Consider the following 72089-nt stretch of genomic DNA (forward strand, 5'->3'; position numbering starts at 1 on the left):
TATTTCCATGTAAGCCCGTACACAACGGCTTAATAGCACTTCACAAGATTGTTCGGGGTCTACTGCTGTCCACAACAAGTTTCAAAGCATACTTCAGCAACACACCACCTCGTGCCTATCGTAAACTCAGCTTCGACTATGCGCTGCGATTCCCTCGGTGATAAACCCCCACATTCAGTTCACCGTCCACAGCTGTCTCCATCGGTCCACGCTCTCCACCGTTACGCTTCGGCGCCGCAGGCTCGCCAACTCGCGGGGAGCGATACATCGCAAGACGCTCTGCAATCGACTATGGACCGTCTCACTGTATTCCTATTACTAGCTAAAATGTACTGCAGAAAAAATTAATCATTCTCTCCCATTATTTCTACCGAGCGAGGTTGCGCAGTGGCTAACACACTGGACTCGCATTCGGGAGGACGACGGTTCAATCCCGCGTCCGGCCATCCTGATTTAGCTTTTCCGTGATTTCCCTAAATCGCTCCAGGCAAATGCCGGGATTGTTCCTTTGAAACGGCACGGCCGACTTCCTTCCCCGTCCTTCCCTAATCCGATGAGACCGATTACCTCGCTGTCTGGTCTCCTCCCCTAAACAATCCAAAATCTCCCATTATTCCCGTTAATGACCCCATATTCTTTCACAACTGTGTCTCGTATTCCTTCCACTAGCACAGCGTTCAGACCACCATGACTATCAGATTATCCGTTCAGTACCATGACACACCCTCCTTAGGACATCTTCTGCTTGTGACATCCGCTTGTATTTTTTTTTTTTACTTTATTGTCATTTTAAAACCTATACAATAGGCAGGCTGGCAGCAGCACACTACGCCGCTCTTCAGCCAAAGAAGACATAAGCATAAAAAACAGGAGAAAAACAGAAAAGTCACAAAATGGTTGGCGATAAAACAGGAGACACAGAGAGACAAACACGGAGCCGTTCACACTCGACGATAAACCACACTGCAAACTGTTGAGACGACGCACAAACACTGAAGAAGACGATGGCACTGGTGAACAACGGAGTGTGACGGTGAACACTGAACACTAAACACGACGGCACACACAAGACACTGATGGCGGCGATCTCTGGCGCGCAAAAGTCCACGTAGCGTGTGCGAGTCCGGGGACCTGCCAAGAGGGGAACGGGGGCGAGGTGGGGGAGAAGGGAGAAAAGGACGCCAATGGCGGAGGAGACGGGGGCAGGAGGGAGAGGGACAGGGGAGGGGAGGCCCGGGGGAGGAGGGGAGAGAAAAGGAGGGGGGAGGGAAAAAGGGAGAGAAGGGAGGGAGGGTGCCCTGAGGAGCATGCACAGGAGGAGGGTGGAAGGATCAAAGTTGGTAGGAGGGGTAGATGGAGGGGAGGAGGACATCATCAGGGAGGGGGAGCTGGCGGAAGCCACCTTGGGAGAGGGTAAGGAGGGTGGAGAGATGGAGACCGGGTGGGACATGGGAGTACAGGCACGGCAGCGGGCGGGGGTGGGAGAGGATCGGGGAGACGAGCGGGTGAGGAGGATCGAGTTTACGAGAGGTGTAGAGGATGCGTATGCGTTCGAGGAAGAGGAGGAGGTGGGGGAAGGGGATAAGATCATACAGGATCCGCGTGGGGGAGGGGAGACGGATGCGATAGGCAAGGCGGAGAGCATGGCGTTCAAGGATTTGGAGGGATTTATAAAAGGAAGGGGGGGCGGAGATCCAGGCGGGATGGGCGTAACAGAGGATAGGGCGGATGAGGGACTTATAGGTGTGGAGGATGGTGGAGGGGTCCAGACCCCACGTACGGCCGGAAAGGAGCTTGAGGAGACGGAGTCGGGAACGTGCCTTGGCTTGGATTGTCTGGAGATGGGGAGTCCAGGAGAGGCGACGGTCGAGGGTGACGCCAAGGTACTTAAGGGTGGGGGTGAGAGCGATGGGACGGCCATAAACGGTGAGATAGAAATGAAGGAGGCGGAAGGAAGGGGTGGTTTTGCCTACAATGATCGCCTGGGTTTTGGAAGGATTGACTGTGAGCAACCACTGGTCGCACCAAGCGGTGAACCGGTCAAGATGGGATTGGAGAAGGTGTTGGGAGCGTTGCAGGGTGGGGGCAAGGGCAAGGAAGGCGGTGTCATCGGCAAACTGGAGAAGGTGGACGGGGGGTGACGGCGGCGGCATGTCCGCCGTGTACAACAAGTACAGAAAGGGGGAGAGGACGGAGCCTTGGGGCACACCGGCGGAGGGGAAGAAGGTGTAGGAATCGGCGTTATGGATGGTGACATGGGAAGGACGGCGGGAGAGAAAGGAACCGATCAGACGAACGTAGTTAATGGGAAGGGCGAAGGTTTGGAGCTTGAAGAGGAGACCGGAATGCCATACGCGGTCATATGCGCGTTCGAGGTCAAGAGAGAGGAAAATTGCGGAGCGACGGGAATTGAGCTGTTCGGAAAGGAGATGAGTGAGGTGAAGGAGAAGATCGTCGGAGGAGAGGGACGGCCGAAAGCCACACTGGGTAACGGGGAGGAGGCGGTGCTGGCGGAGATGCTGGTGGATGCGGCGGGTGAGGATAGATTCCAGGACCTTGCTGAAGACCGAGGTAAGGCTGATGGGACGGTAGGAGGAGACGGCGGACGGCGGTTTGCCAGGTTTGAGGAACATGAGGATACGAGAGGTTTTCCACAGGTCGGGGTAGTAACCAGTGGACAGGACTACATTGTAGAGCCTGGCCAGTGTGGAGAGGAAAGAGACAGGAGCTTCACGAAGGTGACGGTAGGTGACACGATCGTGACCAGGAGCGGTGTTGCGTTTGGTGCGGAGTGTAGTAATGAGATCCTGTGTAGTGATGGGGGCATTAAGTTCCGTGTGTGGAATGTTGTCCAAGTACTGGAAACCAGGAGCGAGGGGAGGGACAGAGGTGTCAGTTCGATCGCGGATATCTGGGAAGAGGGAGTAATCGAACCGGGGATCATCAGGGATGGAAAACACATCGGACAGGTAGGAGGCAAAGTGGTTGGCCTTACTAAGGGCGTCAGGGAAGGGGTGGTCATCGTGGAGAAGAGGATAGTAGGGGGAGGGCTTAGTTCCGGTAAGGCGACGGAAGGCGGTCCAGAACTTGGACGAGTTTATAGGGAGGGTAGCATTTAAACGGGTGCATGTCTGTTGCCAGTCCCGGCGTTTCTTAGCCGCGAGCAAATTTCGAATGTGTCGCTGTAGTTGCCGGTGGCGTCGTAGGGTGTCCGGGTCACGCGTGCGGAGGAAGGCACGGTAGAGACGACGGGATTCACGGAGGAGGAGGACGGCCTGTGGCGGCAAGGTAGGACGGTGGGGGTGGATGGCAACAGTAGGGACGTGGGCCTCCACGGCCTCAGACAAGGTCTGCTGGAGAAAGGAGGCGGCATGGGAGACATCATCGGGACGGCGGTAGGCGAGAGGGTGGCTGTCGACCTGAGTGGAGAGGGTATCCCGGTAGGCATTCCAGTTGGCACGGGAATAGTCATGGATGTACTTGGGGGGAGGGTCATGACGAGGGTCGGGGCGGGGGCGACTACCGTCTGAAACGGTGAGGAGGACAGGGAGATGGTCACTACCAATAAGCTCCAGGACATCCACCGTAATGCGACCAAGGAGGTTGGGGGAGGAGAGAATAACATCGGGAGTGGAATTGGATTCGGGGCGGGTGTGCTGGGGGATGGGGATGAGGTCGCCTTGAAGGGAAGAGAGGAACCGATGCCACCGCCGTAACTGGGCAGCGGAGCGACTATGGATGTTGAGGTCGGCGGCGATCACATAGGAGGAGAAGGTACAGTCGATGTGGGAGAGGAAGTCGAAAGGAAGAGGGGCGTTGGGGCGGACATAGATGGTGGCACAGGTAACGGTAAGGCCGGGGAAGAAGAGACTAAGGATCAGGTGTTCGGTGGGGTCGGGAAGGACAGGTTGGAGCCGAACGGGGATCTGGCGGTGGTGGCCAATGGCAACTCCGCCACGCGCAACTGGGAGGGGATTATCGGATCGGTGGAGGAGATAGGGGGAGGTGTGGATGGAGTGGTGGGGTTGGAGGAAGGTTTCATTGAGGAGGAAGGCATCCACACGGTGGGTAGCAAGGGTGTGCAGGAAGAGGTTCTTGTTGGCGGGAAGGGAGCGGATATTGTTGAACAGGATACGATGCTGTCGCGCCATGATAAGGATTTAGACGAGGGTGTCAAGGCGGGAGAAGGTGAAATGGGCCTGGTTATGGGAATAGGTGGCGTACATTTTAAGGTGGAAGATGGAACGGGCGGCGAGGGAGATCTGTTGGAGGGTGTGGGGGCGCTGAAAGGGATGGACGTTTTGGAGGACAATCGTGAGGAACCTGATGATGTCCTCAGCAGTGGGGGGGGGGGGGACGAAGGGAATTGCCAGGAGGGGTGGGGGCTTCCAGCGGACGGACAGGTACGGTAAGTTCAGGGGTGGTGGGAGGGGGTCGGGCTTTACACTTTTGGGAGTAGGTAGGGTGGGGGAGGCTGCAGGTATTACAGGAGGGAGGGGATTGAAGGTTGGGGCACTGCCGGAGGAAGTGTGCTTGTCGACAATGCGGGCAGGTGGGGGCCTCGCGGCACTCGGCTGTTGTATGTGCATTGTAGCGCAGACACCTCTGGCAGCGCAGGGATTGAGGGGGGGAACGGGAGGGGTCTACCTTGTACCGCTGATTGAAGAGGAGGGCACCCTCCTTCAGGAGGCGGTCAATGGAGGGGGTGTCCTCAGAGAACACTCGCATAAGGCGGGTGGGGCCGGTCGCGTTAAAAATGCGGCGGACTGCCCGCACCTCCAGGGTGGGATGGGCCTTCAGCTCCGCCAACACCTCCTCCTCCGTGATCGACGGACTAAGCCGAGTGATCACGGCGGTGAGGGTCGGCGGGCGACGCGGGGGTTGGGGTTGGCGGGTAGGAGATGGGGAGGGAGCAGGGGTGAGGGAGGCGTTAGGACCAAAACGGGTGATGGGGAGGCGGGAGAGGATGTCAGTATGGAGGGTTGGGCTGGGGGAGGAGATAAGAACAGAGTCCCGTCTGGGAGTAAGGAGAGATATGGGGGCGCCAGGGAAATGTTGGCGGAGGAGGAGGGAGAGATTCCGGGCCTCGAGGAAGGAAGGATCGGGACGGGAGATATTTGTAGAGACCGGGTGGGGAGGAGGAGGAGGAGGAGGAGGAGGAGGAGGAGGAGGAGGGAGTGGGGCCTGGTGGGGAGACGTCCATGGCATTTTGGGGCGGGGATGGGGGGCGGGGTGGAGCCTTTTTAGGAGCAGAGGAAGTGGGGGCGCCACTAGGGCGTTTGACAGCGGCTGATGGGCGGGTGGTGATAAGAGGGACGGGAACGATGGGGAGGTGGCGGGAAGGGACAGGTCCCGGCACGGACGCAGCAGTCGGCGCCGGAGATAATGACTGTGACGGTGCAGGCGAAGGCGTCAGTGATGGTGAAGGCGACGATGATGGCGGTGGTGGTGGTGGCGGCGGCGATGGCGATGGCGATGGCGACGGGGAGAGCTGGGCGTGGGCAGTGGCCCGACGGGCCACCACCCGAGCCGGAGCTGCAGTGACAGGCTGGGGGAGTGGGGGGAAGGGATCAGAACGAGAGGAAGAAGCGGGAGAGGGGGCGACAAAGAGCGAGGGCGAAGGGATAGAGAGGAGGGGAGGGATGGAAGGAGGGGGGTGGGACTGGGCACACCAAGTGATAGTGGTGGAGGCGGCGGAAGGGGACGTATACACGATGGCGGTGGTGGTAGTAGTGACGGTGGTGGTGGGGGCGGACATGACGACAAGGAGAAGAAAGAAAAAACACAGCACTAAAAGGACAGGACACACACTGGGGGACGGCGGACGGCGGACGGCGGACGGCGACGGCGAGAGGCAGGAACGCTGCTGCCGCGGACGGGGCCGGGGCGGCGGCGGCTGCTGCTGCTGCTGCTGCTGCTGCTGCCTGGACCGCTGCTGGCTGGACTGCTGCTGGCACCGGAGGGCTGGCTGGCTGGCAGGCTGGCTGGCTGGCTGGCTGGCTGCGGGACCACTGCTGCAGGCCGGGACCGGGAACTACTGCTGCTGCTGCTGCTGCTGCTGGGCGGGCTGGCAGGCTGGCACCTGGAACACCTAACACTTCGATAAGCGCTAGAAGTGCACTATCGAAGGGCGGTAACCTTGCGGTGTACCGCCGAAGAATGTCGGCTTGTATTCCCATGATACCCGAAATATGGTTGTTGGCGTCGGTCACTGAACTTCTGAAGCTAATTCACTCTCTGCACTAGCTTTCCAGTTCATGAAGATTCTTTTTTCAGATACACCATTTCTTATTCATAACGAATCCTTCTTTTATTACACCATATTCTACTGTTGCCAATACAGGCAACCCGATTTTAACTTCTAATAATATTGAGTAAAATATCACTGGGTAACTGAAACAGCGCATGGTCTAGAGTTTCAGAAAAAAATCCGCTAGATGTCGCTACGAGCGCTGACATGGAGCTTGCTGCCAGTCTCGCGCGGTATGGCGTCCGTGCAACAGAAGGTATATTGTGTTATTGAATTTATTCGTACTCAGTCAGTGATCGCAGTTCAGGCGACGTTTCATATTCGATTTAATACTGAACCACCATCGCCTAAGAACAATCGACCCTGGAATTATCAGTTGGAAGAAACAAGGTGCCTCTGTAAAGGCAAAAGTCCTGGCCGGCCACGCGTTCCTAAACAAACAGTGGAACTAATCCGACTAGCATTTGAGTGGAGCCCCCGCAAGTCTACACTTCGTGCTAGCGCATGACAGTGTGGCGTGTGTTACGGTGTCGTTTAGCCCTAAAACCATACCGATTATAACTGGTACCAGCTCCTCAAGATACTGACATAGTGAAGCGAGTGGACCTTAGCAATACTATTTTAGAAGACATGGAAGATGACACTTTTATGTCACGGTTGATATTCAGTGATGAGGAATCTTTCCATATTAGCAGTAAGGTTCACCGTCAAATGTGCATATATGGGGGCTCGAAAATCCTCATGAAAAAACTGAACACGAACGTGATTCACCAAAAGTGAATGTTTTTGTGCTGTTTCGCAAAGCAAGGTTTATGGACCCTACTTTTTTTGAGGAAGAAACCGTAAGAGGACAATCATATCTTGCAATGCTGTGGAACTGGTTATTCCCACAACTTGACTCTGACAAGCACCACTGCACTGGAACAACAACGTGCGCAGTTTCCTCAATGCCAACGTGCCTCAACGTTGAAGAGGGTGTATAGGACTGCGAGACCAGGCTTTACACTATTGGCCTCCTAGGTCTCCTGACTTAACACCATGTGATTTCTTCCTGTGGGGATGTGTTAAACAATGTGTTTAAGTTCCTCCCTTACCTTGTGACACTGATGAACTAAAAACTAGAATATCAGCTGCTGTAGCTTCAGTGACAGAAGACACCTAACACTCAGCTTGGGATGAATTCGGCTACCGGCTAGACGTCGTCTGTGCAGCCAATGGAGGATATATTGAACATTTATGATGGATTTTTATAAACCTCTGATTTTTCTGGGTAATTTACTATGCAATTTGTTGGTGTTAAGCCCATATTACTAATAAATGATTCTATTTAAAATCGGGTCATTATTACCCCTTATTCGCCTAACCACAAAGAATTTCATTCTGTCCATTTCACTTCGTGGAACCCCATTGCTGATATGCTGAGTTAGTTATTTGGCCTTTTTCTCACAGTCATGCCTCATATGCCAGTTCCCTCAAAGAGTTCCGAGTGGCGCTAACACAGCACCTTTTTTGCAATGGGGAGATCATCATGATGCTTTTTTCAGTGACTGAACTGATGTCCTACAGACACATATTGTGTAATTTTAATTCAGAGGTTTGCATTACCTTCTGGTTACTTAGATCGTTCATCATTGCTGGTTATTCCGCCATTTATGGGCAGTTTTCTACCGCATGGCTCCTGCGCCCAATTTGAGAAGTCTGTTTGCAGAACGAGGGTGCCTCTTTATGCCAATACATTGAACTTCCATTGCAGATGAGGTCATCAGTCCCCTAGACTTAGAACTACTTAAACCTGACTAACCTAATGACATCAAACACATCCATGCCTGAGGCCGGATTCGAACCTCCGACCGTAGCAGCAGCGCGGTTCCGGACTGAAGCGCCTAGAAAAAATGACAAAGTAGAGTTTTACAAGTTCCTCTGTTTCTCAAATAAGATGCAAGCCAACCTCGTCATTACATCTGAGATAGAATATAAGGTCGCTCTCTCGTTTTGCATGTCTTGGTATATAGAAGATCTTCCAGCAGTCTAGGAAAGAGTGTATAGACAGATTACTAACACAAATAGATATTTAAATGTTAAATCGCACCACCACCCAGCCCAGAAGCAACCAGTGTTCAGCCCTCCGCCGGCACGTACCTTCCACTTCAGTGGTACTAACAGTTTGGAGTCGGAGTTGGCTTTTTTAAAGAAGACAATGGCCGATGGCTACGATGGTTTGGCCATCGACAGGGCTTTCTAACGAAATTTTTGGTTGTTCTAAGACAACGGATGGGGAAACGCCTTCCCGCTCTGTCAGATTACTGTTCGTTTCTGGTGCTACTGACGACGTCAGCTGAATTCTAAGGAACAATGGTACACACACTACATTTTGAGTAAAAAATTACAACACCTAATGACGTAAAATGGACGCACCTGATTACCTCTACACTGATGGAGTCCATGATGTGACTTTTGGCTGTGGCGGAGTGCATAAAGGCGCTACATAAATATCTGTAAAAGAACGTATAAAGGAATACGCAGGCCGCTTACAGTTAAAACTAAGTGTTAAATCTGCGGCAGTGGAACATCATAAGAACTGCAAGCCATGACAATGATTTCAAAAACGTACGTGTGCTAGCTAAGGAAACTAACATTTATAGGACAAATGAGAAACGGGTTTTTGGTTTCCAAGAATGAACGTAACTACAATACACATGACAGCCATCGACTTCTGACTTCGTCGCCTCCCACTGTCAAGGAAATGATTACGGAACTGTGGTGAGGGAGGAATACAAACAGTTTCCAGGAAGAAACCTCTGTGGCATAACAATAATATTTTGCAATGTTACTTATAATCCGTCTTGATTGCAAAATGTTTACTCACATGACCGTTTTTGGTTCCTCAAGAACCATCTTCAGATCTGATATTTTGGTTAGAGGAGTAACCCGTCCACACACAGCAACCTTCACATGCTGGATGTGACGCAGCGTATGAAGGTTGCTCTGTGTGGACGGGTTACTCCTCTAACCGAAATATCAGATCTGAAGATGGTTTTAGAGGAACCGAAACCGGTCATTGGAATAAAAATTTTGCAATCAAGAAGGATTATAAGTAACATTGTAAAAATACTGATTGCGGTTATCCCTTCAGATATTATGTCTGTTTTTGCCAATAATATTTTGGTTAACATTCCCTTTTTCTTTTATTATCCTGATTCACTCATACCCAGGGACGATAGACAACAAACAGTAGCCTTGCAATTTTACCCACTAACAGAACTTCAGTATTAGCACAGGTGAACGCTCTTTCTACCGAATTACGATGGCCTACCAATGATGACTGGAGGAACTTTACCCAATAATCCCACTTCTTCTACGCAAATACAGGAAAACGTCCGACACTGCCCTTGTAGTGTTCACCTAAGAGTGAACACCCAAGATCCAGAAGAAGATCTCAGGAGAGGAGTCGAAACATCGATCGAACAAACTGAAGAGCTTCATGAAGCGAGCTAGTATCGTAGAAGATTTTACTTTCAGTGAGGCATAATCTTAATCTGAAACCATAAGTAACTTGGTTTCCTGCAAAAAGCAGAAATACTACTTTATAGACATTTGCATGCAGATTAAGACAGAAGAACAAACACAGTGTATTTTATTGAAATGAGTGATTGTAATTCAAATGGTTCCATAGTGCACGCCTAATGATTGTACATTCAGACCAACAAATAAGGAAAGATGTTTACAGTTATTATAATATCTCAAAACTCGTGATACAAAACAGAACATTAACCAGTTTAAATGAGCTTGGACACGACTCAGCAATAGAGAATCTGGAGGGGGATGATCCACTTTATCTCGTCACACCACAGAGCTGGTGTTTTCATTCATGGGCAGCTGAAGTGATGTCGAACTGACGTGTCCTTTTCCTGCCAAAGCTCTTTCGGCGTCTGTTATCTATTGATTGACTGCCAGCAGCTGTCATCTCTGCTCAGCTTCGGGAGCGTCACCCCGTGCAGCTTAGGTCGTTCCTTGTCTCACACTAATCGTTCAAGCGTCCCCTCCAGCTAAATCTAGTGGCAGACGCGATGCTGTTGTACCCGCTGAGCGTCGATACTCGGTTGCTCCCAATACAGTCGTTACATCTGTTGTCCGCAATAGTTAACCCATCGAGGCGCCGTCAATGTTATATTTGGAATTGAGGTCAGAGGTGACAATTATCGGATTCAAGATTCAAGCATTGAACCAGGATGAAAACGAGGCTGTCTCTGTGTGACAATAGACATCACACAGAATGTAGGGTTGAAGCCCAAATTTCTAAAACTGAATATAAAGGAGGTTAAATATGTCTTCAGAAAGCACAGCCAGAACACTTTAGACTCAGAATTGTTGAAGTCACCTCCAACTCATCATCCAAAAGAGACCCAGATTCATGCAGCTCATCTCATTATGAGGTCCCTCCTGCCTGGTAGTTCTGTATATTCCCCCCCACCTACCCCCACCCCCGTCCGTTTGTCCATCTGGGCATTGCACTGAATATCCCCTTGAATCGTTGAATCGTTTTTTGTCTTTGGTGGACTTGATCTGCAATGTCACCTAATGAACAGTCGATGCTCGGTACTCATACGTGATGCTAAACTTTTCGACCCTGCTTCGAAAAGTCCCTGTGCGGCAGGTAATGCATAAAATGGAAACTCAGGCGTCGTTCTCACGTTCCCACGTCGTGCCACATTGAGGAACCTATCACCGTTAGCCCCTTTTCTCTTTAGCAGTTATCGTGCAAAATTTCCTTGTGAGAATGATACAAAATTCGATCAGGTATTTCTGTATATACCTGGGTCATCAACAGATCGGCAGCTATACAAAAAGCCCGTTTGTTCATAATGGGATTGCCTCTAAGTCCTCATTGAAGTGTATTAGGTGCTCAGTGCATGGTGCCATCTCCGAGCTGTTGATTTCTCTAAACACCCATCCTCTGTAGCTTCCAGGAAAGACTGTCTATACCCTTGAGCATTTGGCTTCGAAATACTGATTTACCTTATTTTCACACATACTCTTCATAGTGTGACACCTGGTCCAAGTTTCATCGAGGCACTTTACTTAATGACACATTACGCGACTTTTTGGGTGGCTCTGAGCGCTATCTACCGTTGGGTCACATTCCTGTGAAGGAATGTTGGACTTTGTTTTCTGAGCGGAACACAATTGCAAATGGTTCAAGTGGCTCTGAGCACTATGGGAGTTATCTTCTGAGGTCATCAGTCCCCTATAACTTAGAACTACTTAAACCTAACTAACGTAAGGACATCATACACATCCATGCCCGAGGCAGGATTCGAACCTGCGACCGTAGCGGTCGCGCGGAACCAGACTGAAGCGCCCAGAACCGCTAGGGCACCCTGACCGGTGACACAATAGCAAATGATGGTGTTGGTGGTGGTGGTAAGTTCCCATGGGACCAAACTGCTGAGGTCACCGGTCTCTAGGCTGACGCACTACTTACTCTAACTTAAACTAACTTACCCTAAGGACAGCACACACACACACACACTCATGCCCGTGAGGGGACTCGAACCTCCGACGGGGGAAGCCGCGAGAACCGTGGCAAGGCGACCCTGACAGCGCGGCCACTCCGCGCGGCAGTAATACTCAGAAATTCTGGGATTGGAGCAGGTTATTGGTTTAGTAAAGTTAGTTACGTTGGTGATAGACTGCGAAGTGGCTTAGCAAAAGAAATTAATTACGAATCGTAACTGTATGTTATTTGACCATTTGCTTACTTATTACAACTAGCGCCCGGAAAAAAAACCAGTTTTGTTTATTAACAAAGATTTCGAGTTAACCCATAACATTTAGTAGTGGTTTATCAGTCTTTCGAATTTAGTCAAATTATTATTTGATAATTTTATGTGGCTCACACCTGGCAGTGATCCTTACAAACTATATTCTGTACTGGAACTACACTATGTGTAGTTTTTTATATTAGGTGCATTGTGCTGCCACATACTGACAGGTACTCCGTATCAGCGACCCCAGTACTCATTAGACATGGTGTGAGAGCAGAGTGGGGCGCTCCGCGGAACTCAGGGACTTCGAATGTGGTCAGGTGATTGGGTGTCACTTGTGTCATACGTCTGTACGCGACATTTACACAGTGCTAAACATCCCTAGGTCCACTGTTTCCGATGTGATGGTAGAGTGTAAACGTGAAGGGACACCTACAGCACAAAAGCGTACAGGCCGACCTCGTTTGTTAACTGATAGAGACCGCCTACAGTTGAAGAGGCTCGTAATGTGTAATAGGCAGACATCTGTCCAGATTATTACTCAGGAATTCAAAACTGCATCAGGATCCACTGCAAATACTATGACAGTGAGGCGAGAAGTGAGAAAATTTGGAATTCAGGGTCGAGCGGCTGCTCATCAGCCACACATCACGTCGGTAAATACCAAACGACGCCTCGTTTGGTGTAAGGAGCGAAAAAATTCAACGATTGAACAGTCGAAAAACGTTGCGTGAAGTGACGAATCACGGTACACAATGTGGTGATCCGATGACAGGGTGTGGGTATGGCGAATACCCGGTGAACATCATCTGCCAGCGTGTGTAGTGCCAACAGTAAAATTCGGAGGCGGTGGTGTTATGGTGTGGTCGTGTTTTTCGTGGAGAAGCCTTGCGCTCCTTTTTGTTTTGCGTGGCACTATCACAGCACAGGTCTACACTGATGTTTTAAACTCCTTCTTATTTCCCACTATTGAAGAGCAAATCGGGGATGGCGATTGCATCTTTCAACACGATCGAGCACCTGTTCATAAAGCACGGCCTGTGGTGGAATGGTTACATGACAATAACATCCCTGTAATGGACTGGCCTGAATCCTATAGAAAACCTTTGGTATGTTTTGGAACGCTGGCTTCGTGCCAGGCTTCGCCTACCGACATCGATACCTCTCCTCATTGCAGCACTCCGTGAAGATGTAGAGGATCCAGGGCATGCACAGCTCGACTCTGGCGGTCACACAGATTTTCGATAGGGTTTTAATCCGTGGAGTTTGGAGGGCCAGGGAGTAAATTACTTCTTCCTGCTGCGTTTCAAAACACGCACGTGTACTGCAAGCTCTGTGATACAATGCATTATCTTGCTGGTAGATGCCATCGTGCTGAGGAAGAAGAAACTGCATGTAGGCGCGGATATGGTCCTTATGGATAGATGAATGCTTGCGATGGGCCATTGTTTCCTCTAAAATTGGCGTAGTAGTAGCTGTAGGAAGTGTTAAGTTGTCGATCTAACGTTAATTCAAATATATTTATAAATATACGTACAGGAAATTCCTACACAACATTTACAAAAAACACAGGTTGCTCAACGTTTTTTTTTTTTTTTTTTTTTTTTTGTAAAGTCAACTAATACAACATCCTTGACTGAATCTTAACCCTGATACAATACTGATGGCAAACACCGGTGATACAACGATTTCAGATTTAATCTCAACTCAATTACGTCATCAATTAAAAGTTTTCAGCTCAAACTCGGTAACTACTTGACATTAAAAATTAAATAAGCAAACTTACCTTAAAAAGCGTACAGCAAACCCTTAAACAAAATTTACAATCAAAAATTGATATAAGTTGATATTTCAAAACAGTCTTCACCTAAAATCGGTTTGGAAACAGAACTTAAATAACACAATAACAATAACAGTGGGACCTACACTCACAAGTCTTACGCACACCAATTTCACTCGTGGGACAATTTAAGATTTACTCAAAATAATGTACAGCAGTACCAGACAATTTAAACACAAGCTTAGGCACAGAGAGCTTTCAGACGAACGGAAAATAAGAGACGCTAATTGTTCAATTACAAAAGGTATTACTTAACTCAAAGATCGATCTTCAGCATTAGAATTCATCCACGGCTATCACAGTAGCTTTACAGTGCAGTAAGTCTGCAATCACATTTTATTTCACACTTCAGCACTGCGTACACTTCTGGGCGATACATTATACACATCATTAAAGTGGCATGATATAACCTTAAACATAAGTCAGTTACTAACGATCCCAAACATACACGCAACAAAAATAGCGCCCACAAGGGCAGACTCAATGACAACAACACGAATACATAAAATAAACAGATCATTTGCTACTCAGTACTAGAACTATTCATCTTCGCATGGGTTCTAGGCGCTGCAGTCTGGAACCGCGTGACCGCTACGGTCGCAGGTTCGAATCCTACCTCGAGCATGGGTATGTGTGATGCCCTTAGGTGAGTTAGGTTTAAGTAGTTCTAATTTCTAGGGGACTGATGACCTCAGAAGTCAAGTCCCATAGTGCTCCGAGCCAAATCTTCGCATGGAGTGAACAAGTACTCGTCCATAAATGCAAATGTTCTGAGAAGGCTGTAAAGACCTTCCAGATTTGCATTGATCGACAATCTCTTCCGGACAACGGATACAGTATAAGAAAGCGTAGGCACCGTTCACTGTCAACACATCTATGAACAACACAAGTACAGTGCGACCAGCCAACACTTGAATCAGTAGAGAAGGTTCTTTTCAAACAAACATCACTCAGCCCCAATGATGTCTCACTATCACTCCTGCTACATATAAAAGGTCTTCCGACACATAAACGGATCTGTTCCCAGTAACCGTCCGGCTCGACAACTCCTTCCTGCCGCTGCTAACCCTAATCATATTCGCTGGCCCGCAAGCGCTGGCCAATGAAGTCTTCTTACTTGTTGGATGCGGTCTGACACGAATTCCTCTCCTGTGCCAACCTCTTCATCTCAGAGTAGGACATGCGACCAATGTCCTCAATGATTCGCTACATGTATTCCAATCTCACTTTTCCTCTACAGTTTTTAACCTCTTCAGCTCCCTCTCGCACAATGGAAGTCATTCCCTGACGTCTTAACAGATGTCCTATCATCTCGTCCCTTCTTCTTGTCAGTGTTTTCCACATAGCATTTCCTTGCATCATCTCAGGAGAGCTTCTTCATTCTTCCCTTATCAGCCCACCAAATTTTTAAGCATTCTTCTATAGTGCCACATCTCAAATGCTTCGATTCTCTCCTGTTCTGGTTTTCCCACAGTCCGTGTTTCACTACCATACAATGCTGTGCTCCAACTGTACATTCTAAGAAATTTCTCCCTCGAATTAAGACACATGTTTAATGTTAGTAGACTTTTCTTGGCCAGCGATGCCCTTTTTGTCAGTTCTAGTCTGCTTTTTATTTCCTCCTTGCTCCTCCCGTCATGGGTTATTTTGCTGGCTAGGTTGCTGAATTCCATAATTTCGTGTTCACCAATCCTGGTGTTGAGTTTCCTGCTGTTCTCATTACTGCTCCTTCTTATTACTTTCGTCTACTCTCAGACCATATCCTATACTCATTAGACTGCTCTTTCCGTTCAGCAGATCCTGCAATTCTTCTTCACTTTCATTGAGGATAGCAATGTCGTAAGGGTATCTCACCGGTGATATCCTTTCATCTTGAATTTTAAATCCATTTCTGAACATTTCTTTTAATTCTGTTATTCCTTCTTCGATGTATACAGGGTGTTACAATTAGGTACGGTCATACTTTTAGGAAACATTCCTCACATACAAATAAAGAAAAGATGTTACGTGGACGTGTGTCCGGAATCGCTTAATTTCCATGTTAGAGCTAATTTTAGTTTCCTCAGTATGTACTATACTTCCTTGATTCACCGCCAGTTGGCCCAATTGAAGGAAGGTAATGTTGACTTCGGTGATTGTGTTGACATGCGACTCATTGCTCTACAGTGCTAGCATCAAGCACATCAGCACGTAGCATCAACAGGTTAGTGTTCATCACGAACGTGGTTTTGCAGTCAGTGCAATGTTTACAAATGCGGAGTTGGCAGATGCCCATTTGATGTATGGATTAGCACGGGGCAATAGTGGTGGCGCGGTACGTTTGTATCGAAACAGATTTCCAGAACGAAGGTGTCCCGACAGGAAGACGTTCGAAGCAATTGATCGGCGTCTTAGGGAGCACGAAACATTCCAGCATATGACTCGTGACTGGGGAAGGCGAAGAACGACGAGGACACCTGCAATGGACGAGGCAATTATTCGTGCAGTTGACGATAGCCCTAATGTCAGCGTCAGAGAAGTTGCTGCTGTACAAGATAACGTTGACCTCGTCACTGTATGGAGAGTGCTACGGGAGAACCAGTTGTTTCCGTACCATGTACAGTGTGTGCAGGCACTATCAGCAGCTGATTGGCCTCCACGGGTACACTTCTGCGAATGGTTTATCCAACAATGTGTCAATCCTCATTTCAGTGCAAATGTTCTCTTTACGGATGAGGCGTCATTCCAACGTGATCAAAATGTAAATATTCACAATCAACATGTGTGGGCTGATGAGAATCCGCACGCAATTGTGCAATCACGTCATCAACACAGATTTTCTGTGAACGTTTGGCCAGGCATTGTTGGTGATGTCTCGATTGGGCCCCATGTTCTTCCACCTACGCTCAATGGAGCACGTTATCATGATTTCATACGAGATACTCTACCTGTGCTGCTAGAACATTAGCCTTTACAAGTACGACACAACATGTGGTTCATGCACAATGGAGCTCCTGCACATTTCAGTCGAAGTGTTCGTACGCTTCTCAACAACAGATTCGGTGACCGATGGATTGGTAGAGGCGGACCAATTCCATGGCCTCCACGCTCTCCTGACCTCAACCCTCTTGACTTTCATTTATGGGGGCATTTGAAAGCTCTTGTCTACGCAACCCCGGTACCAAATGTAGAGACTCTTCGTGCTCGTCTTGTGGACGGCTGTGATACAATACGCCATTCTCCAGGGCTGCATCAGCGCATCAGGGATTCCATGCGACGGAGGGTGGATGCACGTATCCTCGCTAACGGAGGATATTTTGAACATTTCCTGCAACAAAGTGCTTGAAGTCACGCTGTTACGTTCTGTTGCTGTGTGTTTCCATTCCATGATTAATGTGATTTGTAAAGAAGTAATAAAATGAGCTCTAACATGGAAAGTAAGCGTTTCCAGACACATGTCCACATAACATCTTTTCTTTATTTGTGTGTGACGAATGTTTCCTGAAGGTTTGTCCGTACCTTTTTGTAACACCCTGTAGATTGAAAACTGAGGGATTAAACCTACATCCCTGTCTTAACACACATTTTAATCTCAGTGTTCCACGATTATTGTTCCCTCTTGGTTCCTGTACATCTTATATATTACCAGTCTCTTCCTATAGCTTACCCCAATTTTTCTCGTAATATTGAATATCTAGCAACAGTTAACATAGGAGAACGCTTTTTCCGACAACAAATCGTATGAACCTGTTTTTATATTTAGTGCTGTCTTCGAGCAACTGTATTATTTCTTCCAAAAAATGGTTCAAATGGCTCTGAGCACTATGCGACTTAACTTCTTAGGTCATCAGTCGCCTCGACCTGAGAACTAATTAAACCTAACTAACCTAAGGACATCACACACATCCATGCCCGAGGCAGGATTCGAACCTGCGACCGTAGCGGTCGCTCGGCTCCTGGCTGTAGCGCCTAGAACAGCACGGTCACTCCGGCCGGCTATTATTTCTTCTGTTACCATGGTTTCTTCACAGTTACCTTCTTTGTATCTGTGTTTTCCATCCAACTTTTGTGACAGCCCTTTTTGAAAATGCCCATTCTTCTTTAACAGAACTGATTACTGAGCTATTCCTGATCGCAGCCTTATCAGTGGCCTCTGAGGTATTCAAGCGCATCTCTTCACTGCTTGATAACTCCGTATCCCATTTCCTTGCACATTGATTCTTTCTGACTAGTTTCTTTAGCTTTCTGTTTATCACTACTAAATTGTAATCTCAGTCTGTGTACGCTCCTGGACACGCCTTACAATCCATTGTCTGACTTCGGAACTCTGCCTGTCCATGACGTAATCTAACTGAAATCTTCCTGCATGTCCCGGCTTCTTCCTAGTATACCTCCTCCTGTTGTGATTCTTGAATAGTGTATTCAACATTACTAGCTGAAATTTATTTCAGAATTAAATTAGTCTCTCTCCTCCCTCTCTGCTAGTACCAATCCCATATTCTTTCGTAGCCCTTTCTTCTACTCCTTCCCCTACAACCGCACTCAAATACCCCACGATAATTAGTTCTTTATCTCGCTTTACGCACTGAATTACCCTTTCGATATTTTTAAATACTTTCTGTGTCTCTTCCTCCTCGGCTTGTGACGTTGGGAAGTATAAATGAACAATCCTTGTCGGTGCTGGTTTGGTGTCGTTTCTGACAGTATCGCTGAACTGTTCACCGTAACACACTCTCTGCCCAACCTTGCTATTCATAACGAATTCCAATGCCGTTATACCATTTTCTGCTGCTGTTGATATTATTCTATTCTGCCCAGAAATCCTTGTCTTCTTTCCATTTCACTTCACTGATCCCCGCTATATCTAGACTGAGCCTTAGCAGTTCCCGTTTCAGAATTTCTGGTTTCCCTACCACGTTCAAATCTCTGACATCGCACACCACGACTCGTAGAACGTTACCCTTTCGTTGGTTACGCAATCTTCTTCTCATGGTCACCTCCCCTTTGGAAATCCCCTTCCGGAGTCTGAGTAGGGACTAGTCCAGAATATTTTGCCCATGGAGAGATCGTCGCGACACTTTTTCAATTACAGGCCACATGTCCCATCGATACAGATTGTGTATCTTTAATGCAGTGGTCACTATTGCCTTCTACATCGTCATGCATTTGATCGTTGCTGTTTCTTCCTCCTTCTTCGGCGGTTTTGCACCACAAGAGGCAGAGAGTGCCGTTAACCTCTGTCCACTCCTTCACCTCTTTTGACAAAGCCGTTGGGTGATTGAAAGGGACTTGTTTTGCTGGAGTCACCGCCCGTCACTTATGATGATTTTTATTCAAAAATGAAGCGATGGAGGGGATCGAATGCGGAAGCGAAGACGTTGCGTTTGCTAATCAAAGAAGTTATCCCTTGAGGCGTCTATGAATTTTCTTGGTTGTTGTTGAGGCTGTCTGTGTCACAATTTTGGTGTCAAGGCATGAACTTTTTGTGCAAAAGGAAGTGAGATAAATCGCCTTTGCTACACCTAATCCCGATGTAAAAGCAGGGTTTTATTATTTTTTATTAAATCATCACTATCAACACCACCACAATCATCAGCCATGTCATGTCCAGAATTGGATGAACGCCTCTTCTTACTTCCCATAAATTTATAATTTTTATTGGTATCCGTGCACGTTCTTCTTGCGTATTTGCTAATGCGAGGTATTCGTTTCCTCTTATGTCGCTGTCCTTTGCTTACCTCTTCGAATACAACAAAGGACTTCAGTGCAACAGCTATCCGTTGACGTATCTGTAAGTCCACCAATCTACATTTAACTCTGAGAACTGCGATTATTAGGTCACTGTACCAGTCCACTCTATGATAGATTTGGTGGTTTTCCTCCCTCTCGTAGCAATTTCCACATGTCCAATTCTGACACAGCAACTGTCAGTTTTTAGTGGTTTCCGTAATACAGGTCAATGCTTAATTGAGATAAGTCAAAACTGGTAGTCACCATCATTTATTTTGGTTACAGTCCTGTCCTGTAGGTTTTAATAAATCACGATAGGTTTCCTAATTAGGAAAATCGACGAGTAAACACTTAAGTTTCAAGGGGGAATTTTGGTAGAACTGAGGAATATTATAATGCAGTGATATTGAATCAAATTCCAATTTCGTGGACACCATGAGGACAACAAACTGGTTAGAAAAATGTTATGAGATGAATGGAATCGAGTATACATTATTATCGATGAAAGTGTTAAGATCATATTATTTTTATTTTGGTTCATCGGCAGATTAGTTGATGCAGACATAGAGGGTTTCCGTCTGTTGTTCCAGTCTGCCCATTTCAGTGTGGCAACCACACACAAAGTCTCTTCAGTCGTTTATTAGTACCTTATTTTCTAGTTGTCTCACATTCATTATCAAGAAATGTTGTGTTCCTACAAATATTTTCAGATATATGTACCTCAAATTAAAACGTTTGTTGGATACTAGTAGAGTTCTTTTAAAGAGGAACGCCTTCTTTCCCTGTCCTAATCTGCTTGTTATATTCTACTTGCTTCGCCTGTCACGTCTAATTTTGCTTCCAAGGTAGAACAATTCCTTATCACTGTCTACTTTATAGCCCCAGTTTTGATGTTAGGCTTTCGACTAACCTCATTTTTGCGACTCCTTAGTGCTTTACTCTCTCATTGATTTACTCTCCGTTAAAATTATGTGGTCAACGTATTGTACATCACATTCAGCGGGTCTTGTAATTCTTTCATATATCCTCACCTTTCTTTACTTCTGCTCAGACAACATGATGGACGAGCAGTCAGAATTACTGAGCTGATACTAACACTTATCTGAATAACCATTGGGTGCCAATTGCTGCAATGATTTTAAAAATTATGTACAAATATTTTCCATACAATTTCAACTGACTGATTGCCGATCTTACAAACCTGCGTCAAACTGTGACTTGAAAACAGAATCGCACATGCCATCAAAATCGAAATTTTTTTTCATGCTAGCTCTTAAGTATACAATTCATATCCCTTGTAGAGATACTCAGCGTACTCTTTCCACATATCTGCTCTTTCCTTAGCTTTTTATACTGGAGTTCCATTTGCAATGCCAATGTTGATGTCGCAGATTTAAGTTCATCGAAAGTTATTTTGACTTTTACACATGCTCATTCTGTTTTTCTGAGGATCTTTTCTTATTGATTTCTTCACTTTTCTGAAAACATTTTGCTTTAACTTTTCTGCACTTCCTATTGATTACATATCTGAGTAATATTGAACTATTCCTTTATTTTCCTGAACAATTTCCTTTCTGGGTCTATAAACAAAAGTATCTGTTTTCTTACCCAAATTTTCATTGTAGCTATGTTTTTGCACGGACATTTTGCGGTCCACTTTCTCTTACTATCCTTTTGGGATATGTCAGTTCCTCCTCAAGTGGCCTATACCAGTACCTAAAACTTCAGACAACATCGAACACACTTCAGTGACTCAGTTCTTTCCAAGTGCACTCTTGCAGACGATTCCCTTAAATTGCAGCCCGTTAGTCTGTGGAGGCAGGACACCACTATGCATTAGGAGGAGGGATATGTGGATTCATAATGCCATGTGGAAATTTAAATAAAGTCTGTAAAAGTTGATTTATATGTGGGAAAACATACTAGGGGCTACTTCTGGTACATACATAAAATTTGTTGTCAAATGTGACCGAAAGTGTGTATTGCTCTTTCCTTTTGCAGGTGATGCCAGTCAACGAATTCACCGTCTTGGTGCCAGAAAACACAAAGAAACTTTTGTTGGCCACTAAGCCATTCCACTTAACATGCAAGTTATTTGGTCTGATGCCATTTACGCTCAATAAGGAAGATGGATCTGTGAAGAGTTTAAGATCGGATATGGTTACTGTGACACTTGCAAGCATATCACACCTGATTTCTGCATACATTCAGGCGTATTTACATTTCAGATTAGTGCATACAGACTCTGTAGTAGACGTTGTATCAGCTTCCATGCTATTGGGTTTTGCAGCATTGGCCTTCATGTCAGTAGTAACAGATGTCTTCTACAATACAGAAAAATATGACAAAATAGTTAAACTGATAGTGTCATGTGACAGGATTTTGATGACGCATATCGGTCCAGTGAATACAGGTGAGGGAAAGATAGTAAGGTTACAACTGGCTTTACTATTTTTTTATGTTTCTGGAAATTATGCAGCCATTTATACGGTTAGTAAAGGGCGGTACCGCCAGTTGGCTGTAATATTTTCTGTAGGAAGCTTTCTTACAGTCTTTTTAACCCTTTTGAGATTTGCAAATTTGCAATTGGTGATAAGGTGCAGAGTTTCACTTCTGAACGTTTGCTTTCACCATATACAAGGCGATGTGCTTGCGGCATGTCACAATAACGTATCTGAAAATAACAGCTTTGTGCATGGAAGGAATGTAAATGTTCACTGTAGAGTGGCTTGCAGCATATCAAATTCAGTGCGATCTCTTCGACGAGTGTATGGTAAACTCTGTGAAATGTCAGACCTGGTTAACTCTGCTCACAGGAGTTTTCTTATGTTATATTTCATGAATATTTCACTGGTTGCAATAGTTAAAATTTACTTCCTTGTAACAAAATTATGTTCCTAGATTCGAGTGATATCAGTACATGGCAAGGGAAAGTTAGCATGTTTCTCAGCCTAGCTCAGATGACAGTACTTGTCGTGCCTCCTCAACGTGTGCAGACAGAAGTGAGGCGCACACAGAGGCTGTGCTCGCAGCTGCTGTTGGAATAGGGTCGTGTGGGCGGCGCCGCCCATCGTGAGCTGCGGCTGCTGGCGTGGCAAGTGTCCTCTGGACGCCCAATGGCCAATGTCCTGGGCATACTCACCGTGCGACTGAGCCTCGTCACTGCTTTCATCTCCATAGTGACCACCTACAGAGCCCTGTTCCTCACATTCTGGCCCTCAGGTATGGGAAAGCAGTTAACGTAAGAGGCTTGTAGCTAATCAGGTGAGGTTAGCAATGCTGACATCTTAATACCTGAGTGGCAGGATGGTGAGATATCAACACTGTACACTGTGCTATTCTTGTGGCTACATTAACATCACATGCCACAAGTCCGTATGCACAGCTAAATGAAGTGCCAGTTTTGATAAATAACAGAGACATGGCATACAGTATATCTCACTCCTTTCACTTATTTTATTTTCTAAGATTTCGACCCAAGTGTCCTCACATCTAGCTACATAGTTATTTTGCATTACTAATGTAATATCACAATTTTGATGCAAAACGACTGCAGCATAGACAAATAACAACTTAGCATTTAATATTATGTTTAAGTTGTAATATACACAAATATATGATTATCACATATGTCATGTTTCATGCCAGACTCATTTTGTATTACTGTCATGGTAACAGTATCAGTTTTGGACATTTATGTTTGTACTCTTCATGGGTGTCACATGTGGTCAACTGACAAAGTACAGTGTTGGCTGAATAAGGAATTTTCCTGTTAAATCTTTTAGATATGAAACTGATCTCATATGAAACAGTTTTAATTTTTAAGTCATTGTGGATCATAGTGCTTCAACACAGCAGTTAATATTGTTTGCACTATCATAATTTGGACAACCTGAATTTTAAAAATTTGCATAGAAAATGTCTCCATATGGGCCAGACAATATTGTTATTAGTTATACTATCAATCTGCAAGATATGGGCTTGTTTTTCCTATCTAGGGATGACCTCCCATTTATTAAGGGATATAAGGCAGTTAACATATGATATGCTCTATTATAGAACAGAATAAAATACTTATTCACATTTGACCTCTTTTACATGCAACTGGTTTCATCATATGAAATGTATGTGCACTTATAGAACATCATTAGATTGATTTTGCATGGATCCTTAACTATGTTACAAAAATACTTTTATGTGAATAGCTACTTTACAGAAGTAGGTTGTTATACAAACTGATCACTTTTGCAAACCTAATAGAGTATGCACCATTGAACCAGTATATCATGTTAATGTTGTATCTACTTCATCTGCAAATAATTATAATAATTATGAACTTAATCTCTGTATTAACTTATAAAATATGGCATGGTAGTTCAGCTGTAGTTTCATAAAATATTACAATGCATAATTTTGTATACTTCGATCTAAAAATTCTAAGTCATCTATCGAACATTCTTCAAATTCCTTCCATATGTCAGAGATTTTACTTCTTACTCACATTGTTATTCCGCTTTCACTCAGGGGCACTGAAGTAGTAAGTGGGTATGTTGAGTGCACTAGGATACAATTTGCCGAGCAGACCGAGCCCCCAGAAAATTTACTACAAAAATGTAACTTATATATGATTTCTCATGTTGTTAATTCTAAATCATGAAATTCATTATCGTTATTTTTAGTTGTCTTCATTCCTTTACACCTTACCTCAAAATATTGAAAAACCCAGTCACAAATTAATTTATATCATCTGTCAGTTGTACAAATCTTAAACTCATTATTGAGCTCTAAACCAATTTTCTCTCCATATCCTGTTTTCAAATACTGAAAAACTATAACATTATATAAGGCATTTATTGTAACTCATTAACCTCTTTTAACAAATTAGTACTGCTAACATTTCTCAGCTTTTTCGGAAAGACAACCATTTATATAAAACAAATTTTTATTGATATTAAAAATTATGAATCAAAATAAATATGACTAATATGAGGGATTAATTTAAATCTAATATTTTTGTTGAGAGAAATAATGAATCAAGAGATAAGCAATTTAATGTATTATTTGCAAGTAATATTTTAAACCACATTTAATTATAGAATATTTGAGAAGCCAGGATCATACTGACAATTTAGAGTGCTAAATTACGTGTATAAAGAAGAAGAAAACAAAATGAGGTTTAATAGTTATAATGAAACTAATATAGAAATATGGGAGGAAATAGAAAACTCAGATTCTCTTTTTTATGACTGTAAAAAAAGCAGCAAATTAAAATTTATCAATAAGTAAATTTCCAAAAATGATACCAAATTGTATTAAAGCTAGTTCATTATTTTGAATAAGTTTCTCACTTAATAATTAGAGATGTAGAATGTGTGGAGTATAATCAATATCCACTAATATATTTATACCATTGTTATAACATGTTTGTGGATTTTATTCTTACATAACAACATACAGAAAAATTATTTGAATTTTATTAAAATTTATTATATAATAAATAAATGTTAATAACCATAAAGCATTGTATCATCATTTTCTGGAACTACTCTTTTATCACACTGAAGTGAGAATTCTTTCCTAACCCGTTTGTTGATTACATTTTTAGTGCCAACATCTCCAGAAATCCAACTGTATCCCAATTTTATCTTTTCTTTCACTTCACTCTCAGTTAAACCTACCACAGATTCACCATTCAGCTTTTGAATATTTTTATTCTTTCAAGTGAAACCCTTAACTGTCACCACAGCTTTTATCATTGTTCTCGTAAAACAACCCTTTGGTCCAATCAAAGTCCAATTTGTTATCTCCTGACTCATCTGTCCATTCACCCGATATACAGTCTTTTTTCTAAATTGACTTTGCCATCATTAATATATCCTAGAAATTAGTATCAAAATACAGGGTGTTTCAAAATAAAAATATGGGTTTTAAGGCAATTGCTACAGTCAACTTAAAATTACAATAAAAATGTTGAATGTGAGAACCATTTGCCACTCATTGACTTGATTGGCGAGTTCTTTCCATACCTCAATCAGTGTATCTGGAAAAATTGTTACAACGGTGTTGTTTCTAAGGTCACATAAATCAGGCAGTAGCGGAACAGGTGCTAGCAGAGACATATACATATGATCCTTCATTAACTACCAAAGAGAAAAATCGCATGCCATAAGATTGTGCATGAAAATGATGCAAGTGGTCAGGTACAATGTCATTTAACCAATCGTGTACTGAGTTACGACAGTGAGGTGGCGTACCATCTTGCTGGTGAGTAAAGTTCTATTGAATCTTCTTGCAACTACAGAGAGCCATAGCTCTAGCATATAAACATAAGAAACACCAGTTATAGTTGCTTCATTGAAAAATAAAGGCCTATAGACTTTCTGGCTGGATATGGCACCAAAAAACATTCAATTTAGGGAAGTCTCGTTGCAACCTTCCATTTTGTGGTGCTTTGCTGACTTGCAGATGTGCACATTAGGTGTTTTCGCATTTGCACTTAGGTGAAATGTCGATTCATTACTGAGGATGACATGATGCAGAAAATGTTCATCATCATGCAGCAACATTTTGTTAGCAATGTTGGCATGTTAATCATAGTCTGTAGGCTTTAGAGCTCTTAACGGGTGTAATTGTAAGCGTTTCCTTAAAAGTCTCTGGACAGACATCAATAGAACTACTGACTCATGATTAATCTCACCAAACTGATTTCTTTGGGCAAAGCTTGAGGGACTCTCACTCATTCAACACGTTTTTCAGTCACTTTTTGTCGTTCCATGCTCTTTCCTTTGCAGAAAGGTATACAAACAAAACTGTTTGAGTTGCTCTCTCTATTGATGTGTTATTTTTAATTGTAAGGTGAATTTAATAAATGCTCCAAAGCCTTAAGACCTGTATATTAATTTCGAAACACCCTGTATATAACATTTTTTCCAAGTTTATCTAACCTATCATACAATCTAGGACTTGCATTCGATGTGGTGCATGCAGCTATAAAAATATTTGTAGCTGCATTATTTTTGACATAATAATCCTTGAAGTTGTACCATATTCTCATTAGTAAAATTAATATCTATATCACCTAATCGGTCGTCCAACAATCTCTCATAAAATGTTGTAAATTTGTAACATACTTAGGTTCACGTACACTTTGTCATTGTCCAGATTTACCCTATAAACCCTAAAACACGTTTTAGCAACTGCTCGTTTTCCAGGATATTCTTCTACCTTTTCTTTGTCTAATAGAATACTTTATTTATCGTTTACTGTTTTTATATATTCCTCTTTGCCTTTAAAAACGTCTTTGCAATGACTAGTTTCTAATTTTATTTCATGAAGCTTTTCACATAATTTTTAAACAACATGTTGTTTTTATTTTTAAAATACCATACCTTGTAGACGTCTAAAATTTTGTATCCTTTTTCCACAGCATAATTTGCTTCATCTGTTACCCAAATACGCATAAGAGCTCTTTCCTCATCACTGTGATAGTATGTGTTTACTTTTTCTTCTGAACATTTGACACCAAAGGAAAAAAAACAGTTTTTCATTTATTCTTACAGGCAAATCCGGATGATACAATCTTCTTTACATTTTACAAATCCACACAATTTTTAAGTATTACATCTTGGTCTACATATTTTTGTTTCATGTTGTTCAGGATAATCATGATATTGTACAGTTGGATAAAGAATGCATACATCATCAAATCTCGTTTCTGTCTAAAACCATCTGTCTTAGCTCTTTATTTTATTGCATATGTATGACCACCACATAAAGTATCCCAGTGGTTTGACAGCTTCAGGTAACAGTTTCAGACTTTTAAGCTCTTTATACTCTTTTCAGTTATGCTAATGTTGTGTCGACAAGAGGTGCCGACACAGTGTGTTTGAGGGGGCCTAACTGCACGCTATAAGAGCACGAAGGATGGCGTGAAGTCTGAAACAGGATACGTAATGAATGCTATAAAGAAAAGTACGTAGCTGCAGTATTACTTAACTTTATTCCATCATAGTTTTACAGCATTCTTGATGATACAAGTGAGACTCTATTTTGAAATGGTTAATGGCGCCTTGCTAGGTCGTAGCCATGGACTTAGCTGAAGGCTATTCTAACTGTCTCTCGGCAAATGAGAGAAAGGCTTCGTCAGTGTAGTCGCTAGCAAAGTCGTTGTACAACTGGGGCGAGTGCTAGTACGTCTCTGGAGACCTGCCGTGTGGGGGCGCTCGGTCTGCGATCCTGACAGTGGCGACACGCAGGTCCGACATGTACTAATGGACCGCGGCCGATTTAAAGCTACCACCTAGCAACTGTGGTGTCTGGCTGTGACACCACAGCTAATCACATTCCCACATCTCTACTAAATTACATCCAGCAATTCTTGTTTCTGTATTTCTCGTTGAAGACATTTGATAAACATCACCCTTTGTTTCTTTATTTTTATTGTTAATCATCTCACTTCTATAACATTTCTTACAACCATACCATAAATAGCCATGATACTGGTAAACAGTATTTGTTTATTTAACAAATACTTCTGGTTTTGCTGTACTTACTTCACCACCATTAACAGCATGTTTAATATTATTATTCATGAAAATGTTTAACCAAGCTATGAATTCTTTACTGTAATTATCTATCTGTTTCTTATCAAATACACCAATTCTATTCTTAGGCATACATTTAGATGTATATATAGACATGCCAATTCTATCAATTGACAAATAATGGAATAAATCAATTTAGATATATTCAGGAAATGTTTTCTTAGTTCTGAACAATTTTTTCTCAAAATTTCTACATCAGAATTACTATATTCATCAAACTCTTTTTTTCATATTGAACACTTAATTTCCTTCAACTCTTGAGCTATGCTATTTGAGAAATAAATGTACAAAATCTTTTGGCTTCACTGTGTAAACCAGAATAATATTTGCCATCAGGAAACCTCTCTATGCAATTTTCATTTTCTTTTGTACTGAATAAATGTGGAATATACACCTCTTCAATTTTTTCAAATGAAATACTTATGGAAAACTACAATGGCAAATAGAACAAAAATTGCCATCTGTAATTACTAGATCTAATTGCTTTTTCTCCTTTAACATAAATTTAGTTCCTGTGTAGACACTACATGGTTTTATTGTATTTTCAACACAGTACTTCAAAATAAATTGTTACTGATACCCTTTAGTACAATATGCTGTAAATGTATAAATTCTGTTTTCATCAGATATCATCCAACCACAGAATTCATTATTTGTTCGAAAATATATATTTGGCCACATAATTGTGAGCTACTATCAGATTTGGAATATGTATACCAGTTTCTTGTTGAGCTTCATGAACAAATCAAGTGTGTTTTTCTGTATAGCTATAATTATTAATTTTTCAAACATTATTTATTATAACAGTATGTATTGCAGTTTGCGCAGTATATATTGCTTTCTGTACTTTCATTTACTGGACCATTCCACAGTATACAGATTTTCCTTTCCATTTTGCATTTATGCTATCTTTGTTGTTATATGGTTTGTTACATTTATTACCGAAATACACCAATCCCACAAAAGATATCATACTGTTATTTATGTCAAAATGGTTGTGATCTTGGTACAGATATATATTTATTTCTCAGGACCGCTATAGGCAACTAAATTAAAATTTTCAGTACATATGACATAGATTTAAATATCTAAAAATTCTTCAACATTTTAATGCCATCTTAATTAAACCCTTCTTCATTGTATTCACCTAACTGATTACATAATAAGTAAGTTAACTTTATTAATAATATGTATTTATCTCGTTTTCTAATTTTCTGTATCTCATTCATAGTTAGTTCTCCACCCAAAATATTTTTCCTCTAGGACAGCACAGATTATCATTATTACTACTCCTTGCAATACATTTTTAAGACTTTTCTATTTTGCAATATTTATAAGTTTTTGCCCCTACTGCCTCGGCCTTTAGGAACTGCTAGCATTTGAATATTAAAGGAAAAATCTACTACATCAATAGACCTATCAGATTTTAATATATCTCTGATTTTATTGCATAAAACTTGGACAGATCGTGGAGTATTATTTGATGCTTTATATCCTTTAGAAATGGGATCAAATATTTTGCGATTTTTAGTAATTATATTCAGTTTATATGGTTTTCTAAAATTAGTTCTCTATTTAGCTATTTCTAAAATTAGTTCTCTATTTAGCTATGTCTACCTCAGAATTGATGCCTTTCTTGTGTAATCTGTTTTCTCACTAATGGTATTGACTTTGGCAATATTAGAATCGTTAAAGATAATTTTATAGTCAGCAGAACATCCTTAGATTTTTTCAATAACTCTCGATCTTACTTCTTTAATCTCAATTAAGTTCTCTTTAATGACTCAGTCTCTTTTTCTTGTTTAAATGGTTTGCTACAAAATGGATAAATTTGTTCTACTCTCACTACTTATTCTCCTCCAGGTGGTCGAGTTTTTTCTACATCACCATAAAATGTGTAAAAAAGATTTACATTAGATAAAGATTCTAACCTTGACCTAGATTTTTTGAATATTTCTGCATGAAATGTAAACTCTTGTAACCCAATGGCATTTATTAACTCTGATTTCTTTAATTTACTGTATCTTCTAATACTAAGCTATTTACCTCTAGCTTTGAGAGCCCTTATTTTCCGATTATCGAGAGTCTTTCTGGGAGAGGGTAAAATATATAAAAAATTTGATTATTTAAATCATCTTTTCTAAATATGCTACACACCCAAAAATTATTTCGTGTTGAGTGACTGAAAGTCTCTCCATAAAGCTTCCATTCATCTACATAAAAAACATTAGCTTTGTGAAAAATGCGATTAGCAAAACTAAGTTTCATCTTCAGCTCATTTTTTATGCTTGTTTCCTCGCAAATATCTTTCATAACCGCTTTTAATTATTTATTTTCCATATTTACACACCATTTTCTTTTATCCCTATCTTTAGCTGACAAATCTTGCATTTACTTGAGAGCTTGCCAGTAGATGTACGATTTATGGAAAAACATCTAAACTCCATAATTTCTTGATAACCAATACACCCTTTCTGCCTTAATTTTTCAATAGTATCGAATGTTCGTCACTTGCAATTTCCTTTAAGCGTTTTTTGTAATAGGGTACAGAAACGTATTTTCCTTGTACAACCATACAGATTTTTGTGATGCTCACTATGGGATTGTTTATATGAATTCTTATATTTATTCCTTGTGTATTTACATCAGTGAAAGTTATGATTTGATTTCTCCACTTCACAAATTTTGCACTTCATGAACACCTCCATTTATCAAGTAAAATTCATTAGAATAATTAACATTTGTCTTTAATAAATGGATTCACCTTCTTGTTGCTGTGCACTTGATAATTGTATACTGAAAATATTCACATTCGTATAAATCTTTTTCTATCACTAGCACTCTACTGTGTATTTCATATTTAGTTTGTGGGATTTCAGTACAGTACACACTTCATGAAAAAGAAATTGTGATTCATAATGATACACTCTTAAGAGAGCTACTGAGACCTAGCTGAACATTTTTGAATTTATTAACCATTGCAATTATCAGCTGATTTTAGGACGTTGTTTTAAAGACCTTTGAAGAAAATAATGTGCTGCATAGAAAAGATATTTTAACTTTTCAGTATGGAATTCCTGGGGGGAGGGAATATTTCCCCATGAAAATTATTCTCGAATTAACAAAATTTAAAATGTGACAAATGCAACTAATCCAAAGCACAACTACATCAGAATTATTATGGAATTTTACAGTGCAGGAAACCTTGCCTTGATAATTCAGGCCTTACGATGTTACGACCTGCTAAAATTAGTAAAATGAAATCAAATTTTCTTAAATCTTTAATTATGTATGATCTTGAATATATTGAAATACACCATAACGATCCTCTTGCATTAGAACATGAACTTATTCAAAATGAAACTAAACAATTAACAACAATAATGTAGATGAAAAACCTGAGATATTATTATCTGTTTGAAATTAAAAAGAACTGATATGAGTGTAAGTAGTAAGGGTGCTGTTAAATTTAAATATTATTACATAACAATTGACGATATATTAGTTAAATTTCTGAACTATACAGCATCTGCTGAAAAAGGTAAATGTCAAAAAGTATCGAATAACAAGTGATAGAAACACAAGCAAAACACCAAGATTGTCTACAATAAAGAAATACAGTTTCTGATGTAGCAGGTATGAAGAAGGAACAAATTATTTATAATGCCACAAACAAGCATTATGCCAAATAAATTATTTTGTACTTGATGGTGTGTTACCTAAAAATCATCTGTCAGGAAGATTATCTCATTGTAATAGCGGAAGACCTAAACAAGATAAAATACTTTATGACAGATAATATGAATGTACAGATTATAAATTAGTAGAACATATGCTTAATATTTATTTTGGTGTGCACAGAGCAGATAAAATCACAAAAATGTACAATATTCACTTCAATAGTCTATCATATTTCATTGAGAAATTATGTGGCCAGTTCAATGATATTGTTGATGGAATAAATGAGAAGCAAAAAAACTATGTGTGATGCTATTTAGAGTGTGTCTGCTATAGAATTTGAATTTATCTGACGCCTAATTCTATATAAATGGAGTCACTCTCACACATTGTCAATAATAAGCTTCCATATATTGCTAAATGAGTTTTTGTTATTACTAATAAAACAGTAATTCTTGGTTCAACGCTATAGACATTGCTGAAATATTATGTAGACAATGACTATAATATTAGACATCTTGTTGATAAAGAAGATGAAATTATATTTGAGTATTTAAACCCCAAATCCAACTCGGGATTAAGTGGTAATGAAAGATCATATATATTTATCAAGGAACCTGGCTTGTATTCTCTAGTTTTTAAATTCCAAAAGCAAGGAGCAAAAGCATTCAAATAATGGGTTCAACTTGAAGTTTTACCAGACGTTCGTGAAATGTAGAATTTAAGATAAGAAACGACATGACCGGTTTCGATAGAAACGAAACAAAATATTAAAGAGAAATACGTAAGTTCGATGAAAAACCAATAACAATTGAAAAGAAACAGTTGATATGTCCTTAGATGAAATAAACAGAAGAAACAGTGAAATAGATGCACTGTTACCTAATGTAGTTCCTCAAATTGAGAAACATGATACATATATATATACTTACTATACCACTAGAACAGTTAGGAAAAATTTACAAAAAAGTTGCATACTATTCATGCTAGACATCCAAATAGTGATTAAGCATTAAGCCTTCATTATGTTCCTTTGTCAGTAAATTTATACCAAAGAATGAAAGAAACTTAAAGAACTGTTTGTCAACACAGTTATTTGAATATCTTGCGTGACTGTACACTAGAAGAATTTATTAATGATATATTGAATTTCCACTAAGCTGAGTAGTAACGTCCAGGATCAGTTTGATTAACTAATATTGCCGATTTTCATTTTCTTTTCATCCCTGTAAATCGGATGGGTTTAATTTTTCTAATGTAATAGTATCTTCATTATCAATATGTTTAAATGCATTATGTAGTTGATTATATTCTAGTACCTCTGCAACAGTAGCTTATAGCTTTAAAGAGGAATAAACCCCTATGTTTGACTCCTTCACAAAAATTTTACTTTTTTTACTGCAATTACAAGGAAAATGATCAATCGGAAAAGTCGATTACTGAATTTAATTCATTATGGAATCCCAGAGAGTTCCAATTATCCCAATGAAAATTTTAAAGAAAAGAAAAGAAGACTATACTGACATTTTATCTCTTATGTGTAGTACTCCAAACATTAGATATTTATCACCTGAAATTGTATTAGAAATATTGAAGTACCAATAATCTGGTTTGTAAAGTCAATAATTATAAATCACATAACTGATTTATAGATCTAAATGTATCTTCATTAGGATAACATATGGCTAGAAAAAGTGGAAGTGTCTGTTTTTTCATTCTAAGTGGGGCCATTTATACATCAAATTTTTGATAATTTTTTTCTTTATCCACCCAACTATTATGTTAGTTACCTAACCCCAACCATTCAGTACAAACTTATGATCCTAACTCCTAAAAACGTTTTCAACAAGATATATATTAGGAGATTTTGTTTTCTATAGTTGTTGGTCATAGAAATTTCTATCACTATCTTTCAATTTATGTGTGACTGGATTATAATGAATAATATCTTGAATTTCAAAAATTGTTGACGAGTTAGATGTGCATCCATTTTCAAAAAGTCCTTTAAGTTCTCTGATTCTAGCTTTATATCCTGTTTTAAATTTTTGTCATTATTTGGTACAACAGAAATGGGTTTACAATTTTTTCATTAAATTTCTGTTGGTATAATTTTTCTTGTTGGATGTTTTGTGTTTTTATGTTCATTAACTAATTTTGAAACCTAATCGAACCATTTCATTTTCTCTGAACAGCAAATTCCTTCCCCACATCTTATCTTAAAAGTATTTTATGGAACATTTCAATAACAGATCCTGTTAATTCAGTAGAAGTTCGAAACCAGTTAATGTGGTGTTTTTTCATCAGATCTTGAATATATCTATTATAGAATTCTTTATCATTATCTGTCTGTTAACATTTTTTTCAAATGCAACTACATTCTTACCTGTTTCATTTTTGAGTGGAATAGCCCAAGCATATTTCAAACAAAAATCTATAACAGTTAATAAATATTTATATCCTTTATTTATTTTTGAAATTCGTTTTAATTTTCCTGAATCCATTTCTACTATATCTAGTTATCATAAATCAACAGTGCCAAATGATACAACATTTCTCAAATGGTTCAAATGGCTCTAAGCACTATGGGACTTAACATCTGAGATCATCTGTCACCTACACTTAGAACTACTTAAACATAACTAACCTAAGGATATCACACACATCCATGCCTGGGGCTAGATTTGGACCTGCAATGGTAGGAGCAGTGCAGTTCCAGACTGAAGTGCCTAGAACCATTCGGCCATAATGATTGGCAAAAATTTCTCCTCTTCAAATTTTTTCTCATTGGTTTATGTAATTAATATTTTCTTCACGTGTATTGAGCTGTAGACTGTCACCAAGACCTTCAATCCTCTGTCCTCCATTTATAGTGGTGACACGTTGAGGATTGCGTGTGTCAGTAAATTTTTTACACTTCAAACAGTAGATATGAATACGATTATCCGTTTATATAGAATAAAAATTAATTAAATTTTAAATTATTGTTACTTTTCACCATTAGTGGTTTCTAACAGAAATTCACCAAACCTTAGTAATTCACCTGCAACAGGTACAGTTTTAACTGATTGAATGAGAGTTATAAATATTTTACCTTTCTTTTTCATTTCAATTAATGGGTATTGAATTGAGTTGGATATAAAATTTCTATTTCATTGATATTATGTCTTTTATCTCTATTTTAAAATTAGTAGTTGACAAATTACCATCTGTGTTGGTAGCTGACAAATTACCCTCTGTATTGGCTCCAAATTAAATTATTTTCTTAATTTTTTTATAATACTCAAATGACTATTTTGATATTTTTTCATTTCTAAAAAATTTAATTTCAGTTCCTGTTTATCACATATTCTTTTTCTTAGATTACAGATCTGGCAGATTTTAAATCACCTCCAGTAAACTTGTGAGAAATATGCTTCAAATTTGTGTCATCTTGAATGAAAATATTTTAGAAATAAAGATGATCTCAAACTAATTGTTTTGGTACTCTCTTATGTCTTCCTCTACAAAAGTATTCTCACACTGTATCCTGATTTTCAAGAATGAGGTCATCAAATACTACTACTGAATTATTTAGATATCCATCTAAATAGAATAATTTTACCATAATTTTCAATAAAAGCAGCAATTTTCATTATGCTTATTTTCAATTTTTCTATACATATCTAAAAATTCTGAGTACATTGGTTGATCTGAACGTTTGGAGTAGATATAATATTTAATTTTTTCCCATTCAACCATTCAGAAGCTGAAATAAAACTGTGAGTCATTGATGTCATTCTTCCACGTTTATTTCGTCCTATGATTGCATATGGAATAGAATTTGGTAAAAGTTTACCATGCTTGCTTCTTGATTTCTTCTCTGGAATTCTTAGTTTTTGTTCCCAATCAGTTTTCATTTATGTAATAATAATTTTAGTAGTTCATGGAATGCAGTCAAGACTGCTTCAGCTGCCACAGTAGATTATTTCAATTGAGCCGTAAATCATTTGTTCTCAAAGGAAGATTCAATGCACCTCTACACGAAAGCCTAGTAGGTTTCTGTTCAACTCTTCTAACTCCAAATAGTACATCAAAAAATAATGAACTATATGGCAATGAAGAAATGGTAGAGATTCCTGTAGGTCATTATTAAAACTTTTAAAAAATTATTCATTTGAAAAAGCCATACATTCACATTAAAGCTGATAAAATTTTATGTAAACTAACAATTGAGAGCGATGTACAGTTATATATGGATATGAAAGATAGTATTCAAAGTGTGGTTCGATCTAGTGAACAAACTATTAAAGCTAATGAACAGACTGTTACTAAAGATGTTCCTAAAATTATTGCATTCGAATTAAGTATTATAAACTTAAATGTAGCTGATGCAATGCTGTAAAAATATTGATCAGCTTCTCTAAGAAACTAATACTATTGGTTCATTTGAGCCTACCACTGTATTTGGTGGACCAATAATTTATGAATACATTATCCTGTATTTATTCCTAATTTTGATACTATTAAAAGATTTTGAAATTATTGCAACTGATGAGAATGAATACTGGATTTACTGTAACAGTGCTTGTGCAAGAGTTGTTTTAATATCTTAGTAAATTTTTTCTTTATTAAACCATGAACAAAATCGAATCAGTTTTACACATTCTCTGTGAATGGGAAGACTAAAAACAATTTAAATTACCACAACAAGAACATGGAATTAATATAAATATTGTACATTAGCTGCAGTACTATTGGAGCTGATGGTAAAGATTATTCCTTACATGATCGAAAACCCAATTTATAACAATGTTGCAAAGTTGTTCGAGGTTATCACTATAAAGTAAGAATGGAATCTCTACTCATTTCTTCATATGTCCTTTTGCAATTGACTTCAACAATAGCTCATGAATTAACCATGGAAGGACAAATCTTCAATTGATTACACCTATCTATTGCTATTGCAGCATTCAGTTGTAACTCATGCATGCTGACATTATGAACAGTTAACGTGGTGTCATCGATATATAGTACAGTGTCAATATGGAAGGCAGCTCATTTGTATATATAATGAATAGAGAAGGTCCAAGAGTGAAGCCCTATGACACTCTTTTTTAATACGTAATGGATTTGATTTTTGGTCATTCACAAACACACACAGACACACACACACACACACACACACACACACACACACACACACACACACACAAATTGTTTTCCAGTGCTTCGGTATGACCACAATAGAAGGGGTGCTTTCTCCCCTGTTCCATAGTACTGTAATTTTCTTATTAGGATAGTACAGGACACTGTATTAAATTCTTTCCTTAATTCCAGTAGTATCACAGGACTTACTGACTTATTCTCAGTGCACTCATATACTTTTGTTATGATCATGTCAATTGAATTGACAGAAGTGAGGGTAGCTCTATAGCCATAGTGTGCAGGACAGATTATATTTGCTTCATCTGCTGGTACATCTGTTGGTGCTGTGTTATTTTATAAATAATTGCGACTAGTTAAATGAGTCGGTAAGTGTTGGGTGATGTGCTATCTTTCTTATGGATCAGATTAACTGGAATGCTTTCAGGCGTTCAGATAAACATTTATTAAAAAATTTCGGTCCCAAAAAGGAACCTGTAGTGCACAGGACCTTCAGGGTACACATCAGAGGCATTATCACCATTGATTATGACCTATAAGATCAGAAGGATTTAATGTTTTAGTATATCATGGAAATTATAATTTGTTATTTTGTCTAATGAACCATTATTCCACTCTTACGAAACGTTTGGAAGGTGTCCGCTGTAAAGCCGTTTAGGCTATTATATCTGTGGCACATTTACCGACTACCGTATCTTCACGCCTGTTTCGGCTGCACGAAACTATCTGCCTGAAATCTTTCTAGCGAGATTGACTTCGGCCAACGTCTGGCAAGGGAGTGGTCGGCAAACATGGCTTTCCGCGTTGGAAGCAAAACAAGCCTCCTGTTTCAATCTGTTCTGTTTGGGCTGCTCTGCGGTAATGTTGTGTGTCTCTCGTAAGTGATATGGTGTGCTTTGGATTGAGACTTTATTGCATTACACCGAGAAATACGGAGAACGGAAACAGGAATCACTTTATGGTTTGCACTCATGCCATCGCACTAAGAACTGAACATAATTTTCTATATTATAAAACACAAGTTAATTTGTTTCTTTATTTTACGACTTGGCGGGATATATTGGAGCAGTGTGGTTGCTTACACAATGTTATCAGATGAGTAGTAAAGTGGCACCTGCGATTACAATCAATGTGGTGATACTCCATACTGATTACGTGGTCTCTCTGATCCTTGACCGGTTCTAGCAGCTAGTAGTTCACTCACTAAACGGGATATATGCCTCACATGGTTTTTCAATGTACATTGTAGAACTAATCTTTGTATGGGTGCGTTAAAGACAGAACGCGTTCCATGTAACTTTTGCCGATGTGGTCTATATAAAGTTACGTATGCTTGAAGCACAGTAATAATCCAAAGTTAACGCAAATCCTATGCTTTTATTTCATAAGCGTTATATTCACGTATCCATCGGAATGAAGTACAGTGTTGTGAAGTAATAGACGTTAGAAAATTTAAGGCCTTGCACGTACGTCGATGTAGAGGTAACTAAGCTAAATATATCTGTGGCTTATTCAATTAACGTTTCGCTCGTCACTATTTAAAAGACATCATACAGTTTCAGCAACGTCCAGGTATAAGAATGTCTTGGATTTATTACCATTCCAGCCACCTGTGACTACTTCGCGTAGCTACAAGAAATCCAGTGGGGCTGGGGTTTGGGTGGCATCCGGACTGATTATGTGTTAGAACTAATCTGTTTTTGAATGTTTTGCTGATTAGAAGAAATGTAATAGGCACAGGTAGTCTCCAAACTGATGGCAAGAGGCTGACTGGTCTGCGGTTCTCGGGTTAACTACAGTGTCTGTATGGTTCAGGTGTAGTAAGTACATCCGTATATCTTCATCATTTATTTCCGACCTTTTGGTCAACTGCTGTTTCAATTCCGAGCGATAATGACGACTCATTGTTCGAATGCTTGCCTGCTGATGTGGTTATATCAGTTTCTTTGTCTCTCAAAGGATTTCTTCCCTAAGTGTGGTCCTGTACAGTACTTTTTTCACGTCACATGTGAGTTTTCATCTTCCGACACAGGCATAAGCAGACAGCCTTTGTAGTCTCGTGGTTTGCGTTTCTTTTCTGTTTTGGCGATCAGGCAACAATTTCGATCACCGTTGACCGCCTCAGATATTCTGAGAACGTAGGGCATGCTAAATTAGTCATTGAAAATGAGGATTTTGTTGCATATAAAAGTAATAAAATTGACTACCGATTCACCAAAATGGGGTCACATTGAAAGCCGTGCACCACGCTGGGTTACACAGGACATTTATTGATTAGCAGCAAAAACATGAGCCACTCTTCTTAGATTCGAGAACGAGGTGCTTCACTATTACGCCTACGGATCTTAATTGATGCAGGAGACCAGAACAGTTCCATAGGACTTGAATCTAGATGATATGGTGGCACTGGGAGGGAATCAATTTCTTCAAAAATTGTGTCAAAGAAGTAAATAAAAGGACAATACTTAAACATTGCGTGATGCGTCTCAATCACATTGCTTCTACATAGATCACACGTCGCTTTAACAAACAGTGATGTTCCTGGCTTTCGTAAAGGTTTTTTTTTTCTTTTCTTTTTACTGCTGTATTCTGTGATTTTGCTGGCTAGCAAATTATTACGCGTAAAATATTTATTGTGCGTTCCTCGCTTCTTGTGATTTGAGCAGATACTGAAATCATATCTCGCCCCACACTTCCCTAATTTTTTCGCCACAAATGTGCTTAGTAAAATGGGTAAGATTAAATAAAATTGTGGGCAATTGTCAATGAGCTGCGATACCTCGCACATACGATCCAGTATTATCAAGGACGTGGCTACACGTTTTAAACTGATCATTACTACCACCGTCACCTTCTGTTTAATGGAACATATAAAATATATTGACCAAAAGTAAACTAGAATGTGAAATCGAGAAACCGTGAAATCAAAATCGAATGATGCAGAAGCATACTATTAGCGAATTGTTGACTTTCATTAATAGACCTGACGTGGTATGCTTTCATGAATTCCTTTATCCACCTGATCGTTAGACAAACTTTAAATGTGTAAGACTTGGGACACGTTTGTACCAGGAAACATGGTTATGTTATACAGGGATTGTATAATCGTGATACATGTCATTCATAACACTAATAATGAATATGAAGTCAAGAAAGAAACTAAAGAGCTTCTAGGTACTATACATAATAAATTAATTCTTACGAAAAGTGTTTAAATGGTTCAAATGGCTCTAAGCACTATGGGACTTTACATCTGAGGTCATCAGTCCTCTAGACTTAGAATTGCTTAAACATAACTAACCTAAGGACATCACACACATCCATGCCCGAGGCAGGATTCGAACCTGCGACCGTAGCAGCAGCACGGTTCTGGTCTGAAGCGCCTAGAACCGCTCGTTCAAAGCGGCCGGCGAAAAGTATTTATCGACTACGTTAATTAATCAGGAACTGTTATCTATCGATAAAGTAAGATTATGCGCAGACACGTCGTCTGTCCCGAAGAAAATGCTATCAACCGTATCAGACTTCGTGGCCAGCACTTACAATATTACAATTTTTACGTAATTCACGAAACCTTACGTCATAACATGAACTGTTTCCTAATCCTTAATGCGTTGTAACGTCATTTCGAGATACAGGTTTGCGTACACGTTGGCAGCAAGTAGATTTACGTAATAACAAAGTACTCTAAAGTGCTAAGTGCTACATCGTTAGCTAGTACTAAGCAGGTGAAAGGAATTAGAGTATCAAGTGAGGCGTTAATTATTAGCTCACTATTACTCAGAACCAGATACTAAACACAGAAGTATATTTTTTCAGCTATGTTTCTATGCTCTAAAGAGTACAATCATACTGTGATTCGTTTACTTATCAAGAATTAAAATAGTTTTCGTATGTTACAATATTCCGTTACGGCGTACATTTCGGATGAAGACAGAAGATTCATTCTGAGGCTGCTGATAAAGTATCCTGTGAACTATCCATTTTTCCAGTGGCCCCAATCCAGCATGGTGTAGAAAAAACACATCTCTCTTGCTTGGAAAACTGAACAGATAAAGTGATGGAAGAAAGAAGACTGAAAGTTAATTTTCCATCATCGCAGGGACCATGACACAGAGAATAGTATCTCGCGTTCTAAATAGATGGAAAGAAGAATATATTGACTTCACCTTTGCCTTTCGTGGCGGAGAGAACAGCAAATCGGTATTTTAGTAGTTGCTGACGTTGTATAAGCCGTGACCTAAATTAGAATATTGTTTTATTCTTCTACCACTAGGAATATTCACAGGCTACCTTTAAGTTTTGAAAATGATACATACATGTTGTATTAATTCAAACGAATCCACCTAAACCTCTAAAAAGAGTAACTGAAATATAGCAAATTGTGACTGGCAAGAAGAACTTTTTCAGATAGACACTCTTTTTTACGCTTCTCCTATCCCTTCCAGTTAGTTTAGGTTTTCTTATATTTTACGATATAGCGGACGAAGGATTTAACTGAACGCTCTGTTCCAGAACGACTCTGGATACGACAGTTTTAGACATCTCTAGAAATGTACGATTTTATCACAAGAACGCAAGTAGACTGGTCACCGACGGTTTATATTCGCTTGAAATCCGTACCGTTCAACACGACACGGTAGGTCAGCAGAGCAATAATCACTGCCGTACTGGTGAGTCAGAACCTTTCCAATAAAGTTGTAGTACAAAGGGGCCACAGATACCGTAAATGTAGATACGGGAGGACTCGAGTCACGAAATGGGGGGTATGCATTTACATTCTCAGATCATTTTACTAATGAGGAGGTACTGAAGAGAATTGAGGAGAAGAAAAATTGTGACACAAGTTGACAAAATTAAGAAATCGGTCGATAGGACGAACTGTGGTCGAGGGATTACACATTTAGTAATGGAGGGAAGTGTGTGAGCATGGGTAAAATTGTAGAGGGAGAGCAAGAGTTGATTACAGGTACAAACGATGTTGATTGCAATTGTTATTCAGAGATGAAGGGAACTGAACAAGATAGAGCAGTATGGAGAACTGCATAAAATAGCTTTTCGGACTGAAGGCCACAACAATAACATCACTAGCTTGTACAACGCTGTACGAATTTCGGATTAATAAGATCATGGAAATACTAGGTTTTTGAGTAAGGTCGCAGCGTTTTGTGTTTTCATTTTTGTATTCCGATAGCTATTGGGTGTATTTATCGATTGCAATTCTATCTTTGTAGTTCGTTGTCGATATTTGATTCACATATTCTTATTTAGACACTTGGAGATAGTAACTAGAGTTTTGGACGCTAGGAAATGGAGTGCCGAGTGGAGAATTCGTAACATTTCCAACGTTTTCTTCCGTTTTGAGTTCAATGATGGGGTGACAGCAACGAAGGCACCCAGAGGCATTTGCGTCTTGAATGGGGATAATGCCATTGGGCAGAGTACAGCAAGAAAAATGGTTTTCTCATATCAAGGAGGATAGTTTTGGCATTACTGACTCTCCACGATCCGGAAAACTTTCTGCATTATATGAAGATCGTTTAAACGCATTCATCCACAAATATCCTCGTCACTGTAATCGAGAACTGGCCAATGTGATGAATTGTGATCTTTCTTCCTTCGCCGGCCGCTGTGGCTGAGCGGTTCTAGGCACTTCAGTCCGGAACCGCGCTGCTGCTACGGTCACAGGTTCGAATCCTGCCTCGGGAATGTATGTGTGTGCTGTCCTTAGGTTAGTTAGGTTTGTTCTAAGTCTAGGGAACTGATGACCTCATCTACATCTACATCTACATCTACATCCATACTCCGCAAGCCACCTGACGGTGTGTGGCGGATGGTACCCTGAGTACCTCTATCGGTTCTCCCTTCTATTCCAGTCTCGTATTGTTCGTGGAAAGAAGGATTGTCGGTATGCTTCTGTATGGGCTCTAATCTCTCTGATTTTATCCTCATGGTCTCTTCGCGAGATATACATAGAAGGGAGCAATATACTGCTTGACTCTTCGGTGAAGGTATGTTCTCGAAACTTCAACAGAAGCCCGTACCGAGCTACTGAGCGACTCTCTTGCAGTCTTCCACTGGAGTTTATCTACCATCTGCGTAACGCTTTCGCGATTACTAAATGATCGTGTAACGAAGCGCGCTGCTCTCCGTTGGCTCTTCTCTATCTCTTCTATCATCTGGTACGGATCCCACACTGCTGAACAGCATTCAAGCAGTGGGCGAACAAGCGTACTGTAACCTACTTTCTTTGTTTTCGGATTGCATTTCCTTAGGGTTCTTCCAATGATCTCAGTCTGGCATCTGCTTTAGCGACGATCAACTTTATATGATCATTCAATTTTAAATCACTCCTAATGCGTACTCCCAGATAATTTATGGAATTAACTGCTTCCAGTTGCTGACCTGCTATTTTGTAGTTAAATGATATGGGATCTATCTTTCTGTGTATTCGCAGCACATTACACTTGTCTACATTGAGATTGAATTGCCATTCCCTGCACCATGCGTCAATTCGCTGCAGATCCTCCTGCATTTCAGTACAATTTTCCATTGTTACAATCTCTCGTTACACCACAGCATCATCTGCAAAAAGCCTCAGTGAACTTCCGATGTCATCCTCAAGGTCTTTTGAGATGTTAAGATCTTAAGATCAGATGTTAAGTCCCATAGTGCTTAGAGCCATTTGAACCATTTTTTTTCTTCCTTAGCGCGAAAATTGCATGCAGTGGGGTGTATTGGTAATAATACCGCATGCTCTTAGCCAAAATCACAAAAAATAGCAGCGGCGGCTCTGATTTTCTCGTCATCAACTGGCTCGTGAGCAATATCGATCGTTCGTATCCTGTTTCACTGTTGGTGACGAGAAATGGTGTCCTTACGCTAACATAATGAAAAGAAATTAATGGTTGAGCCGAAACGATGGAGCAACTCCTCTTACAAACACCTGCGCACATCACTAGAAGATAATGTTATGCATCTGGTGGAATAGCGACGGTATGGTGTACTACGAATTGCTTCCCTAAGGTGTAACCATCCCTGCTGGCATTTACTGTCAACAGCTGACACGTCTTGCAGACGGAATTCAAAAGCAACCACCAGAAGACTCCATGAAGCGATAGTTTCCACGATAATGCCGGTCCTCATTCTGCTAGACTGACAAAAAGCTCTACACAGGATTTGGGTTGGGAAATCATTCCGCACCCAACTTGTCGGACTGACCTTGCACACTCAAATTTCGTGTTTTCAGCTATCGAAAACGTTCAAGGAACTTCCTTTCCAGATTAAAACGCGCTCCGAACATTTGTCGACAAATTCTTCGCCTCAAAACCAAGTGGTTTCTACATTCTCGCAATCTAAGAATTACCGCACGGTTGGCAGATTGTTGTAAATAGTGAAGGAAAAATAAACTGTTGATGGTTAAAGTCTCTGTTATCTATTACGCAAATTGACGGGAGAGTGGATAAAACGAAGGGAAGGAACTAATGATATCAGTTGCATCGAGACTTTGTGCGGAGTCACCGGCGACGAATGAAAATGTGTACTGGACCGGGACTCCAACCCGGGATCTCTTGCTTACAAGGCAGTTACGTTTACCAAAGCACCATCCGGGAATATTGTTTATCGCAGATGGACGGACTCTCTCGAAATGTTCCACAACCACCTATCAACAATCCCCGTCCACACCTTCATGCTCGATAGTATTAGATTCCCGCCTGAGGTGGAACGTAATTGTGCATCCGCACTAGAGGTTGTGTATTTATATTTATCAATTATATGAATGAGTGGTGTCTGTTCTTTTCAACATGTCTGAAATAACAGACACCACACATTCATATAATCTCTGTTATCTGTATCTATTGTGTTTGTTAAATGTTTGGGAAACCCTGCTAACGTACGCACACCCTACTATACAGGGAAGAATATGAAGTGTAGAACACATTGGGGAAACGTAACCCATATGTTCATACAGTTCCATTCGTAATTTTACAATGCCTTAACGTATAGTCCTGGACACCTTTAGAATTTCCAAACCATTGAAGATAAAAGTCTGAAGTTTTGAATTTTTGTCGCCATTTGAGCTGAAATAAGTCGATGTGTAACAGTGGCCCAGACTCACTCTGAAACATAACAGTACGAAAGTGGTTAGACTATTTCAAATACAGGAAGTCCGAATCTTATATCTTAGCCACAAGAACATCCACTCAATCCCACACATGAATGCTCATAAAACTCTGGCTATTAATCAGTTACATCATAAATGGATCCGCCATTCACGCTGGAAACGGAAACATTTTCTGCTTCTAAATTCATGTAGGCAGTCTGATCCTACACGGAGTACTAGAACGCTTAGCACATTTGTCTCGTAAACTGCAGGGAGACCAGCTGGTAAAACGGTCGCTGGTCTGTTAGATCATACAGTTAATAGATGATGTAGCGAAATCTGTATCCCACAGGCTATGTAGACTGGAGGGTCTCCTCGTCGAAGAAGGACTGCTATGCGTCGTAGGACGGAGCCTAATCCTTGGGCCTGCAGACTGTTTTCAGAAAGTGTTCACATAGGACGTAATTTTGTCGATATGGTGGTACTCAAATTTTTAAGTTCAAATCGCTCTGTGCACTATGGGACTTAACTTCTGAGGTCATTAGTCCCCTAGATCTTAGAACTACTTAAACCTAAACCTAAGGACATCACACACATCCATGCCCGAGGCAAGATTCGAACCTAACACCGTAGCGGTCGCGTGGTTCCAGACTGTAGCGTCTAGAACCGCTCGGCCACACCGGCCGGCAAAATTTTTAATCTCATGTTTTTTTGTCGTCATGTACAATTACAAGGAACATACCTTCATTTTTCTTTTGTGTAATAATATTAGGATATATCGTTTTCATTTAGGGTATTTCGTTTCGTTTTTATATTACACAAACAGCCTTGTTATCATTCGTATAAGCACTCCAATGTGCTTACGACAAAATTTGTTCGCTTATGGGTGAAGTCTGCAGACATTGTGATGTTATGACTGTAATGAGGAGTTCACCCATAGTTCATCTGATATCCAAGTGCGTTAGAGTTAAAATCTGCCTACTTTACAACGTCTGTCAGTTGAAATTCATGGTGAAAACCTTCAGCTGTCTTATTTTACACGGTGCTACTAGTTTCAGTTACACTCCATTTTCATTCTTATCAGGAATAAATCTACATCTATATCTACATCTATACTCCGCAAGCCACCTGACGGTGTGTGACGGAGGGTATCTTGAGTATCTCTATCAGTTCTAACTTCTATTCCAGTGTCGTATTGTTCGTGGGAAGAGATATTGTCGGTATGCCTCTGTGTGGGCTCTAATCTCTCTGATTTTATCCACATGGTCTCTTCGCGAGATATACGTAGAAGGGAGCAATATACTGCTTGACTCCTCGGTGAAGGTATGTTCTCGAAACTTCAACAAAAGCCCGTACCGAGCTACTGAGCGTCTCTCTTGCAGAGTCTTCCACTGGAGCACTAGTAGCACTCTGCAAAATAAGAGCCAGCTGACATCTTCACCATAAATTTCGGCGATCATATTGCAGCTGATTTTCCGCACCTATATGCGTCCATAGTGTGCGTTTGCTTTGTGATTATAGCGCAGTAGGCACAATTGATAATAAAATTATGTTGTCTGTAGATCACAGAATGTGACTCGCTGTGTGCGGAAAACATTATGGGACCAGATATCGAAGGGTTTGGGGCCCAGCGTTCCGTGGGTCGACAGATTATCCTCACAGAAGAAGGCAAACCCTCCAATAAGATTATAACTAGTAAATCACCCTTCTGTCTAAGAATTGCAATCTCAGGACAATAGCACCTTTACCAGAGAAAATATTTTTATTGCATGCTACATATTCCTATTACTAAAGCTTAATCGACTGTCCTTTATGAGTCACCATTGGTTTATCTACACCTTGAATGTCCAAATTAAGTTATTCTAGCATCTGTGTTAGAAAAGAGGTAGCCTCCTGCTTACCTGTTTTAAGTATCACGAGAGTTTTGTAGCTATTCGCATTTCCATAATGCTTAAAACTGATTGAATTTTCTTCCAAATATATTGTTTATTGTTATACCATTATTTGATTTGTTACCTCTTTTGAGGCATTTATCTGATTCTTACAAAATATCCATTTGCAAGGATAAAAGAAGTGTTTAAGAATTTAAACTAAAATGGCGAGAAATCGTGGACTCCCTCACTTGCGTATGTACAGTAACGGCTGATGTAAAGAAATAATACCAATCACGATGGGTTGTTTTATCTTTTTATTAACAGTGGGTCACATGGTCTCATTCGAGAAAAATTTAATGCAAACTGAAACAGCAGCGGTTGTTTTGCTTTAAATTTCGTTCACAGACCCAAAAATAAGATTGTATTCTTCGGTGTGCAACATGTCAGAAAGTATAACAGAAAAAACGTAGAATATTCGAATAGAGTTCTCACTTCCCCATTCATTTGTTAGGAGATTGGCCGGCCAGAGTGGCCGAGCGGTTCTAGGAGCTACAGTCTGGAGCCGCGCGACCGCTACAGACGCAGTTTCGAATCCTGCCTCGGGCACGGATGTTTGTGGTCCTTTGTTCCTTAGGTTAGTTAGGTTTAAGTAGTTCTAAGTTCTAGGGGACTGATGACCTCAGATAGGAGATTGACAAGACTCGCGAATACATTACAGCAAACTGGAACCGCTAATATTTACAGAATTAATACAGTGTCGGAATGAAACACAGTTATGCACTTTTAATAAACACAAAATACCTAATCTTGACTCCTGTGGTCAAGTGCTGCCTAAACTGAAATCTAACAGCCATTTTTTGTTAAGCTAATCTAACAGTCCTTGTTAAGAGTTGCCTACTAAAAAGTCTTCCGAACTCTGTTTAAACTGTGGTTTATTAGAAGTTTTTAATGGTAGTTGCCGATTTATTGAGAATTTGTGTTCCTGAGTACTGGACTCCTTTTGTACCGAGGTAAATGATCTTAGGTCAGTATGTAAATAGTTCTTATGCCTAGTATTGGCACTACGTATTGAACTGTTGGCTGGAAATAGAGACATATTATTTGCAACTAACTTCCTTAAGGAACAAATATACTGAGAAGCAGTTATTAGAATATCCAGTTTTTGAACAGGTTTTTCCATGATGTTCTGGAAGTTACACCACAAATGGGTCTTAATGGACGATTTTGCACTCTAAAAACTTTTGCTTGGTTTAACACTTTACCCGAAAAAAAGAATCCAATAGGACATAATTGAATGAAAGTAAGCAAAGCACGCAAGTATTTATATTTATAACGGCTACATCTGACATCATTCTCATTGAAAATACACGCTAGTGTAGGTGCTTCCGCATTCTGTGATCTGACGTCCCAACCGAATTTATTATCGAATTGTAATTCCATAAATTCAATACTATCAAGCTGTTCTATCTACATGTCTTCACATATTATACATATGCTGGAAGGAAATCCCTTCTGGTTCTCAACTGTGTATAGCGGGTCTATTCAAAGTTTAGTGACAGCGAATTGGCTGTAAGCCACTTACTAATGTCAGAGAAAACTTGGTTAGCAGCCATTTCTAAATATGTACTGGACTTGCTATTGATTGCAGTGCTTGTATCACCTGCAAACAAAACAAACTTAGCATCTGGTAATGTAACAGACGAGAGATTATTTATGTACACAGGAAAATACAACGGACCCAAGATGAAACACTACATGTAATTAACTCCTGATCAGACGAAGACTGCTTACTCCACAGGTATTTCGCATTGACATTCGCTGTTTCCTGTCTGTTGGATAAGACTCGAGCCATTTTGGAACACTGACAGTGACACCATAATATTCTAATTCATTTAATAAAATGCTATAATGGCCTGTGTGGTTTTATTATCATTTCCTGTTGTTGCTTGGCCATACTAGAATAAATGAGTCCAGGTATAAGCTATAAAACAGTTTTTGATGATAATTTCCAAGGAATACCACATGCACTATGAAGAGCGTGTTTGATGTATCGACATGGAATATCGATTTCCTGGACTTAGTACGATCTCTAAAACCACAGAAAATGCATAAGTCTAATCTGATGAGTATGTAAATGTCTTAGGCGGCCGCCGTGGTATCGTCACAGGAGTCATTGTAGAGGATTCTGAAAAAAAAAAATCGCTGTTCTCCTCCAGAATCCTATAAGGAGTTGAAACAATTTCTTTGTAAGGAAGTTTGGCAACCATTCAGAGTTTATACAAACCCATCCGCTGTATATTTCAAACTACACTATATCAGAAGAGCTTTCATCTTAATTTATATGCTTTCGTACTACTGGATCTGGAGTGTATACAAATTGATTAACAGAATTTTTCAAGCTACATAATGTGAGATGGGTCCTCACGTTAATTTATATACATTTGTATTATTTCATGTAGCCCTATTTAGCAACAAAATTTGTCTCAAGCGTATTGGAACATAAGTGCAATATATGAACATCCATGAGGAACACATTTTGTCTTAAATACAAGAAGTTGATTTCGTATTCATTTTTGTTTGTACAACAGGTGTTTTCTGTTATTTTGCAGGTGCTGCAGACCATGCCAAAACGTCGAAGCCTCTATACGTAGAACGTCTGGAACTGTAAACCGTTTCTCCCGTTTCCCACATAATTTAAGCTGACGTTTGAATGAAAGTTTCTGTATATTCTCATGGTACCGCTATGCAACACAGTATAAATTCTGTGGCTCTGGTAACATAGAGGCGGCGTATTATGTTTCAGATCTTCAAATTAGTCTAGTTTTAGAATCAGAATAACTAGATTCTCTCTAAACAATGTTATGGAAGACCTGCGAAAAGGAATCTCCGGTAACGACTCCAACAACGAAATGTCATGAAGCTATCTGTCGGAGGTAATTACTTTATCGAAGAACAGCGATATATCTGGAGCAGACAACATAAATATGGAACTAATGTAATACGTTTCAGATGCTTGTATCAATAAATTCAGATGCTTCCGTCAAATAAGATACAAATTTTTAATACATATTGGCCACATGCTACCATAGGGAATGAAGATACTATATGCTCAGTTTTTTAAGAAAAGTAAAAGCAGTAGGTGTTTCTATTTCAGGGGTACAGGCGTAATAAATTATTTCTACAAATCATATGCTAAAGTAATGAATAAGGGGCTACTACCATTTATCATCAAACGTAGAAGATTCTAACATTTCTTGGAAACAGTATAGGGAACCCTTGGTCACAGAGTAAGGAAATATACTCTCCTTGAGTGGGTCATTTTACTGGTTTCAAATGCCACACACGAAGTCCTTTCCTTGTACAATCTCTTCATCCAGGAGTAGCTCTTGCACCCTATATCCTTAATTTTGTTGGATATACTTCAATCTCTGTCATCCCCTATAGATCCCTCCAGTACGATGAAGTTTTTCCCTGATGTCTTAAAACATGTTCTATCGTACTGCCCCTTCTTCTTGTCACTGTTCTCCATGTGCTCCTTCCTTGTCGGTTCTGCGAAGAATTTCGTATTTGACCTCTCCTCCAGATTCTTTACACTTCTCCTATATCACCACACCTCAAACAATTCGAATCTCTTTCTTTCCGGTTTTCACACAGTCCATGATTCACTTACACACATTAACAGAAATTTCTTCCTTAAATGATAGTTGATGTTTGTTATTAGTAGACTTCTGTCGACAAGGAATGCACTCTGCGCATGTGGTATTCTGCATTTTATGTCCTCTATGCTGTTTGAAGAAGGAGAACACATTCATGTTCTACACTCCTGGAAATGGAAAAAAGAACACTTTGACACCGGTGTGTCAGACCCACCATACTTGCTCCGGACACTGCGAGAGGGCTGTACAAGCAATGATCACACGCACGGCACAGCGGACACACCAGGAACCGCGGTGTTGGCCGTCGAATGGCGCTAGCTGCGCAGCATTTGTGCACCGCCGCCGTCAGTGTCAGCCAGTTTGCCGTGGCATACGGAGCTCCATCGCAGTCTTTAACACTGGTAGCATGCCGCGACAGCGTGGACGTGAACCGTCTGTGCAGTTGACGGACTTTGAGCGAGGGCGTATAGTGGGCATGCGGGTGGCCGGGTGGACGTACCGCCGAATTGCTCAACACGTGGGGCGTGAGGTCTCCACAGTACATCGATGTTGTCGCCAGTGGTCGGCGGAAGGTGCACGTGCCCGTCGACCTGGGACCGGACCGCAGCGACGCACGGATGCACGCTAAGACCGTAGGATCCTACGCAGTGCCGTAGGGGACCGCACCGCCACTTCCCAGCAAATCAGGGACACTGTTTCTCCTGGGTTATCGGCGAGGACCATTCGCAACCGTCTCCATGAAGCTGGGCTACGGTCCCGCACACCGTTAGGCCGTCTTCCGCTCACGCCCCAACATCGTGCAGCCCGCCTCCAGTGGTGTCGCGACAGGCGTGAATGGAGGGACGAATGGAGACGTGTCGTCTTCAGCGATGAGAGTCGCTTCTGCCTTGGTGCCAATGATGGTCGTATGCGTGTTTGGCGCCGTGCAGGTGAGCGCCATAATCAGGACTGCATACGACCGAGGCATACAGGGCCAACACCCGGCATCATGGTGTGGGGAGCGATCTCCTACACTGGCCATACACCACTGGTGATCGTCGAGGGGACACTGAATAGTGCACGGTACATCCAAACCGTCATCGAACCCATCGTTCTACCATTCCTAGACCGGCAAGGGAACTTGCTGTTCCAACAGGACAATGCACGTCCGCATGTATCCCGTGCCACCCAACGTGCTCTAGAAGGTGTAAGTCAACTACCCTGGCCAGCAAGATCTCCGGATCTGTCCCCCATTGAGCATGTTTGGGACTGGATGAAGCGTCGTCTCACGCGGTCTGCACATCCAGCACGAACGCTGGTCCAACTGAGGCGCCAGGTGGGAATGACATGGCAAGCCGTTCCACAGGACTACATCCAGCATCTATACGATCGTCTCCATGGGAGAACAGCAGCCTGCATTGCTGCGAAAGGTGGATATACACTGTATTAGTGCTGACATTGTGCATGCTCTGTTGCCTGTGTCTATGTGCCTGTGGTTCTGTCAGTGTGATCATGTGATGTATCTGACCCCAGGAATGTGTCAATAAAGTTTCCCCTTCCTGGGACAATGAATTCACGGTGTTCTTATGTCAATTTCCAGGAGTGTATATTTCGTGGATCCCAGCTTTGGTTACATATTCATTGCCCATCTCATTTCTGCTACTCCTCGGTTCGTTCGTATTTGCTTTGTTTACCCTCAATCGCCTTTTGTGCTCTTTAGACTGTTCATTCCATTCAAGAGATCCTAACTCACTGAGGTGAATCTGATGACTGACATCTTTCCACCTTGAATTTTAACTCATGTCCCTAACTTAACTTCCTACTTCAAATGGACGTTACCAATATGGGTGCGTAATTCAGTGCATTACTTCCACTTCCCCTTCTTGAGTATTGGTGTGACTTGACCAACTTCCCAATTTTAGGTACGGATCTTTCGTCGAGCAAGCGGTTTTATGTGATCGTGAAGTGTGGAGCTATTATATTAGCATCCTCTGAAAGGAACCTGTCTGGTATGCAATCTCGACTGGAAGCCTTGCTCTTAGTAAATGATTTAAGCTTCTTCGCTACACCGAGGATATCTACACTCCTGGAAATGGAAAAAAGAACACATTGACACCGGTGTGTCAGACCCACCACACTTGCTCCGGACACTGCGAGAGGGCTGTACAAGCAATGATGACACGCACGGCACAGCGGACACACCAGGAACCGCGGTGTTGGCCGTCGAATGGCGCTAGCTGCGCAGCATTTGTGCACCGCTGCCGTCAGTGTCAGCCAGTTTGCCGTGGCATACGGAGCTCCATCGCAGTCTTTAACACTGGTAGCATGCCGCGACAGCGTGGACGTGAACCGTATGTGCAGTTAACGGACTGTGAGCGAGGGCGTATAGTGGGCATGCGGGAGGCCGGGTGGACGTACCGCCGAATTGCTCAACACGTGGGGCGTGAGGTCTCCACAGTACAGCGATGTTGTCGCCAGTGGTCGGCGGAAGGTGCACCTGCCCGTCGACCTGGGACCGGACCGCAGCGACGCACGGATGCACGCCAAGACCGTAGGATCCTACGCAGTGCCGTAGGGGACCGCACCGCCACTTCCCAGCAAATTAGGGACACTGTTGCCCCTGGGGTATCGGCGAGGACCATTCGCAACCGTCTCCATGAAGCTGGGCTACGGTCCCGCACACCGTTAGGCCGTCTTCCGCTCACGCCTCAACATCGTGCAGCCCGCCTCCAGTGGTGTCGCGACAGGCGTGAATGGAGGGACGAATGGAGACGTGTCGTCTTCAGCGATGAGAGTCGCTTCTGCCTTGGTGCCAATGATGGTCGTATGCGTGTTTGGCGCCGTGCAGGTGAGCGCCACAATCAGGACTGCATACGACCGAGGCACACAGGGCCAACACCCGGCATCATGGTGTGGGGAGCGATCTCCTACACTGGCCGTACACCACTGGTGATCGTCGAGGGGACACTGAATAGTGTACGGTACATCCAAACCGTCATCGAACCCATCGTTCTACCATTCCTAGACCGGCAAGGGAACTTGCTGTTCCAACAGGACAATGCACGTCCGCATGTATCCCGTGCCACCCAACGTGCTCTAGAAGGTGAAAGTCAACTACCCTGGCCAGCAAGATCTCCGGATCTGTCCCCCATTGAGCATGTTTGGGACTGGATGAAGCGTCGTCTCACGCGGCCTGCACGTCCAGCACGAACGCTGGTCCAACTGAGGCGCCAGGTGGAAATGGCATGGCAAGCCGTTCCACAGGACTACATCCAGCATCTCTACGATCGTCTCCATGGGAGAATAGCAGCCTGCATTGCTGCGAAAGGTGGATATACACTGTACTAGTGCCGACATTGTGCATGCTCTGTTGCCTGTGTCTATGTGCCTGTGGTTCTGTCATTGTGATCATGTGATGTATCTGACCCCAGGAATGTGTCAATAAAGTTTCCCCTTCCTGGGACAATGAATTCACGGTGTTCTTGTTTCAATTTCCAGGAGTGTACTTCTAACTTATTCATGTAAGCAGTTGTTCTTGATTCGAATTATGTAACAGGTAGTTCATTTTCTTTGATGACGAATTTCGGAAAACTGTGTTTCATAATTCTGATTTAGTGGCACTGTCATCAGTAACATACCATTTTTAGCGTACAGTGAAAGTATTGCCGCTGGTGTAATTTAGACGCGACCAGAATCTCTTCGGGTTTTCTGCCAGATTTCTAGAGAGAGTTGGATTGTGGAAAGTATTAAAAGCATCTCACATTGCAATTCGCACTAAATTCGAACTTCTGTAAGACTTTGCCAGTCTTGGGGGATCATGTGTTCTTTTACATTTGGAATACTGCTGTCGTTGCTTCAGCAACAGCATTCTGACCTGCTTTTTGTACCAAGGTGGATCAGAACCTTCTTTAATTAATTTTATGTGGTACATATCTCTCAAATGCTGTCGATAATTTACATTTGAATGAAAACCAAATCTGATCTACGACTACACATCCAAATTGAGGCATTGGAGACTCTCTCTTAGGAAGATATCGAGTAAATATTTGTCTGATTTTTTAAATAGATGTCTTTTGCTTTTATTTTTGGTTAGATTGGATGTTACGTTACTGGGACTAGCTAAAAAAACATTGTAGGCACTGATACCTGTATCCACCATGATGCTTCCTATTTTTTACGGGATTATTTGTTGCTAAGAGGTCAAGCATGTTTCCGCAGCCCTTTACACTTGGAATTGGCTCCTGAACTAATTGTTCAAAATAATTTTCCAGGAACGCATTCAGTACTATTTGTAACGACGTTTTACACCTATTTTCAAGACCATATCAAGGGCAGACTGAAGTCACAACCAACTACAATTGTATGAGTGATTTACCTGTACGAAATGAGACTCGAGTTTTCTTTGAACGTTTCAGCAGTTGTATTATCTGAGTCGAGAGGTTGGTAAAAGGAAGCAATTATTAATTTGTGCCGGTTGTTAAGTGTAACCTCTAGCGATACTCACAGGAATTATCTGCTCAATTTCCTTACAAGATAGACTACTTCAGGCACTCCACCACCAAATATACTTTATCTACCCTTTGTGAACATGGTACTTGCTGTACCTGTAACGGTTCGAGCTTCAGTGTTTTCTACCAATGCTTAGAGCTCTGGTTATTTCGAACACAGCTGCAACAGGTTACAAGTGCAATACCAATTGCTGCTGGTCTACCCTCCTATGTTTCCCCTGCACCCGTTTACATTGTCGCATTTTTGCAGTGACCGAAGACCCTGTAAGCCAAAAGCCGCCCAGTCCCCTCCACACACCCTCTGCTACCCGCGTAGTTGCTTCCTGTGTGCAGTGCACTCCTGAACTATTCCACAGAACAACAAACCGCCCGCCCAATTGCGTAACTCAAGGAATCTGTAGCTTACACGGGCGCAGAAGGGTCTGAGCCTACGATATACACCCTCCGTTCGGTTCTGCATCAAAGGACCGCAACTGGTTCTACCTGAAATAAAATTAAAGTAAAGAAGGTGTAGTTTTAATGAACAGTGTTTGTACTCTACAAAACATGTCTACAAGTTGTACACCACTGTACTAAGCGCACACTTACCGAAAATGAGGGAATGTTATTGCAATTACTGTCATTCAATCTCACATTCTCCATAGATGAGTAGCATGTCTAGCATCTCTTCATTGGTGTACAAGTAGTGTTGTTTTCACACAGACCTGCAACGAAACTAGCTCACTGAATGACCAGTGTCCATTTTCCTTGTGTTTCTATTTCTTCACTGTGCGTTACAGCTAGTGGATAATTTACGTTAGCCCAGATATCTGCACTGCTGATACAGGAGAGTCAAAGATAGTTTTGTGTTACATTTTCAGTAACGTCATGTCTACATAAATAACACCTGACGACCTGACAGTGCCCTCTGCTGGTGGCAGTGGAAAATTATGTGAGGAATGCGCCTTACACAAGAATTTGCTACGATTTTATGACTATATAATAGATATTACGGCTCGTACAAAAGCTTATAAACAATCGCTTCCTTTCGTAAATTTACTAGTGGAACATGAAAGGGAATGGTTAGTTGTTTCAGCAAATACTATCCTCCATGCATTTATCAGTGACTTGTCGATTATCTATATAGATTACTCAGTCTACTAATTACTTAATAAACTGGGAGCAAGTACGTAAAATGCGTTAAATAAAACATCAGCTTTCATTTTTTATCTTCAACTAGTTCCTTTATGCCGGGGATGCTAATTACTATGCCAGCCATACCGGACTGTGTGTGATGGTCAAATGACAGTATGTTTGTACTTTTCTCCTAAGTGAACGACTTCTTAAGCTACATGATGAATGAATGAATGAGCATTGCGCTCCTATTGGGAAAATGTGAAAATTCTCATTTGATAACAGAATATACAAATAGTACATTCATTTATGTAATATAATTAAAATTGAATTGGAATTAAGTACTTAGGTAAATGATACGTCAGATGCGCGATGTGGGTGTCACATGTGCTCAGTTACATTTGTTAGGATATTTGCAGAAAATTATAGAACCTACATTAACCTACTATACCCACACCCTCCATACAATAGTTTCTACCACCACTGTCCTATCATCTCCTCCATATTCTTGTCTCCCACCCTCTTTGTGTGCAGCCCTCTACCAACCACCCACCCATGTTCTACAGCTCCTCTCCTTTTTTGGCGTTCCAAAACATCCCAAAGGTGTTCTGTGGGATTCAGGTTGGGACTCTGTGCGGGCCAGTCCATTACAGGGATGTTATTGTCGTGTAACCACTCCGCCACAGGCTGTCCATTATGAACAGGTGCTCCATCATGTTGAAAGAAGCAATCGGCATCCCAAATTGCTCTTCAACTGTGGGAAGCAAGAAGGTGCTTAAAATGTCAATGTAGGCCTGTGCTGTGATAGTACCACGCAAAACAACAAGGGTGCAAGCCCCCTCCATGAAAAACATGACCACACCATAACACCACTGCCTCCGAATTTTACTGGTGGCACTACACCCGCTAGCAGATGACGTTCACCAGGCATCCACCATCCCCACACCCTGCCAGCGGATATTAAAGGTACTGTAACATCAAATTCTGAGGGGCAGGAAGAGGTGCCTCCTGTCGATCTACAAGTGTATAGCTCCTAAGGAACTTGTACACAGGTACATGGTAAGAAATGATAGAGCAGCAAATTATCACTGAAGTGTACAGAGATGAATACATGTGACCACAACTGTTGGAAAATGCTTCACTGCTCTAATTAAACATCTAAATTGTCATAAAAAAACCACAACTCGTAGGTAATGGACGATAATGCAACACATGCACCGGAACAGTGAAAAATCATTGTTATAACACAACCTGGGGGGAATGTCGGCAGCTGCATTTGCTGAGAACCAGGCTTATCTCCTCTCCTATCTGCCCCATCCCTCCCTCTCCTCCTCCCATAGGTTGTGATAGGAGATTTCCTGACTGGGTCTATACTGTCACTGATGGTACACATAAAGATACATCTGCTGGCAGTGATACACTGTTTCCGGTCTGCAGATACCAGTCACAGACAAAGGACTCTAGAACAGGACTCTTCTTTCACGCCATTAAACATATTTCCTGGAAAGACTGGGCCCCTGGAGCAATAGTGAAATACTTGGCTATGCATCCTGGATGAAGAACTGAACAGTCAACGGCACCGTACTTTCAAAGGTTCTGTATGTGCTGGCTGCGTCTGAAAGTGGTCCTTGGCTAAGTAAAATCATGTAAGAGTAGGAAAAACATTGAAATAATACATCCTGCATAAATGAGATACATATGGATCTTTACACAGGTCATCTCACCATGTGCCGATCGGCCCGTTCTACCCTCTCCACCCATCCCCCTCTCCAGCTGACAGGCGGAGAGCAATGTCTGCCACTGCGGGCCATTATAATCCGCCACCCATCTCCTTTATTCCATCTCTTCATTTAAACAGTCCGAAGTCAGTCAACGTTTCAGATGCTGCACTGTACCACATCACAGATTCGTGTGTTTCTATGTGTATACTGTGGAAGGATGAGATATTCCGCTCGCCTCACAGAATGTCGTCCTTAGGGACATTCATATAAGTAAACAGCTTTTTGACAACGGTCTAGATACATCCATGGGTGGTTGAAACCAGCTCCGGAAAGAAGATGCACTCACAACATCTGAGGGATGTTGGTGTTGAAGGAGCAGCATTCCTGTTGTACAGGTGGTGTATGAATAGACAGTAGAGGGATTTTACACAACTCACTTGTTACTCACGGAGTAACACACTGCGAGTTCACCTAAAGCGTTACTTTTTTTTAACAGTTCAGCTTTATTATATCAGCTTATTTATTTTAAAAAAATGACTGAATGTACAGGAAACCTCGTTTACTGCATGAAGTATTACCATCGTGTATTCTCCAGGTGTGATTATCATGCCTGCTACAACGAATTTAAAAGCATAATACTACAACCTTTACACAATGTGGGATGGGGTCTGTCAGTACACAGACCACACTTCACATCGTATAAAGGGTGCTGTATTATGCCTTTAGAATGAGTACTGTGAAAATACAGATAGTGGATACAGTATTAAAATCAATGAAATCTACAGCTAAATAAGAGTAAACAAACTGTCTTAGTATTAACCCATACACGCGCAAACGAACTTCCTGATGGGAGCGACTATAAAAGGCATTCCCCAACCTCAGAGTGACGGCGCGGTTTGAGGCGTCCTGTCATGGGCTGCGCGACCACTTCCGCCGGAGGTTCGAGTCCTCCCTCGGGCAGGGGTGTGTTGGATTGTTCTTAGTATAAGTTAGTTTAAATTAGTTTTTTTCTAGGTATCGATGACCTATGCAGTTTGGTCCCTTAGGAATTCACACATAATTGAAGATCTCAACACCATTTCTCATTTTCAGTCGCTCCCACCGGCCAGTGCGCCGAGTGTCAACTTCGTTTGCGCGTGTAATACGCTTGCTACAATGAATACTGAACCGAGAATATTGTATCTTGCGCTGAAAATTTTACATTACATTACATTCACTACTGGCCTTTAAAATTGCTACACCACGGAAATGACGTGCTACAGACGCGAAATTTAACCGACTGAAAGAAGATGCTGTGATATGCAAATGAGTAGCCTTTCAGAGCATTCACACAAGCTTGGCGCAGGTGGCGACACCTACAACGTGCTGACACGAGGAAAGTTTTCCATCGATTTCTCATACACAAACAGCAGTTGACCGGCGTTGCCTGGTGAAACGTTGTTATGATGTCTCGTGTAAGGAGGATAAATGCGTACCATCACGTTCCCGACTTTGATAAAGATCGGATTGTAGCCTATCGCGACATTGCTGCTCGCGTTGGTTCAGATCCAACAGGTTCAGGAGGGTAATACGGAACGCCGTGCTGGATCCCTACGGCCTCGTATCACTAGCAGCCGAGATGACAGCCATCTTATCCGCATGGTTGTTAACGGATCGTGCAGCCACGTCTCAATCACTGAGTCAACAGATGGGGACGTTTGCAAGACAACAACCATCTGCACGAACAGTTCGACGAGGTTTCCAGCAGCATGGATCAGCTCGGAGACCATGGCTGCGGTTACCCTTGACGCTTCATCACAGACAGGAGTGCCTGCGACGGTGTACTCAACGACGAACCTGGATGCACGAATGGTAAAACGTCATTTTGTCGGATGAATCCAGGTTCTGTTTACAGCATCATGATGGTCGCATCCGAGTTTGGCGACATCGCGGTGAACGCACATTGGAAGCGTGTATTCGTCATTGCCATACTGGCGTAGCACAGAGCGTGATGGTATGGGGTGCCATTGGTTACACGTCTCGGTCACCTCTTGTTCTCATTGACGGCACTTTGAACAGTGGACGTTACATTTCAGATGTGTTACGTCCCGTGGCTCTACCCTTCATTCGATCCCTGCGCAACACTAAAGTTCAGCAGGATAATGCACGACCGTATGTTACAGGTCCTGTACGGGCCTTTCTGGATACAGAAAATGTTCGACTGCTGCCCCGGCCAGCACATTCTCCAGATCTCTCATCAATTGAAAACGTCTGGTCAATGGTGGCCGAGCAACTGGCTCGTCACAATACGCCAGTCACTACTCATGATGAACTGTGGTATCGTGTTGAAGCTGCATGGGCAGCTGTACCTGTACACGCCATCCAAGCTCTGTTTGACTCAATGCCCAGGCGTATCAAGGCCGTTATTGCGGCCAGAGGTTGTTGTTCTGGGTACTGATTTCTCTGGATCTATGCACCCAAATTGCGTGAAAATGTAATCACATGTCAGTTCTAGTATAATATATTTGTCCAATGAATACCCGTTTATCATCTGCATTTCTTCTTGGAGTAACAATTTTAATGGCCAGTAGTGTACATACTTAACAACATACAACAGTCCTTATAGATACGTTCAGCTAGCAAGTTCCACACACTAAGTGCGTAGATGACTTTACCAAAAATGTAATGTTAGTGCGACCAAACAAAAATACCATAACCTATTTTGAGTGAGGAATCGGACGGGAAAACATATTATTCTTGAGAGTGGTACCGGTGCATCTTAGGTGGACAGAGACGTAGTCTCTTGTAAGCGAGCAGCTATTAAAAGGAAGCACGACGGCAAGGTCTATGTTACGCTGCGAGTGCGCACCAACGAAAAAAAAAAAAAGAAAAAAAAATTACACAGACAGACAGACAGACACACACACACACACACACACACACACACACACACACACACACACACGCACAGACACACACACACACACACACACACACACACACACCAGCGTAATTATTTACTAATAGAAATTCACCGCAGCACTGCATTGCGTTTCCTACACATAAAGTACCTAAGTAAGCCAATGACATCGTTTAAAGGCACATTTGCATGCAGAGCTTTTATTGGCAAAAAACATTTGGAGCTGGATCAGTTCACCAATGTGTGAATGTAATCAAGAAGAGCAGACAACTGAACATTTAGTTCAACGCTGTCCGCTTCATTCATACCTTGGAATTCCCAATGACTTGTTCACTCTCACACCTAGCTTAATTAACTGGTTGAAAAACACGGACTTTAAGGTTTAATCTTGTCTTATATCATATGTATATTGTATAAAATCATTTGCCTTATATCAACTGTATATTGCATAAAATCACCACACGAATAAATAAATAACTTGTAAAACCAATATGGAAAATCATTTCCATGTTGGTTTTACAAATGCCTGAGAATGACAAGTAGTCGAAATAAGCTAAAAGAATCACGTTGCAGCCTACTGCGGATCATGTTTACGTTTATTAAGCATCTGGAGGCTGTGGATCCCCACAAATACAATATATTATGATCTGATGGGTGTATGTGTGTGTGGGGGGGGGGGGTTATGTGTGTGCGTGTGAGTGTGTGTAATTGCGTGTGTGAGTGCATGTCAGTTTTAACAATATCTCATCACTGAGTAACAGTTACATGGTCTGTAGCAGTAATGTCTAACGTATCATATTTCTACGCTCTCTGCTGGTGTAGGGAATTTTACAGCATTTGCGGGTCCCGCTTCTTAAGGCTCTTCCATCATTCAGTTTGAGGATTTTGGATGACTCTGCAGCTCAGGAGATGCCACTATCCATAGTCTGAATAACTTCACTACAGAGAAAAAAATTATCGTGTCCTGTTCCCGTTTCACTAAAAGTGAAAAATCAGTCAAAATCCACAGACCAGAACAGTAAATGTGTGGGTTAGACCAGTCCTTAACCATCGAATTCGTCTCATCTGATTGCCAGGTATACACCTGTAGTTTACAGGAGCTATGCTCCTCTTGTTGGGAGCTAATTTTCGCGGAACGGTAATTGCACCATTGGAATGAGAATACAATGCACGTTTCTTTCGGTGTCCGTAACTTGGTGTAGGTATTAGAGACGTGCCTATTTCCAGTGCATGAAGGTGATGCCTTTAGGTTTGTAAATGTATACTCCACTACCTACACGCTTAGAAAAGATGACCAAAAGCAGAATGCATGTTCTGCTTGTAGCGTTCGTAGGAAATTCTTCTTCTGGTATATCATTCCATTCCTCCACCAACACGACTAACAACTGATAATGTATTATATACTGCCTGTGCTTGACGAGATTTAAGTCGTCTCGAATATCCTGTCCTACAAAGAGTTCCTCTACACGCAGTTACGCATTGTAAGTGTGGATTTTGACTGATTTTTCACATAGCACAGCATCTGTTGTACGTGATCAATCCCGTCTAGCATTGTTCTCCATCCTCTACAAACCTGTGGCCATGTCAGCACTTCATAAATTCGGTAAGACGAATGACTATATTACGACCTTAAACCACGTAGGTTCCTGCTTTCTGCCAGCACGATTCTGCACATTCGACCGAGTGGTTATTATACGGTTAATGTGATCACAATCAACGCGCAATGGAGCATTTGTACGTGGTAGTGGAAGACCGTAGATTTTTAAAAGAATCACAGGAAGTAATATTCTATCTCGACATAATATTTACCACAATTTATAAATTCACTTATAGTTCTAACGCGGAAACCGACACAGCGATACTTGCAAGTGTTTTCTGTTTCGTTTTCTTGTAGAATCAAGGCGGGTGTGCACTCGCAACGTAACACAGATGTTGCTACCCTTTTTTCTTTTTTTCTTTATTTTTTAATAGTTGCTTGCTTATAAGAGGATTACGTCACCCTCCTCCTAAGACGCACTGGTACCACTCTCAAGAGAAACACGTTTGTCATTCACGGAATGTTCGCCCCATATTGGTTATTGTATTGTTGCTATTTTGTTGAAATCTGATATTCTGAGCCAGTGGCTGTGTACAAAATAGAGGTTGACTCGTACAGAGAAGACAACAGGAACCCGACACTTTTTACAATGCTGTTTACTTATTAAAATAGCGCAGTTACCGGTTCTAAGGCGAAAGGTTCGTCTTCACACGGCTAGTTCACGTTAAGACACATTTTACATTATTTTTCAAATTTTAGTGTCTTACAACCAAAACACGACGTCTTTTTAACTGTAATTGCGCCTCACAAAGTTCTCTGACGTTATGTTTTGGTTGTTGGACACCACCATCCCAACGAAATTTCAGCATTTTGGTAAACAAAAAGTGAAAACAAATGTAAAATATATCCTAACGTGAACTAGCCGCATAAAGATTAACCTTTCGGTTCAAAACCGGTAACGATGCTATTTAAATAAATAAATAGCATTATTAAAAGTGGCTGGTTGCTGTGTACTTCTCTGTACGAATCAACCTATGTTGTATTGTTGTTTGGTCCTACCAGTTTTACGTTATTGGAAAAGTCTTCTACTCGCTATAGTGTGTGGAACTTGCTGACTGAATGTATGTTTAGGGACTGTTGGATAGTGTTAAGTGCCTATTTTGTAGTGTATTCAACGCAAGATTCAACGTTCTCGGTTCAGTACTCACTGTCGCAAGTTCAATCCACAAGAGTGAGTTTACACTTATTTAGCAGGAGATTGCATTATTTTTAGTATTATGTTCACTGCTTTTACTGTCACAATATTCGGTTTAAAGGCGGAGCACTACATCCTTTACACGATGTGAAACGAGGTCTGTCGATACAATATTCGTTGTCGCAGGCATGAGAATCACAGCTGAGGAATACACGATGGTGATACTTCATGCAACAAATGACTGTTCGTGTTTATTCCGTCACTTTTTTTGAATAGATGATCTGACATTACAGCAGCTGAGTTGTTAAGAACGGCCTCACTTTAGGCAGACACGTAATGTGTTACTCTACGAGGAGCAAGTCGGCTGTTTAAAATTCCTCCACTTTCTATTCATCCACCATCTGGACACCAGAAACGCCGCTCCTTCAACACCAACGTCCATCGATGGATGTGTTTGAGCACTCTCTCTGGAGCAGGTTTCAACAAACCACGGACGTACCTAGAGAGTTGGCATCGAGCTTCTTAGCTGGATGTTCCTAAAGAGGACATTCTTTGGGGCAAGAAGAATATCTCATCCTTACACAGTATACGAGAACACACAGACACACACAAAGCTGTAATTTGGTACAGTGGAATTTCTGAAACCTCCACCGAACAGCCATCCAACAGTTATACGGGCGAATAGGCGCGAGCGATGACAGATTATAACAACATACAGAGGCAGACCCAGCTCTCCACTTGTCAGGTGGTCGAGGGTCAGAGGGGCAGAGTGGGCGGATCGGCGCACGGCGCACGCTGAGACGATTAGTATAAAGACCCGTGTGTACCACATTTACGTGGACGTATTATTTCAATATTTTTCTTATATGAGCATGAATTTACTTAGTCGAGTACCATTTTCAGACAGTGCTGGTGAGTCCAGAATGTTTGAAAACAAAACACGGTTGACTATTCAGTTCTTTATCTGTCATGATAGTCAGGTATTTCGCTATTGTTTCAGGGAGCGTTGACAGGGACGCGACATTGTCGTCTGCACTTCTAACTGACCAGCCGTTTCATAAAACACGAGCAGTTCTAGTTCAGGAAATATTCTCTATCAGCCGACCGGGGTGGCCGTGCGGTTCTAGGCGCTACAGTTTGGAGCCGAGCGACCGCTGCGGTCGCTGGTTCGAATCCTGCCTCGGGCATGGACGTGTGTGATGTCCTTAGGTTAGTTAGGTTTAATTAGTTCTAAGTTCTAGGCGACTGATTACCTCAGATGTTAAGTCCCATAGTGCTCAGAGACATTTGCACCATTTGAACAGTCGTCCATACACCCACCGGGCAAGCACGCAACCGTTCACCACATTCTGACCATGATATGTCTGCCAGTTCACTCTCAGCGTAAATGTCTGACGACTGAAAAGCTAAAAATGGGAAAGCAGTAATTCTGCAGCATGCTCTCACAGAGTATCTGCAGAGTTTCGAGCAGCAGTTGGGCAATCCCAATTCGCGTCGTGCCTAAAAAGAACAATGAATGGCGGCCCTATAGAGATTATAGCCAGCTCAATGCAAGGACCATTCCAGACCTGTAGCTGGTTGTTGATTGATTGATTGATTTGGCGGGAGGGGACCAAACAGCGAGGTCCTCGGTCCCATCGTATTACGGGAAGACGGGAAAGAAAGTCGGCTGTGACCTTTGAAAGGAACCATCCAGGCATTTGTCTGAAGCGATTGAGGGAAACCACGGAAAACCTGAAACTGGATTGTCGTTCCCCAGAATGCGAGTCCAGTGTGTTAACCACTGCACCACCTCGCACGGTCCCGGTACCTGGTCCCACACATCGAAGACTTTTCTGCAAATGTTCACGAAAAGACAATATTTTCTGCGATTGACCTAGTCCGACCATACTATCAGGACCCTGTAGCTACGGTAGACCTTCCAGCGCTTTATGGGCGAGGTGACAAAAGATTCAGATTCTTCATACGTGTGCATAGATGATATGTTGGTGATCGCATCAGAAGAGGAGCACTTAATGTATTTCGACTGCCTACGGACACGCAGACTTGTAATTGATCTTTCCAAGTGCGTCCTTGGCGAGAAAGAAGTGCACCATCGAGGATAGTTGGTAAGCACACAGGGTATTCGACCAGCACACAAGAAAGTAGAGACATAAGCAAATACCCCCAGCCTATCACGGTCAGAGAACTACGACGGTTCCTTCGGGTAGTAAATTTCTGCCAGCGTATCATTCGCAATCACGCACTGACAACTGCGCAGATGATCGAACTCCTAAAGGGCGCATACCGAACTCCTAAAGGGCGCATACAAGCCTAATCATAGATTGCATTGGACTAGCCAGGGTAGGCCGGTGTGGCCGTGCGGTTCTAGGCGCTTCAGTCTGGAACCGCGTGACGGCTACGGTCGCAGGTCGAATCCTGCCTCGGGCATGGATGTGTCTGATGTCCTTTGGTTGGTTCGGTTCAAGTAGTTCTAAGTTCTAGGGAACTGATGCCATCAGATGTCCCATAGTGCTCAGAGCCATTTCAACCATTTGATTTTGACTAGCCAGGCGGACACCGCATTTCAGTCTGTGAAAACAGCAAAGGCCGCCCTACTAGCACACGAGGTCGCACATGGCCCACTTCCACTCATGGTTGATGCTTCACCCGCTACCATTGGTGCTGCACTTAAGCAGCAGATTGGTCAATATTAGCATCCCATTGCATTCAACAGTTTTAAACTGTCGTCGTCTCAGCAACTGTGAGCTGTACGCTGGTTACGCTACGGTCAAAAACTTCAGACGCGCATTAGATGGGCGAAAGTTCACCATCTATACCGATAATAATCCACCTACCTACGCCTTTAAGGTAAAGCATCACCTACGCAGCTGTGACACTTAGATTAAATCAGTCAGGGCATGTCAGCATTGTGTATGTGGAAGGAAAGGTAAATGTTCTAGCTGACATACTTTAGGGTATACAAACAGTGAACGCGGTAGCAGGTGACACCGCACGTTGGAAAGCACTGACAAATGCCACTGATTACGACGCCCTCATGGATGTGCAGCAAAGTGGTAGTGAGTTGCGTGATTTATTGAGACAATCGAAAAGACTGAGGTTTCAGCTCGCGACGTCGTCTGAAGCAAATGTAGAACAATACTCCGTTCCTCACAGCAATTCAGCATCTTTTTGTGGCTGGATTGCCGGGTTGGAATCCCGCTGAAAATTACCTCTGATCAGGGACGGCAATTTTAAGCCAACTTTTCACGACCATTGGCCACATTATTAGGTAACGAAGCGGATACGCCCCAGAGCATACCACCCGCATCAAACGGTATAGTGCCGCGCGGAATTAGCCGAGCGGTCTTGGGCGCTGCAGTCATGGACTGTGCGGCTGGTCCGGGCGGAGGTTCGAGTCCTCCCTCGGGCATGGATGTGTGTGCTTGTCCTTAGGATAGTTTAGGTTAGGTAGTGTGTAAGCTTAGGGAGTGATGACCTTAACAGTAAAGTCCCATAAGATTTCACACACATCTGAACATTTTAAAACAGTATAGTTGAGCGTTTTCTTCGGCAGTTGAAAACAACACTGAGAAGCTACGCCACACCTAAATGGACAGAGACACTGCATGATTTTAGGTCTACGAATGTCATTGAAAAGTGGTCTGAAGAGCACAGTAGCGGAGCTTGTATATGCACAAACGTTACGCCTACCTGGAGCGTTTTTGCACACCTTGTGCCGGCCGTTGTCACCGAGCGGTTCTAGGCGCATCCGTCCGGAACCGCGCTGCTGCTAGCATCGCAGATTCGAATGCAGCCTCGGGCATGGATCTGTGTGATGTCCTTAGGTTAGTTAGGTTTAAGTAGTTTTAAGTTCTAGGGGACTGATGACCTCAGATGTTATCTCATTGTGCTTACAGCCATTTCAACCATTTTGCACACCTTGGCAGCTGACAAAATCATCGTCTCAGACTTCTCCACATGATTCAGAAACAAATACACCAGCTGAGACTGATACTGCCTAGGAACCATTTGGAAAGGTACTCGTTCGTTTTTGCGGAGCTAGGCAACTGCACACATGTGTTCTTACGCAACGATGCAGTGCATAAACCATTGTAGCTACTGTACGACGGATCGTATCCGATAGTCAGTAGGGGCAGCAATAGTTTCCGCATAATGATCAAGGACACCCACAACAGTTGCACTCCATACTATCGAGCCAGCGTTTCTGACTGCAACAGACACTACAACGACCACGGAACGCAAACCAGAGCAGACAGAAGACTCGAGAAATAGAGGTGGTTCTTTATTCCACGAGCACCACAGTGAACCAAGCACTGCGGTAGTGTGACCAAAGTCGTGGATGACTATCGCTCTTTCTGTTAGAGCCACTGACTTACGTGGTGCAACATCCGGTTTCAAGAAAGAAGGAATTGCGAAAGTTTCACGGCTTATTAAATTCAATCTGCTCCCCTGAAGGGGGGTGGGCCGGGGGGGGGGGAGGAATCGTGTAGTGACATATTATCACGCATACTCCTGGCATTATATAATATATAGTTTTCATAACTGACAAAACCTTCGGATGTTTTCTAATTTTTGTATACAAGTAGCTCATGGATCAGAAAGCAATCAACTTGCCCTTCTGCATGTTATGTGAGGACCACTGAAACTGACTCTGCAAAGATGATTAAAGTATTTCCATGAGAAGTTTTCTCATCAATCAGAAATGAAATTGAAAGAAGGCGTGTTTACTTCATTGAGATTAGGAAACGATGGCGCCTTGGCAACAAATGTGACAGAGAGGATGCTACTTAAGTTGTCAGATTTGACAGCAAACCAAGGTCGACAGTGATAGTTGTGAGCGTACAAGGCGTGGCGGGAGATTAGGGCGGCAGTTTCCCGCCGCGGAGCACGTGGCAGGTGGTTGCTACGGGGCCGTGGCGAGCGGCTAGCGTTACGCGGCACTGGAAGAAATCCGAGCGGACGCTTGGCAGGAGCGCATATGGCCGTGTTTGCGCGCTCGGAGAATTTTATATGCCGGAGAAAAGTTGATAAAAACAGAACTAAGAGTGACACGGAGCTGCGAGTTCGCTCTCATGGACAGAAAAGTATGTAAAGCTAAATTATCTAGATGCGCCACAAAAATATATAATAGTTTCAAAGTTATTGTTGTCTTAACAATTGGAAATTTATGAAAGTTCAAAAGCTAATATCTCCGGCAATGCTCTGGCCGATTAATATGAACAAAATGGTTAAGGATGCGGGTAGTAGAGCTGCATCGAGCAATCACAGCAATGTAGCTTAATATGTACCTTTTTTGAATGAGAGGTTGGAATATGGGATTCGACTGAGGGAAACTGTGTTTTTGGTAATAAATTTTAAGAGACGAAACTAGTGGCAGCATTCGAAAATTTGAAGAGGTAGATGAGTAATTAAGTATGTATTTTTATTTGTTTGTTTAGTATTAAAAATCTGGGGAAATCACGCCAGAAGAACATTATTTGTGAAAAACCGGTGGCAGTTACAAAAATCTGGACTTTAAATTGTTATTGCCGGAAATTTTCCATATTTTTCAATATGTCATATGTGGTGTCACCGCCAGACACCACACTTGCTAGGTGGTAGCTTAAATCGGCCGCGGTCCATTAGTACATGTCGGACCCGCGTGTCGCCACTGTCAGGATCGCAGACCGAGCGCCACCACAAGGCAGGTCTCGAGAGACGTACTAGCACTCGCCCCAGTTGTACGACGACGTTGCTAGCGACTACACTGACGAAGCCTTTCTCTCATTTGCCGAGAGACAGTTAGAATAGCCTTCAGCTAAGTTAATGGCTACGACCTAGCAAGGCGCCATTTGTACCATTGCATGTATCTCAAGATAGTCTCACTTGTATCATCAAGAATGCTGTATACCAAAGGACGATATAAAAGTTAAGTGTTCTAGTAGCTACGTTCTTTTCTTTATCACATTCATTGCGAATCCTGTTCCAGACTTCGCGCCAGTCGGCGTGTGTGTACGTGTGCCCTTTCGGCTACCCGTCACTGTGGACTGGCTGCCTTGTCAGTCCACTACATCATATATGTTTTAGTGTTTAGTTTTAGAATATGCGTAGTTATGACAATCATTGTTTTGAATGAGGCAGTAGTTTCGTGGGTGGATAGGGCGGCCATCTTAGATGACAGGACAGTTGGTTCTGGATGACTCTAAAAGCCGGACGTGCCGTGCATCTGGAAGGTAGTAGTGGGTTGGTTGCCACATTCGAGGACAAGTATGTATATAGCGACGTCCGAGAGCGATTAAGTGGAGCGCAATATAGTGATTTAGGACAGCAGGGAAGAGTGTATTTTATGAATTTTGAATAGACTGTCGAGTGCCGTGATCGCGACACATGAATTTTGTAGTGAAGTGTTGCAGCATAAGTTATTAATTGTTGCCCTTACGTAAGCAACCTTCACACTGCATTTTAAGTGTTTAGTGTATATATTGAAGAAAAATCAACTACTTGTTCAAATTATAAATCAACATGAGTGATTCAATATTTATATTTCACTGCATACCTGCTTACATTATTTTGTTATATTTTATTTCCGCTTAAAAATTGAGTTGGCGGCTGGTGTGAGCTGGCACCTTATGACGAAAAAGTGGCCTAACATTGAGACGAGCCACATCTCTGTGCCGCTCAATTAAGCCGAGTGTAACTAATGTATATATTTTCGTGCCAAAGCACATGAGGGCTCGAGCCAAACTAATGGAACTTCAACCAGTACCATCATAATATGAGGTTTCTCGTCCGGCATTGTCTTAACTGAACAGGATCGGTTGACAGTGGAGGAATGTGTTTGAAAGTGGACATTGGGAGAAACGTGTTGCCGGTCGCCGAGCAGTACGCTGAGTCCGTCGTCGACCACCAATGCGGGAGTTGAAGGGCCGCTGGACGCCAAACATCGACGCGCCGACTTCGCCGCCACACTCAGGAGTTGGGGCCGCTTCCTCTGCCAACCTGCAAGCCGTTCCATGCCACACTGCACCGCGCCTCAGCACATGGCAACCGACAGCATCAGGCAGCAGTCATCATGCAGCAGCAGTCTCAACAAAGCTAAGTGTTGGCAGCAGGCGCATTAATTTCTCAGTTCTCTACCTCACAGCCCGAATTTAGCAAGATGATGATAAAGAAGTCAGCTAGTGATGCTGAGTCTACAGGGAGTGGGAGCGAGCCTCAGATCCCACCTGCAAAGGGAAAAGAAACGGAAGCTAGTTTAATGGCTACGTTTAGATCATTAATGAGCCAAATGGGGGAATTCAGAACTGAATTAAAAACTGATATGGGGGATGTCAAGATTGAATTAGAACTGATATGGCGGATTTGGAACGTTCTTTGAGGGCGAAAATCAGAGACTTAAATGATCAATTGGGGGATTTATCAGAAAAATTTGAGGAGGTAGAAAAAATTTGAATGCTAAGATTGATGCAGTTGCTGGCGAATTAAGGGGTAGAACTGATTCAGGCATGCAGTTGTGTGACACAAGGAATGATGAGACAAGGCAAGCTCTGATTGATGTGGATCAGAAGATTGTTTCTAGTTGTGATAAAACTGGAACTTTATTATTAGGTCACCTGGCAGAGACAGCTAGCGACCTAAGAAAGGAAATTGAAAATGTGGCTGCTGTTACTATAAAGAGTAATGTAGATATTGACAAAGTTAACAGTAGATTAAGTAATGTGGAGTTGTGTGGGGCTAATGGAAGTATGGGGTGGCCTGTGGTACAAGTACCCAATGGCAAGGCCTTTTCAGGAGAAAGCAAGTACCATGCTGTAGATTTTCTGGCAGCATGCAACTATTGTTTTACTGGTGGTATGAGTGACAACAACAAAATTAAACTGGTAAAGAAGACTGTTGGAGGACTCTGCTGAGACATAGAAAAATGAAAGTAGTGAACAATTTAAATCATATAGTATATTTGAATAGATGTTTCTAAATAGGTATTGGAGTCAAGCAAAACAATGTAGATTACAGAATGATTTTTTGAATGGGCCAGTTTACAGACAAAGTAGGCAAACTATGAGAGAATTTTGTCAGGAGAAATTAAGAATTGGGTTAGATAGAGCAGTAATCAGTCGTAGAATTAAGTTGCTTTAATATGACATTTATAGTCAGAACGCAGATCAGATTTCGACCTGTGTCAGGTCATTATCAATGCTAAAAGAAATACAAGAGTATACATTACAATGTGATTTACAAAAGTTGTAAGTCCATCACATCGTTGTCTTTTAATGTTAACATTACATACCAGTGTGGAATTGTAGCAGTTGTTCGTGCTCAAGTGAATGCTTACACAGTTCAACCATTACTGTCGTAAATGTCGTATTAAAGCAACGCAATTCTACGACTGATTGCTGCTCTATCTAACCCAATATAACCACAGTCGTTGCGTGCACCCAACCCGTGGAGGGCAACCTGAAGAAGATTCTGCCTGGTTGGGCAAGCACCGTTTTTTACAGATACAAGGAACCCAAGATAAAGCTGGCGGTCCCAAC

This window comes from Schistocerca nitens, chromosome 5 (genome assembly GCF_023898315.1).
Source record: "Schistocerca nitens isolate TAMUIC-IGC-003100 chromosome 5, iqSchNite1.1, whole genome shotgun sequence".
In the NCBI taxonomy this organism is placed as follows: Eukaryota; Metazoa; Arthropoda; class Insecta; order Orthoptera; family Acrididae; genus Schistocerca; species Schistocerca nitens.